General features: G+C 40.1%; 4 protein-coding genes across 6 annotated transcripts; 2 read left to right on the top strand and 2 right to left on the bottom strand.

Moving 5' to 3' along the window:
- The first annotated feature begins 5,342 nt into the window (after positions 1-5,342).
- On the top strand, positions 5,343-5,758 carry LOC110859482 (glycine-rich protein 5-like). The gene is made up of 2 exons (XM_022108439.1): positions 5,343-5,531; positions 5,630-5,758. Exons 1-2 carry the CDS (start codon positions 5,343-5,345, stop codon positions 5,756-5,758), a joined length of 318 nt encoding a protein of 105 aa, XP_021964131.1.
- A 9,510-nt stretch (positions 5,759-15,268) lies between these two features.
- Positions 15,269-19,411, top strand: LOC110859530 (probable endochitinase). Of its 3 annotated transcripts, none has more exons than XM_022108494.2 (3): positions 15,269-15,651; positions 16,799-17,582; positions 18,877-19,411. In XM_022108494.2, exons 1-3 carry the CDS (start codon positions 15,328-15,330, stop codon positions 19,182-19,184), a joined length of 1,416 nt encoding a protein of 471 aa, XP_021964186.1. In that variant the 5' UTR covers positions 15,269-15,327; the 3' UTR covers positions 19,185-19,411. The 3 variants fall into 3 exon arrangements, with proteins under 3 accessions (XP_021964186.1, XP_021964185.1, XP_035715469.1); XM_022108493.2 differs by having other exon boundaries at positions 15,269-15,669; XM_035859576.1 differs by having other exon boundaries at positions 15,463-15,651; positions 16,813-17,582.
- A 7,014-nt stretch (positions 19,412-26,425) lies between these two features.
- Positions 26,426-27,085, bottom strand: LOC110859481. Its single transcript, XM_022108438.1, has one exon. The coding sequence runs from the start codon at positions 27,083-27,085 to the stop codon at positions 26,426-26,428; it is 660 nt and encodes a 219-aa protein (XP_021964130.1).
- Positions 27,086-27,426: 341 nt separating this feature from the next.
- LOC110859480 (oxygen-dependent choline dehydrogenase) lies at positions 27,427-28,658 on the bottom strand. Its single transcript, XM_022108437.1, has 6 exons — positions 28,596-28,658; positions 28,281-28,482; positions 28,094-28,219; positions 27,923-28,041; positions 27,524-27,694; positions 27,427-27,459 (listed from the first exon to the last, which is right to left on the bottom strand). Exons 1-6 carry the CDS (start codon positions 28,656-28,658, stop codon positions 27,427-27,429), a joined length of 714 nt encoding a protein of 237 aa, XP_021964129.1.
- Between the last annotated feature and the right edge of the window lie 32,117 nt (positions 28,659-60,775).

Here is a 60,775-nt window from a genome sequence, read left to right as displayed (position 1 = left end):
TACATATCTGCCACATCAAAAATTATGTCAGGAAGCGGATTCACAGCAAAGGTAAGTACTAAATACATATATATTTTTTTGGAATATTTTTTTTGGAAATTTTGGGAATTATGTACAAATAAATTGTGAAAATCATGAAATTGGTTAAAAATAAATGTATATCTAGTATCGACAAGGAGTAAAATGACTATAAAACTAATTGTTGTGTTGATAAATTGCAGATTCCGGGTTTGATAACATCTAAGGGTACCCCTTGGGGGGAGGACCCTTAAGGGTGGGGGGAAGGGGGGATTTAAGGCCCTCCTCAGAGGTCAAAGGTCACCGGGGGTGTGGCTGTGGGTGGGGTGGGTGGTCTCGGGAACTTGGAAAAATTACTGGAAAACTGGAAATTGCTGGATGACGTCATCCACCGACTGTCTCACTCCCGGTAAGCGGAACTACAAAGGAAATAACAGGAGGATCGAAACGTGGGAGCAAGCAGAGAGCATTTGTTGTCGGGTCACAGTTGAGTGATATGGTCGGCGTGATGGGGATAATACGATGTTTGGGCAGGGCAACGTAATTCACATCGATTTTCACTTGACAGACGTCATCGTTGAATAAAAAGGGCAGGGGTTGGATTCGTTTCATTTCGTACGTCGTATTCAGGCTCACTAGGGGGATGCGAACAGTCGCAACCACTTTGTTCGGACTAAACAAACAAGTCGCTAAGGGATAGCGAAAAACGTCCTCCAAGTCGCTGGAGGGGATGCTGAGCTCTCTGTTATGTTAAAGTATCTTCCGTTGCAGGACTCGTAGGTCGCGTCGCAGCATCTTCGGGCTAACAATAAAGCGTGGGAGTAGTGACTGCCTGCGGTCGCTAAGGGTCTGGATCCAGTTTTGGTTCAGTACTGTCTGAAATTGGGCGACGGCCAGGGCAAAAAGGGAATGGTGGTCATCCTGGGCTTTGGATTCTAGTGTCTCTTCTTCATTGGCGATATCGCGTAACTCGTTGTGAACTACTCGGTCGGTTTCGCTAAGGGCTTTCTCGAGGGCCTGAAAATCTTTGTTAAAAATTTTAGTGGACTCAACTGTGAAGGAATGCTCTGCTGTAAGGGCCGATTGAAGTTGTAGGGTGAAATTATCAAGGTGGTGCTCGTTAAGCTGCATGCGGTCGACAGTTTTTTGTTGGGCCACGCCACAGCACCAATTATAAAAGTCGCCAATGATTTCTATGGAACGGCGGTGACGCGTTGAACTGGGGGACGGGAAAATTGGGAGGAGTCGAAGTGCAAGAGAGTGGGTGGCTTCAGTTTCGAGCCATTTGGTCAGGTAACATGATGCGGTAATGATGTATTTTTTGTTGGATTTACTGGCAGGAAATGGGCCAGCCACGTCTATTTGAACACGTTGAAAAGCATTTTTTGGCACTTTTATGCATTGGAAAAGTCCATTGGGTTTAGATCTGGGTGATTTCCGAAACTGGCATTTGGAACAGGTGGCTACATATCGCATTATTTGACGACGCATACCAGGAAACCAATATCGCTGCTTGATTCTGTCGTACGTTTTTGTAAACCCCATGTGTCCGGAAAATGGGCTGTCGTGACACTCATCTAGGACGGAAGGAATGAGTTTTGACGGAATAACCAGGGTTAGACGGTTATATTGGTTATCACGTTTAAATAGTACGTCATCTTTTAGTGTGAAATGCTCATTGATTTTTGTATCTTGTCCTAATTTCAGTTTGTTGATAATTATGGCTAGTTCAGGGTCGTCACCTTGACTGGACATCAAATTAAGAGAGCCAATTGTCAGAATAGGGAGGTCATCAAGCTCATCACGATTTGGTTGAAAATCTTCAGTCGGATAGCGACTGAGGAAATCGGCACATTCATGTTTCTTGCCACTCACATGGCGAATTTCAACTATTGTATAATCCATTAGACAAACAACCATACTTGACAGTCGAGAGTTGAGCTCTTGTTTTGACCCTTGGAGAAGCCAGCAAATCCCGTGGCAGTCTGTGGCGATGGAAAGGGGGACACCATAAATGAGGGGTCGCAGGCGTTTCAGGGCCCAACAGATGGCTGTGAGTTCCAACATGACTGAGGGATAGCGTTTCTCAGCTACGGAAAGAGTTCGTGAGATAAATGCTACCGGATGTTTCTCGCCCTCATAGAATTGGAAGAGTCCGGCTTCTAGTCCATAAGAAGAGGCGTCGGTTTCTAACAGGGTAGGAAGGGCAGGGTCAAATAATCTCAGCACTGGTCGTGACAACAGTCGTGCAATGACCGTGTCGAAGGCAGCTTGATGTTCTTTAGTCCAGGTAATTTTCCCTCGGATGGTTGATAAACATTGTAACGGGTGGACAATGCGGGAAAAACTTGGTATATATTTGCGAAAATAACTGAAGAATGCCACTAGTTTCTTCACTTTGTGTCCGGTGGTGGGGGGTTTGAGCTGGGACACACCACGTAATTTCTTCTCATCGGGTTTTGTCCCCATTGCGGAAAGAGAAAAACCGAGTAAATTTATTTCGTCTTGGAGAAAGTCGCATTTATATGGCTTAAGAGTGAGCCCTTCGGCGGCAATTCGTTCAAAAATTAATCGTAATTTTTCCAATGCTTCTTCCTCGGTTGCTCCAGCGGAAACTATGTCGTCAAAAAAATTCTGGCAGACTTCACCCTTAAGGCCGTAAAGTACTTCATCGAGGAGCTCGGCGAATCGGGCGGGGCCATTTGAGACCCCAAATGGAAGAACGGTGGGGGCAAAGGTACCCTCACGGGTCACGAAAGTTGCTTTCTCCTGGGCTTCAGTCATAGGTACCTGGTAGTAGCCTGAGGTAAAGTCGAGACTGGTGAAATATTTCTTGCCACGCAGGGACTGAAAAATATCATCAATGCGAGTTTGTGGCCACTGGATCTTTTTGGTAATACGGCTAAGGGACCTGTAATCTACCGTAAATCTTTGAGAGGTCAGGTTGCCGTCGTCATCCTTTTTCGGGACGAAAAAGCAAGGAGAGGACCATGACCCACGGATGGGACGTACAATTCCTTGGGCTAAAAGTTTGTCGACGTGACTTTTGATGTCTCTGTGAATCTTTTCTGGGTGACTAAATTGTTGCATTCTAATGGGAGGATGATCTCCGGTGTCAATATCGAATTCTACACGGTCGGTTCGCCCTAATTTGGTTGGGTCCCATGAAAAAATATGCTTAAATTCCGTGATCAGAGAAAGCAACTTGGCTCTCGTAGAAGGCGAAATGTTGGGATTGATTTTGAGGTTGGTCAGATCCATAAGAAAAGGTGGCGGTGAAAGTTCAGCTGCAGCTACCGGTGGTGGAGAAAGTGCGGCTGGTGGTGCTGAAAGTAGGGCTGATGGTAATGGCGGTGGTGGTGGCGGTGAGGGCCCCGAGGCTGCTGGTGAACTTGAACCGCTGAGACGCATCAAGTAATTTCATGTCCATATTTCTGTTTAGTGATTGCATAATTTCTTTGTTATCGCAGGAATGGAATAATCGTTGCGGGGCGCTTGTATACGGGACGGAACCAAGGATAGGAGACATTAAACAGCGAAAGGATTCGTTGCTGGACAGGAGGAAATGTTCATGAAAATCATGCCCAAGGAGAAGAGGACATGGTGATGAGGGAACAACGAAAAGCGGGTATGTCACTTGTTGGGTACCAATTTTGAGAGGTAGAATGACCAGGCCGCAATCTCTAATTGTATGATTGCCAAAATCCGACAGTCGGTAAGGTAAATTTGGGTTAATCCGGGGTAAACCAACAGCAAGGGCTTCTGTGATGATTGAGGCTTTAGCACCATTATCGACTGTTGCAGTGATTCGTTGATTATTGATAAAAGTGTCGATTGTTACTGGTCCATGATTAGCAGAGAAATCTTGCAGGTTGATGCGTAAGTCAATCGTATTTTGGTTAAAGGTAACATGTCGCGGTCCAGCAGGGTCAAGGGAGGGGGACGATGGACGTAGAATAGATTTTAAAGGCTTCAGGGATGGTGGGCAGATCAATCTGCCCAAAGCCGGGCGTTTCCCGACGGGGGCGGTGAACCGGGAGGGGTACGCGTTGAACGCTCATCCCACTGATGGTTTTCGCGTCGCGTGTCGTCACGATCCGTAGTATTATGATGGAAGTTGTCACGGCGACGGGGAGATTCATCACGGCGGCGTGGCTGAAAGTCTGAATTGCGACGCTGATCGTGGGGGGAGTCATCTCGGCGAGGGTAGGCACGGTTGTCATTGCGACGGCGGTGGTCACGAGGAGAGTCGTCACGGCGGCGGTTATCGCGGCGGTAGCCAGCACCGGAGGTATCGCTATTACGATTCCCACCATTGCGACCACGCCCTTGGCCATTAAGTTGAAGGCCATCATCACCACGCATTTTCTTGCGACACTCTATAATTCTATGTCCGCGGATGCCGCAGTAGTAACATTCAAATGAGGGGCGTTGTCCGTTAGGACGAGGCGCACGATTATCCTGGGACTGATCTGGGCGAGATCATGAGCCGTGATTTTGACACATTAAGTCGCATGATAGCAGCTTGTAGATCGCTAAGGTGATTAAGCAGACCTTGCATATTCTTAACATTGGTCAAATTCACTCCGAGTGACAGTCCTCCGTCAGTTGCATTATTCACGGGCTTAGGCTGAGCCGTGGGCGGAGCTAGTGGGGTTACGGGGGCCTGGTGGAGGCCAGCGAATGCGTTGAGTCCAACAGATTAAGGGGGAGCGGTTGGGGAGATAATCGTTACGGGCGGTTGGAGTTGAGGGGTCAGTGTTTTCTGCAGGCCACGGTCTTCATAATGCTTCACAAGTGACACTAAGTCACCATAGGTCAAAGGAGGTCCTCTGCACTCGAGGAATTGACGTAGGGAAGGGTCCAAATTGTCCATAAGGAGTCGAATGATATCTGGTTCTGCATGGCGTGTGTATTCCTCAGACATTGCAGCGCGAAGTCGTTGCAAGTAGACCGATGCTTTATCGAGCTCTGGTTTTGGGGATTTTAAGAGGTCCAGGACGGACGTATGATCATCAGCCTCCATTGGGCATTTGGTCAGAAAATTGTTAATAAAGGTAGCCCAGTCAATGGCTGGATTGTCTTGTTCCGCGAAATTGATCATGAAATAATGTTGGGCAGTGGCATTGGAGAAAGCCAAGGGAAGAGTTAATTTGGCTTGAATAACAGTTAAGCGTTTTGCTTCCGCCCAGCGCTGGAAACGCTGAATAAAAAGTCGAACTCCGAGCTTGGATAGTTCATGTCCATATTTTGGCATTTCGAGATTAATATTAACCAGAGGAGCTGGTTGTGGAGGGCTACCGGTAAAGAAATTCCTCGCGGCCATGTTGGCGGTGGCGGCTGCTGGAGTGGGAGGAGGAACTGGAGGTCGGTTTGGCGGGGGCGGACGGATGAAGGGGGATGGAGAGGACGGAAACCGAAAAACTGCGTCTGGGTTTAATGCTCTTGGTCCGAAGAAAAATGTGTTAGCTGGGGGTGGAGGAGGAGGGTTCGGGGGTCGCGAAGGTTCCGGGGTTGGTACGTAGTTCACTGGCTGATTCTCGCGTATAAAAGTAACGGAAGGAGGACGTACTTAGCTGGTTGTTTAACAAATTATCATTTATATTTCCAGGGAGGATGCTCGACGCGGAATGATCTGGGTCGGGGGCTGAGGGGAGGTGCGATAGCGGAAGTGGATCACTATTGGTATCTCCAAAGTCATCAGTCACAACACCGCACTGAGAACTGTCTGTGGGGCTGACGATCTGGTGTTCACGGTCAGAGTCAGGGTCAATAGGGTCACGTAAATGGTCAAAACGTCGGCCAGAAACAAATACACTTTGGGGAGCTTCGAGCAGGTTTGACGGGGGAGGTGAGGGGTCAGTGCGTCGACTGAAAAAGTTCCAAAGGGGCATCGTCGTGGAAAAATTGCATTATGTTCGTCAGGAAAGGATGTGTACTTAATTTTGAATAAATTGTATAATTTGCACTTTAAGAGATTATGTATGTAAAAGTTAATTTCTTGGCAGTCAGAGGAGAAAAAGTACTCTGGAGGTCCCATGTTATGTATATATGATTATACATAAATAAGTGGTACACAGTGAGAGGAGACAGAGGAGAGTACTTATTTATTGGAAGAGAGTTAAAGCTGGAGTGATGTACAGATTCAGAACTAATTACATATACATATCTACGTAGGCATACATATACCTAACAATCTCGATCCGTTCTCCTGCTATCCAGTAGACAGACAGACGGAGTGCGGACAGACAAAGTATTTCCATAAGGTAGCTTAAGCTAATTTATCTCAAAACAACATTGGGATTACATGTTGTCTGCAATCACCACGCAACATTAATCACGGAGGGACATTCTCCCTAAGCTACCACCGTTCCGCGGCATGTGTATTACGTTAAACAAACCAGCATTAGCTCATTAGTATGCATAGATCATCGCACATCTACCGAAACCACTTTTTTTTATCACTCACTCGCTCGCCAACAACTTTGTACATACACATATATATGCACTTAATTTCATGAGAAGCTCCTTTAGCAACGAAATGAATAACAGCGTCAGGTTGGGATCAAAGCTATGAAACGGGATGAGTCATTTAGCAATGAAATAATTGAGTCAGGCTGGAACGAAAGCAATAGAAAGGGACGATGATTATTATCGCATTACTGCATGTCCGCTCGCATTTTAACTCGCATTTAAATCACATTGTCGCACGGCTCGCTTGCTTTTCGCATGACCTTGACCTGTTAGCTCGTTCGGGTCATTGGACTTGGATATCTTTCTCTTTCTTACTCATACTTTAATAAGTACTCAGGCCATTGAATAACTTTTAAACTAACATAGCAAGATTAACTGACATCATTTTTATTGTTAGCCCGTCCCTCTAACGTTTGCGGCAAATGGAATATTGAAAAATAGCCCACATGACGACGAAATCTACGTCGACCCTGGTCCCTTCAAGGCTTGGGAAACCATATTTTATCCCGCTGGGAGCCCTACCCGTGTAGATTATCAACACAAACTGATACACAGATAAAAATGAAATTCCCTGTAAATCTCTAGTTAGTCACGCGACCGTTAATATTGAGAAGGAAATCCAAAACACAGCCAACCCATATTTTCAGCAACTGAGCTACTTCCCGCGGCCATATTTCATTAGACGTCTCGTTTCGATCTGCAGATTTGTTGTCCATACTTGCTTTGCAGGGAAAGGACACCATCCCTCCAGCTGAAATGGCAATTAAAGTTATTCATACTTCTTTTTAATGGAACATGATGTGAAAAGAGATGAATGAATTTACTTGTAGAGTAACCCGAACAATAGCAATTGAAATCCCCGTTGTGAACATCACCGCACTTGCCACCTTTAAAGTTACAGTTGTGATTAATTATTACATGATTTATTAACCATTGTACTATGGGGTGGTCCACAAATTATGTCACGCTGAAGATGGGGGGAGGGGTTCGAAGCATCCGTGGGGTCCTAAAAAACGGCTTTTTGGCGTGACAGAATTTATGGATCACCCCTATTGAAGTACTTAAAAATGTTACCAGTTGACCCGTGATTGTTAATGCAGTCAATCTGTAAGAACAATATTAATTAAGCATGCAAGTTACGTGCTTTGCTCTTATTTGCGCATTGACTCAGGCAATATAAAATTTGGTTGTTAGAGCTAGAATAAGAATATATTAGTTAAAAATTCTTACCGAGCAAGGAAAAGAATCACTGATCTTAAGTAAAAACCTAAATTTTGCTAAAAGGACTTCTGCACTTCTTCTGTTTGGTGGCATCCATTCGCATGGTTTAGGGTGAGCCCCAAACAATTAAAGTGGCCTTGAATATAAATCCGCAGTGCCTCTAGTTAAAGTCGATGTTTAAGAAATTGGCTCGAATTGTTTGACATTTGCGTGTGAAAAATTAATACCGTTTTTTCCTTCGTTTGTCCGGATGTTAATGTAGTATTTTCAATGTTTACATCAATACGGACCACCAGCGAAGCAGACATATTTAAATTTACGTATGCATGTCATTTCCTCTGCCGAGTTTGAAGCACATTATTTAATTAGATGAGGGACTTTTGTGGAGCTTAAAGTAGATTAATATTACTTTGCTGGACAAGCAATTCCCCAGAAAACACAGGTTCGTGTATGTAGTGAATATACTTATGTACGCATATACATTTTGACACGTATGATATCATGCACTAATAATAATGAGGATTTATTTTCCACTCTAAGTCAATCCATTAGATTAAAAAATATGATCAACCCCTAACACGTAGGAAATTATCAATCCTTGCCTACGTGCAGCCAATATTTACATTGATATGAAAACGTCCATACCGTCCATTATGAACAAAAATATTTAGGTAAAATTGTATCCACATTTTTACGTGTTTTGCCTAGGGATTCACCACTTTGTAAATTTGTCATAAGTTGTAGCTCAAAACTGGAAAGTAGCTTAAGTAGTACACACGTTCGACTCAAATTGGGAGCGTTGCCTGTGAAGTGTTAAACTGTTTAGCATATGTTGCAAATATGTCGTGACATTTAAGTAACTCTTAGTACATAGTTGAGTCATAAGTTCTCGTGAATGCATTTCCGGTAATAAATCCCAAAGTATTAGAGCTATCTGTTCGAAATTTTTATGGATTAACAAGGTATTAATATTGTTTAGAAATCATAACTTCTTTGTCAAGATTTCGTCCACGGGCAATTAGACAAGACATAACTCGTGACGGCCACAGGTTGATCGTGGTACGCGCCAATTTTCGTGCCAAAAGTATTTCAGACTTTTCAGCGTTGGCGAAAAATTTAATAGAAGAAATGGCCAGATATTTGTTCTACGGAAGTCTGACATCCGTTTAAGTATGCGGAAGTCAATACGAAGTCATCACCGTGGTGTGCATGGGAGCAAGTTGGCTGGAGAAATGAAATCTCTGTTTTTTACCGCAAAGGGTACAAGTTGAAGCCAAGAATTATTTTCAGAGTGTCCTAGAGACAAACGTTAATAACCTGAACCCTGGACCCTCCGAAAATCGCCATTGGATCTTTCAACAAGACTCTGCTCATGCGCAAGGTGCAAAATTGTCCAAAACTGGCTTCAGACGAATTTTCATGACTTTTTTTGCTCAGTATCTGCAGACCTTAATCCCCTAAATTATGACTGGTGGTCAAAATTATAGGTACAAGTATGCTCTAAATTTCACCCAAGTGTGGAAGGGCTGAGGTCGCACTTACTGAAGATCTGGCGCTTTTCCCTGGAAATCCGTGCGTGCCGCGATCGAGCAGTTTTCGCCACGACTTATGTTTTGTGTACAAGCCCATGGAGGAAATTGTGAAAACGAAGTTATGATTTCTAAACAAGATTAATACCTTGTTCATCCACAAAAATTTCTATCAGATAGCTCTAATACTTTGGGCTTTATCACCGGAAATGCATTCACGGGAACTTATGGTCGGACTATGTAAAATATCCAGTAGTACATGGTCGACATTTCTATTTTTCTTGATGCCATTCAAATTAGTACTTTGCTGAATATCCTCATTGCATTACATGTCTCTCAACCTAGAACGAGTCAGCATAATGACAATGCACATACAAACGTTTACATTAATTACATATGTATTCAATTGTTCTGACTTTTACAAATAAATTGAACCACCTACATATATAATCGTTAACATAATCTGACTGGCAAAGTTGATACCTGGTTTGGATATAAGTTTGATGGGCTAAAGCTCTAAAAATGATCGTATCAAATAGGGCAATAATTTTAAACTATGTAATTAGCTTATTGCTGACGGACGCCTAAACAGGTCGGGTTAGTTTAGTTTAATAATCTAATAAAATAACTTATAAAAACAAATATGATTAGACGTATCAATAAGAACCAGCCATTGTAAAAATTTTTGACAAGACATGCATACATATGAATGCATTTTTAATTACACTTATGTAAAGTGAAAAGAATTGTGGATATCATATATACGTTATACATTCATAGTTAATCAGAGACATTCATTGTTTAAAAATGCATCTCAACAGTTTTTTTTCTTCTTTTATGCTTAACCTTTGCTTTTATGAAACCTGGCCATGCCATGCGCGCAATATCAAGCTTTCGTGATTTGCTTAGTAATTTAAATGAATGTGATTTGCAAATAATACATTCTAGAGATTATCAGAACCAATTGTCTCTCAGTGATTTAGGCTTCATTTCTACTACCATCTTTATGCCGAAGTATGAATCTGCAAGCGTATTCCACTTGTTGACAACCCCTATCTTGTTGAAACCTAATGACCTCCCTGCCCTGGACACGCTTAAAGTTCGCGTTTCTCGGTGTAGATTAAGTTTTATCTTTCTGGAATTAGGAACTAAGAATTCAAACAGTTTACCCTTCCAACATCTTGTCGACAGATGGATCCTAGTTGCATCAAAGTATCATCTCTTCTACGTCGAATTTGTTTCGCCATTCTATCCAAATTACTTTATTGAAAACACAAACGCCGTAATTACTTTGGTCATAAATAAACAAGAGTTGCCAGAGTTGGCAAAGAGTGATTTTTTTCAACCTGTGTTTCACCATATGTCAATTATCGTCGTCTCGCCAAATCAAAATTTTGAGTTGTGTTTTCCTCAACCAAGAAAAATGCTCAAAATCAAGTTTCCTGGCTACCTATTATTATTGCATGCACGTCCGAAATACTTTGGAGTGAGGGGAACTATATTTCGGTTGTTGAAAAACAGACAATGCCCTGGGAGGAATGGTGCATCCATGGAGTAAAATGGAGTGAAATAGAGGATCCCCAGAATGGATCACCCATAGACAACACTTCCTCGCTCGGTACAACTTCTTTCACGCAGTTAGCCTTGAAAATGTTTTCAAATGCTAACATAGGCTTCATCAGAGGTTACCAATGCCCATTTCGAAGTGTACGACGTATCCAACTGAAATTCAGCAGTGCAAGTCATAGTAAAGCAGATTATCAAATGAACCTGGACCTTACATTAATCCAAACAAATTTTGAGGGCTACAAGTTTTTGACATGTTACGCTGAACCCTACATTACTTTAGATTTCTACATTACCCCCTTCCAACTGGATCTTTGGTTAGTTTTGGGCACAACAATCGGTATCATCATCGCGTTAACGACTTTGTGTCAACGTTTCTTCAGTCTACTGGAGCAGAAGCGTTTCTCTGCATGGATGTATATTTTGGCGTCGCTTTTCGATGAGTCAGGTTTTATACCTACTCGGATTGAGAGGCACACGTTTTTCAGAATATCACTAGGAATATGGAGCATAATGTCAGTGATATTGACAAACGGTTACAACGGAATTATGATCTCTGGATTAAACGCGCCAAGGAGACTATTTCATCCAGTTTCTTTTAATGAGCTGACTTGCAAACATATGTTCAAAATGGTACTAAAATACTGGAATGCAGACGATAGGAATCTGTCAGGGTCAAACAGAAAAGAGCGTCATAATGTTTTGAAAATTTGGACTTTTGAGTTTATGGCGTTCCATATTGAATTGTGGCGTCTTACTTCTCTGTTACCGGTGAGCCCAGTTTTTGCTGAACAAATTTACGTTAATCTGACCCAGGAAAATAACGCTTGTTACCGACTTCTCTCAGGATTCGAACCAGCTAGCCAAGAACGGGTTCTGCCAGAATTTTTGGCTGTTTTGCAAAACCTGGTAGACACGTACCTGCAGACCCCAAACAATCTAGCAGTCCTTAAATATTTAAGTCTCTTCTCTTCAAAGCATTCCTTCTATCCAAAGGGATTCAGTTATTTGAGCAAAAACTTAACCTTCTCATCGCTTCAGCGAAATACCGAAAGCGAAGTTGTACAATGCGGGAAGACAGTATTCATAGGGAAATCTTCCGAAATTAAACTTGAATATGAATTTTTAACCAAACAATATCCCGACATAAAATTTTCCGTCAGCACCCAAAAAATTCTAAGTTATCCGACAGGTATGTTATTTCAGCACGTGTGGAGATCGCCGGTTGCTACAAGTTTTAAACGCTTAAATGAAGCAGGGATCTAGACTCTAACAGAAAAATATGAATTAAGTAATAAAAATATTAATCGGACCCCTGCTATGATACTGGAGAAAAGCCAGGATTTGAAACCGACTAATATTGCCACACTCAGGGGAACATTACCTACTGTGTTTATTCTAATGGGTGGCTTGATCAGTTTAACAGTTCCAGTGTTTCTCACAGAATACAGGAGGCGAATTTGCCCTCTAGTTCTAAATGTATGTGGGGTACTTGTATTTAGACATTATCATAAGTCTAAGCGAATTGCTGCCAAGAATATTATTGGTATAGCCGTCGCTGTGTGTGATACAGGAAGCAAATAAACCGTAGTTACGTTAGAAGTAGCTCACCCTGTAATAATGACTTGATATAACTTTGCACCAAAGATGATGAATAAGCCAACAAAATCAGTATACAATTATTAAAAAATTTTGCACCGGTCGTGCAGAACACTCCAAAAGAATTGATCTTTAATAATCACATAGTTTTACACCAATGGTCTAACACCAAAGAAAATAAATATCTAATTTTGACATAAATTCGATTTTTGTAACGGCATGAAATCCTGGTGACAAATTATTTTTAAATTATTTCTTCCCGTTATTATGCACTTTTAGTGAACCATGCATCGATTCTCCCAATTGTTCCGCATCATTTTGGATATCCGATTGTTCGAGACTAACATTGCTACTTATTATAATAATATAATAATTTATTCAATGAATAATTCTTTAAAGGCTCATGGCCCATAGAATTACAGGCTAATTCTCAGCATGATTTAACAATATAACAGGTTACATTGTACCCATTACAATTTTCCAAACAATCACGTAGAGGTCGAAACATTACAGAAATTTGACTTGTGACAATGTGACAATATAACATAACATAGCATGTGACAATATAACATTATTCGCAGTAACGTATAACAAAGTTCTATGACATATTCTGATTTCAAAAATGACAAAAGTTCTACGTAACAATTTACGATATAACATCATAACAGCAGAATAATAAGTTGCATTTTTATCAATTGCAAATTTCCAACTACTCATGCAACAGTCGAAGCGTCGTAACAGAAATTTGATTCATCATGTAGCTTCAAACTGGGTACTGGTAAAGAGCTGTACTTTAGCAACATAAAACACAAACCTCCTCATAGCAAATAACTTTTTCGAGCCGCCGTACCAGTTGTAAGTTAACATGCTAAACAGTACGAAATTCTGTGTGACAAGGTGTTACAATTTGCTTCAAAAATGTCCAAAATTCAGTATAACAATGTGACAAAATAACATCATAAAAGTACAATAACAGCGTACAGTTCCAAGATCTTAATTGTTATAATATTACAACGTAATATATAACACCGTAACCGGAGACGTGTGCATTAATAATAACAGATGCAAAATTCCTCAGCGAAGAGTCGTGGTGGTGCGAGGTTGCTCATAATGTCAGTGTAATCACACTTTGCAAAAATACATATTCAAATAAGATGTATGCACTCGAGGGCGTACAAAGTCCAGATAGTGTCAGCACATTCCAGGCATGGTAAGAGCAGAATCCCAATATGTGACGGGCGAGAATGTTCCACCCCCAGGTTCCTACAGCAATTATGAATGCCGGGTTCCATGGGTACGACCAGGCGTCCAAAGAGCCCAATAGTTCCCAGCGGATGACCCTTTGGACGTCCCCTCAAGGTCGACGAGATGTGCCAGGCAGGGCGTCCCCATCCCCACCACACCCAAAAAATGCTCAGCAGTTATGTAGGACGGCAGCCAGGGAAGAGTAGAATGACTCGACGTAGTTGTATTACACGATTTTCACATTACAACAAGTTGATAATAAATTTCCATTACAATTACAAAATACGTACACACTCAACTTGAGCTGGGATAAATTTCTCACCAGCTTAAAATGAAAGTTTCAAGTCCAAATTTTTTAAACAAAATGTGTAAAACAAACAGCTTAAAAACAGCTTAACTGTCGCAAACAATAATTTCTCAATGTGTAATTGATAAGACACATTTACAGAGTTTCATGACAGTAATTTCTTCGTAATTAACTAAATACGCCCACTTATATGTAAAGTCTAAGAGAGTCTCGGAGAGAGCAACCTCACACCACCACGTCTCGCACACGTCTCACAGTGCTACTTATTCCAATATTGTAGTCATTTCTCGATCGATTTTCTCAATTGGTTCGCACCATTTGTGTCATGGATTGATCGACACCAATGGTGGGACTAGACAATTCGATAATGGACAAGGGGATTTTTAATTAGCGTCAATTGATGCAAAAAAACTCGTTAACAGACGGACAGACAGACGGACAAGAGGAATTCAATAGCTCTCATGCTACGCAGGGTGAGCTAATAATTAATTCTAGTATTTTGTTCACAAGAATACAAATTTATGTACATTTAGGATAACAAGTGATGTACGAATGAATGAAGTTATTATTACGATAGTTTTCAGGCCGCTCATGGGGAAAACATAACATGTAATCCATTGTGATCAAATAATATTACGTATACAATTATATATTTCCACGTAACAATTAATATATGTATCTAACCGGAAACAGCAGTTTAGAAAGCAAACAAAAATGTTTTATCGAATCACGCATGAATGAAATATATATACGCAGACTTCACTATAATTCTGTTGTTTTTCGTCCTCTAGACCTATCAGTAATTTAGACTCGAGAGTGGTTTATATTCGTTGGCGGAAAATTTACCCCATAATTATAATCCCACTTGATTTAGATGCTTCATATTTTTTCCATAAAATTATAGGTCACATATTAAATTCACCTAAGACCATAGCATATCAGTAATGGAAATTTCCAATTACCAATATGTGTTTTCCAGATTGGTGACTCTCTAACCTACAAAGTAAATATGTACCACAGCAGAGTATGCATGTATGATCCGAATGTCATTCCTTGTCTTATCGCTTCGACGTTTGAGTGAAGTTTGAGTAAATTGCTTCAGCCATAAAAATATGATTTAAGTGCGGAGACACCAGCATATCTCACTCGTACATTATAAATCAGGTTCATTTATAATGTACCCAATATTCCAGAACGATTTGCCTGACAATGTATCCCACCTCCTTATCGATGAAAATTAATGGATTTGATAAGCACCTCGCAGTCGTTATGAATAAGGCTACTGAATACCTTGATAACCATTCACTTTTAAACCTAAGCTTGAGCTGTACAATCATTTCCAATATTCAAATCTGCATAACCTAAAAAATGGGACTAATTAAAATCGTAATACTGATTCTAAGTTTTACCTTCCTCTGTCAAGGACAGCGTTTAACGGCAACGTACAGCGCAGCCCGTCTCCCTTACGCTATGGATCGAACCGCAGCCTACTACGATGGGGTTGATTCCATTTACCTATTCGGCGGCCGTGCAAATAGCTACGAAGTCAGAAGCATATCTGTCTATTCTATTTCCCAGGATACCATAAAAATGGTCGGGTCAATCTCAAGCACATATTTATTCGAAAGCTGCGTGGAATCTGCTACAAATGGAAACTTATACTATTTTGGGAACGTTGCCTCTTCGTACAGCGTAACTAACAATGCGATGGTGTGAAGTGTAACCCTCCGATTTGGCTGAAATTTTAAAATTAGGTGGTCCAAGCCAATACAACTAACGTTTCTTCAGGCAATTTGTGCGATGGTGAGAGTTACACAAAATATTTGAGGTCAAAGTTCAAAAAACGGCCAATTTTTTTCAGGCGGAATGAGAAAACTCCACTTCCATTCTCTTCCCCTCGCTTTGATTTGCACTCCGAAAAGTAATTAATTTCAACAATTTTAAATTTAATTTTTTATAGAAAAGTATTAATTATTCATTGCACATGTGACAATCTGATTATTTTCATAAAAGTCCACAGAACAATACGATAAATTGCACCAGCTGAATTTGATGAATATGGGATTGCCACAATTCAGGTCGCAACTAATATTTTTTTGAGGATTTTGATTTCGAAAATTGTCCCTGCAGATGATACAAGTGTGTATTGAAAGCTAGGAATAAATATATCTGCATTTTTAAAACAACCATGTCGTCCGAGAAATCCAATACAAATATTTTTTTCTCCAAAACAAACTTCGCTTACATTTTTAAACTCCACCCCATAATCCGCTCGAGTACCAACAATATCGAATCATTGGAACAAACACAGGAGCACTTAAAATATTAGTATATAATTGGATATTAGAATAACCAACGCTTTCGAAATGGAAAGCAAGGTCGTTTTTCCATGTTTATTTGCCGTTGGCGAATTTATAATATAAATTAACTTTTATGTAAAATAAGAAGAGATATCTAGAAATAAGTAAAAATCTCACTTATTTAGCTATGAATTAAATTAAGTATGTATGCATAATGCGTATTAATTGCTTTTTAAGCTATAATTAATAATGTTTATTTTTTATTATTTTGAATCAAAGCTTGTGCTTGTGCATGAAGGCGTATGCGTGAGCGAGACACCTGAATAAAATCAAAGCGGGGGGAAGAGAATGGAAGTGGGGTTTTCTCATTCCGCCTGAAAAAAAATCGGCCGTTTTTGAACTTTGACCTCAAATATTTTGAGTAACTCTCACCATCGCACAAACTGCCTGAAGAAACGTTAGTTGTATTGGCTTGGACCACCTAATTTTAAAATTTCAGCCAAATCGGAGGGTTACACTTCACACCATCGCATTGTAAGTTTGACATTTCAAGAAACACAACCGAAGCAATTGCAGCGCTACCATTTTACCCAGCAGATTGTGGAGCACTTAAGCTCAACCACACTTCCAATATTGTCTACATCTTCAAAGATTCCCCCCTACGTACATTTGACCTCGAAACTATGGTCCTTACTGAGGTTGCCACACTTACGCATTATCCCACAATCTCGACAAAAATTGGAAACTCTGCGATATTTTTTTCCGGCGTATCTGGGCCTGCTCTGGCACGAGTGACCAAATTAAACTTGGACACAATGGAAATGGAGACCCGAAATACTGGACTGCATACTCTAAGTTATGCACGAGTGGCCTCTGACCTTGTTAGATACGTTTATATAATTGGTGGCTACGTTCCAGCTGCTGATCGACCGACGCAAACTATTATTCAATGGGACACACAACTTCACCAGCACGTATACATTCCCGTGGATAATTATCCATTCAGCTATTCGGAAGAATCATGGCAATATTCACCAGCTTCGGTTTACGTGGAAAAATTGAACAGGATTTATTATTTCGGGGGACGATATCGACAAAGGGTGGGTGGTGGAACGATGCCCCTTAGTGCAATATGGCACGTTAATCTGAGCGATATTGATCCCCCAGCCTCGACAACAATACCCACTGAATATCCCAGCACGACGGAGGAAGAACCGGAAACTGAAATTACAACGGAGTCTGCAATTACAACATCCACGACAGTTATTACCACCACAACTACGCCAAATCCAGAAATAATTACTTGTCAAAATAAGACTGATGGTATGTTCTTCAAACAAAATTAAATAAGCTAGGGTAACAAATATAATGTGCTTACGGGAACGAGATGCATATTTAACCTGCATCATTGCTAGGAAGGTTTTTGACTCCAGATTTTCTAACTCATTCATACCTGTGCAAGTGAATTTGCCTTCACTCAACTTCACTCATTTTCACCTCGAGCCAAGTTGCCCTTCACTCCCCTCACTCGCGTGAAGGAAGGCTAAGTGAAGCTTCACTCACTGACAAATCCCCATTCTCACTCCTTCATTCCCTTCACTCCCTTCACTCCCTTCACTCCCTCATTCCCCTCACTCATCTATTTTCCTCACTCTTTCATTCAATTAAGTGCCTCGTGTCGTCATGATTTAAATATTTTGGCGCCATTTAGTGGGGCAATGTGAGACTAGGCTGGGGCAATGTGAGACTGGGCTGGGGCAATGTGAGACTGGGCTGGGGCAATGTGAGACTAGGCTGGGGCAATGTGAGACTAGGCTAGGGAAATGTTAGGCTGGGCTGGGGTAATGTGAGACTGGGCTGGGGCAATGTGAGACTAGGCTGGGGCAATATGAGAATGAGCTGTGGTAATGTGAGAATGAGCTGTGGTAATGTGAGACTTGGCTTGGGTAATGTAACACGAGGCTGGGGCAACGCGAGAATTTGCTAGGGTGAAATGAGACTCACTATTTTCATATGGCCGCGGTGATTTCAGTATGTAACCTAATTATCTACCCTATATTCCTTCACCTTTCTTCCCCCGAGACGAAGGAGTGAAAGAGATGAAGCCTTCATCTCCTTCACCCTTCATCCCACTCACCTTTCGTCTCAGCCTCCCTCACTCACCTTCACTCACTCGATCAAATTTTTCAACTCCCTCACTCAGCTTCACTCTCCTTCACTCCCTCATCGTGAATGAAGCCTTAATTTACCTAAATTGAGTGAAGCTGCACAGGTATGGACTCATTTTACTATATAGAAATTGTATTTCCCGGCCCAAAACCTCGATCAAAATTAAAACATCAGTATTTTCGAGGATTAACCTTTCTCACCGAAAATGGCAATTTGTGTTCAAATTCGAAGCGTGGGTCTCATTTTTAAACGTTACATCTTCAGCACCGTGACCGTGGCAATACCTTTTCAGCTACATATAATAAATTTTAAATTGTAAACTCAAATGTCGATAACAGAAACAGGAACTAAAAATTGATTGGTTTTCACCTAATAAACAAATGGATCGCTGTAGCTACAAATTGGCGTTACTCCATTCAGGTTATTGATTAATTTATCTTTTTTATAGGAATGTATCCACATCCCTACGACTGTGCCATGTTTATTGGATGTCATAATGGTGAACTGGAAATCTTTACGTGTCCCGTCCCACTACTCTTTGACCCGGTTGCGTCAACATGCATGCCACCTCATTTGGTAGATTGCAATATCTCCTGTGTTGGGAAACCAGACGGCGTATATCCACATGGACAGGATTGTTCTCTCTTTATCACCTGCGTCAGCGAGATATTGGAAGTTTACAGGTGTCCACCACCACTTCTTTTTGATCCAATCCTGTTGGTTTGTAATTACCCGGAGTTCGTGGATTGTGTGTAATCAATCTATTGTTATATAATAATTGATAATGGCTTGTTGTAACGTTCTATTATTGTAATTTACTGCTGACTGCAGTGTGCACAATGGTTTCCAAAAATATACTTACCTTAAATACATACAATTGTATTCTTCTTTATGATATCGATGTAATAAATCCGCATCAATCTGTCTTATTACAAGCGATCCATTTGAAAATAAATTTAAAACTTAATTTAAAGTTTTGCGCCTAAACAGGAGAAATTCAGTGGTTGTGTTTCAGTGAAATATATTTATTTAAGCAACAGAGTCAGCCGATTTTGTGCGCACTATGATGAAGAATCAATTAGGATTTAAAAGTATAACGTGTTTGTAAAGTTATCCTGAAGTTGACATACATAAAGTTTTATTTTTAACATCCAATCTGATGGATTGCTTAAGTGACATGTAAGCCAGGTGCATGTAATGAAATGTAAATAAATTTTTAAGCATAAATAACAATTATTCTATCTATTTGAGTTTTTGACTTAAATATTTGACACCTGCTTCGCCATAAATTTTCGGACATTTAAATTATTTAACATTTAATTCCTCATAAATTAAATAAGTCACTCCAGATTTAAGTAACGTACACTTATTTCTAGATGGTGGGCTAAAACATTTACGCTAATTACAAAAACTACATCCTTGAAAATTTGATGAATTTTTGACCTACTTCGATCAAAAAAACGAAACTTGATGTAAGCAGTATACCGCCACAAAGAATAAATAATGTTAAAATTGCTCCATCCAATCCAAATCTTTTGAAAAGTTGTTCCGACAGATTCTTAATTGGTTGACGAGATAAATATTTCTGGTGATTTTCCTCTTCTCGTAACCTCGTAAATATTCCGGTCTCAACTAGATTTTTGAAACAATTTGGTACTTTTGAAAACCCAGCCTGGTAAAAGTACCAGCTTATACGAACCATACCCAGGACTTCTTTGCCCTTGTAAAATTTTTTAGTCGGATAGTGTTTAACCAAGAAATTGAACTCTATTTCTAGGGCGTCAGATTTTAAAATGAGAGCAGAGTTCTTGCATTCAATCAATTCATGTTCCACACTATTTCTCAGTTGGAGAAACGTCTGGTTTGGGTTCGAATATTGGAAACCTCTAGGATGGTGGGTGTGTCGTGGATCCAATAAGCTTAATAACTGAAGCAAATCTTTGCCGAAAGGTGCCGACTGATCATTACCTGGTAATTTATCTAATATTTCGACGACTAAATAGTTTAAAAATTCAGGGAGGGTGGGATACCCGGTTAGATAGTCATGTGGAAAAGACAGCATATGGAAACATTGGTTTGAGGCATATAGGTTTTCGAGATCACCAATTGGTAAATATTCCTTTGTAGACGTTCTCATATTTATTCTCTGGTAAACCAATACTGCAAAGTACCAGGCAATCCGATCGTAACAATTGTTTGAGTCTAGTTCACCTATATCGATTGCTTCGTTAAGATTTTTAAATTTGCTTATATAGAAACTACCCCTTGTTATCAATTTAGTTGTGTGGAGCTCCTCCATTCTGTCCCAGAGAAGATGGTCGAAGACGGAAGGTCGTGATGACTCAAGGGGGGAATTAAGTTCTGAAATCATAACCCCGTTGTAGCAATTTGTTATAATGACAGACATGAGACACCAGGAGCCCATAATCAGGCGAAAAAACCAGTTTCCTTCAATTTTCCTGGGAACATGACCGCATTCTTCAAGAAGGGTAGCAAGGACGAAAATCCATGGAGCGAATGAAATAATTCTGAAGTTCGAAAAGTATTTATGGACACTCATAATTACTATAATCAACGCCAATAAGACTATCAAAGTCAGCCAAAGCCCTGTCTTAAACGGGGTAATGTACAACTTGAAAGTGATGAAAGTATTCCGATAGCAGGTTAAATACTGATACCCCAAATTTTCCGTTGTTGTGAACGTCATCCTGTCAATGAGTCCTATCTCTTTTGTTGAAACTAGCAGAGTTGGAAGCTGAGGGAAGTATTTGCTTTCCAACTCTATTGTTTCGTTTACTGCGTAAAATACAATGTTTAGAATATGTTCAACATGTGAAATTCTGGGGTCAGTGATAAACGGATTGACTAATTTTTCTCCAATGACACCCATCTTAAAATGAGCTGCATATGTACCAAAGGTGTCTGAAAAACACCAACCTGGCCATGTGATACGCATATTTTGGGAATGCAGTGGCACATATATAACAATGTCAAACACGTTGTTAGACAGATAACCCAATTTTTCTGCCCGACAATACAAACTATGGTTCAGGTCAGCATAGTTGGTTAGATCAGTACTCCAATTTTTGGCGCACCAGGCGCATGGTTCAATTCTTTCATTGTAGAAGATTAAGACGGAAATTTTGAAATAATTATCCATTTGGAAAAAAACCTGGGAAAGTCTATGTCTATTTGGATATGTTGTGACAAATGTTACAATCAGATTTTTACCTCGTAGGTAAAATTGCGAGTAATTTTCGTGATAAAACAAGTGCCCCTCACTTGCAACTAGAAGCCATTTGTCTAAATTCAAATTTGATGAAATTGGTGATTCGCCAATTCCCAAATTAGAAAGGAAAATTGCAAGTTTGCAGTTTGTCAGTACTCGCGATTTGGATGTGTCTATTTGCCGAGATTTCCGCTCATCGGCCGTCATTGGCGATTGGGATATGTGTGCCAATTTGGTAGGTAAATTAAGATTGAACCAATCGATATTATTCATCTGCCCATCGTTGAGTACTTGAAGATCGCATGTGTTTAGTTTGTGGAGCAGGATCTCGAACACGGGAAGAAGCTTTTGCACGGAGGAATTAATTTGTTCAAATTGTGCAACACAAAGCAGAATCGGAATCAGATATTGAATTCTTGCCATTTCATTTATTGGTGTAATCGTAAAATTTGTTCAGAACTTAGCTTAGTGTTCAAAGCTTAGTTATAATAAACTAGCCTATAAGCCCGTCTTAACGACGGGCCACATTTCAAATTATACCCGAACATATAAAAACGACTTAGAAAATTAATTTTCTTTATGTTGCCAACGAATTGTTTTATGTTGCTAAGGAACTTTTTTATGTTGCTCAGGAAAGTTTTTTATGTTGCTGAGGAATTTTGTGACAATCATATTCATAAGATGATGAAGATGATCTAATCATATTCATATTCATAACCATATTGGAACATTGGATCTATTCCCTGATTGGTGGAGCAGGAAAACCAACAGCCAATCAGAATGCAGGAATGTCACGGAAAATTTCACGGGACGGACTTTTCGAAACTATAATATAGATAGGTGGCTATACGGCTTCCATTTGCTACATTTGGAGATGAAACCTTATGAGTTGTACACTCATAAAGATTTTGCTAGAGGATTATCACAAACCAGCGGCCAGATGGACAAAGTTCCACCCGATGGTCACCATACGCCACCGATCGCTCACACCTTGATCACCGTCGGTGCTATTTAATCAGCACGCGAAAGCATACCACCATTAGCACGACAGAAACAACAAGCACCACACCCGGTTTAGTGTCGTTTATTCACAGCAATCCCTAAGAAGTCTTTTTACACGACTTCTTCACACTTTCCGTCGCCTTTCAAAACTAAATAAACCAAAGGTTTTAAGGATAGATGCAGAAGAACAAATCGCACTTGGATAGCTTGGTAACGAGGCCACCTAATTTCTGATTGGCTTACATGTTTCGTATTAAGAGACACGTATGCATTTACGAGGGGATTCTGCAACAACTATGTAAAGCGAAGGATTATTTCCGTACGAGTGGGTTTGAAGGATAAGTTTGAGCAATTCGTTTCGTCAAGAATATAACTAGTGGATGACCCGAAAGGGGGAAAATTACGTATAAATTATGCAGAATAATGTTATTCTTCGTTTTCCAGGAAATTAGCTTATAAATATTTTCCATCTAATCGGACGCATCGTAATGGTGCATGAATAAAATGTGATTACGTGGATAAGCTCTTAATATTTATGCAAAATAAGTATACTTTCCTCGTGTTTGTTTTGACAACATTTGAGTACTGCGTAGTTACCAATGTACAAATGTAAATTGTATGCATATATAAATTTATGTAGCTTAGGTAAGTAACTAACTCATTAAGAGATAAGCCGATTGATAGACTGAATAAATGAGCGATTAATATTTTCCTTTAATTTAACTAAATCATATGTATGTATTTAGATATTTTTACATACATATGTACATACATAAATACATTTTAAACTCGTAGACCAGCAAGCCAGTTTGGAATTAAGCTTTACTTTTTACGTCCTATCCACATTAGCAACCTTCTTATGCAACACATTGAGTAAAGCATCTCATCAGAACGGAGTTGAAACTGGTAGATAAGATTGATCCATCGTTCGCCCGACGGGATTTTATGTATAGTAAAGGATTTGTTCCCAATCGATCTCTGTGACAAATCGTCACCAGTAATCATTCCGCTTTGAACTAACAAGGGAAGGTCCCCGACTGCTTATCGTGTCCAGAGTACCCACCATGTTTTTTAGAATCTACTAGGACCCCAAATGAAGGATTCATTCATATTTCCATGTAAAACTCATATTTGGCGCCATGGCGTGGCGCCAAACTTAAAAATTTGCATTTTCGACCAATTTCAAGCCCTCATAACTTTTACACTTTATGTCGGATTTTCAAATTTTTATGCTTAAAATGATCACAAAAGTCGAAATTTTTGAGAAAAAAATAAAAATAAAAAATTTCTAATTTTTGAGATATTTTTCGCATTTTTTTGACGAACCCCCATTTCTAAGAAAATTTCGAAATTTTGCGAAAAGTTAAAATCGATAATTTTGGAAAAAATTTCAGGGAATACGAAAGTTGAACTCCTTGTCATGATTTTTGCCAAAAATTTTGAGAATCCGTCCAGGATTTCAAAAGTTATGGCGGTTTCAAAAATAAAAACATTCAAATTTGGCGAATTTGGCGCCACGCCATTGGGCCAAATATGAGTTTTACACGGAAATATGAATGAATCCTTCATCTTGGGTCCTAGTAGATTCTAAAAAACATAGTGGGTACCCTGGACACGATAAGCAATCGGGGACCTTCCCTTGTAAGTAGAACACATTTCCAAACAATATCTGATTAAAGAAATATGCATCTGTGGAAAATAAAGAAACAAAATTTATTGGCAATTTTGCTCATAGGTTATGTTATCCTTCCAGTAAAGGTAAATACGTTGGTATAAATCCAGTATTAAATTAATACCAAGCAGTATTCATTCATATGTATATGACACTGCCAAAGTGCTCGTGATAAATAAAACCGTGTAGTAATAAATATCTTCTCGTAATAAAATTGCATTACATATGTATGTTGATCGGTAGTCAATTTTTACGGGCCGCTATAATTTCCTATGTTTACCACACTTTAGTTTGGGAAATCGAACCGAACCAGCAATTTTAACCCAAAATTCCTGAACATGATCAGCAATTTTAAATAAATTTCCGACCCGAACCAGCAGTTTTTTAAAAAATTCCCGAGCAGAACTGAACCAGGTTCGGTTTGGGGTTCCGTTCGTTTCGGTACCACAAAATAGCAAGTGTGATATGTACCATGTGGTAGCAAGTTTAATGCGAATAAATGCGTGACTAAGCTAACTTTCTAGTCGTGTACTACCAATGAAATTAATTGGTTATACACGCATTAATGCATCTAATTAACGCTTTGTTGAACTTAATTTAATTGATTTTAATTTATAATATTCCAGACCGCCAAAACTAGAGTAAAGCGATACGAAGATCTGACCGATCGCATGGAACCGATTGACCTCAGGGTTGCAATAACCGAAACGCGAAAAGTTAAGAGAGATGTGGCCGCCCTGGATAGAAAAGTTGATCTCTTACGATCAGAAATAGGGGAAATAAAAGATTTAATTGTATCACAACAGAATCAGCTAAGCTTAAAGGTGGACAACTTGCAAAATTCTTTTACCGAGGTGTCCGCTAGACATGAAAATTGGACAAACGCAATTGTTGACTTGGTAATGAAGAAACCTTACCAGCTTGAAAAGAGCATGGTGTTTAATATCCATTGACGTATAAAATTAGTCTAAATAAAAATGAGTAAAACTTACTCATGGTTGAGTAAAGACGAGGATGACACAACCTCAGAGTTTTACATTTAGGTAGAGGGATTCACTTGCACAGATTGGGCTAACCTAAATTGGGGTACATTAAGACACAATTTGGCTTTACCAATCTCACTTTTAAATCCAAAAAATTGGAAAGTCGAAAGGGTTCAAATACCGTTGTGATTTGTTTTGCTGTTTGGAAAGTTTTGCTTTTTAAAGAAAATCAGGAACATTTTAAATTTCAAGCCTGGAAATTTTAACTTGAATTTTTATTAAATTTTCCGCCTTGGAAAAGTGTTAAGGTCTTATTAATTACTCATTTTTAGAAATATGCTGATTTGGCCATGTTTTCCTGAGTAAATCCCTCTACCTTATCCATATCGAGCTCTGTGGATGCAACCGAAAGTTAATCTTTTTTAACCGTTGGTTAAAATTTGTCAAATGGGTGGATAAATTTTGTCTTTTAGTTCAGTCATCCTCTTTTTCAAACAAATTACTATCATTACTAAATTTTATTGAGAGTACACATTGGTACTGCTTCGTGTAATTTCAGGTAGAATTAGCTCTGGAAAAGAAGGGGGATGAAACGAATTGTACACCACATCCGTCAGATTTATGTCAGGACAATTTGACACTAGAAAGGGACCAAGAATCGGGTAGAGTTCTGGATAAAGACGAATCTTTAATTGATTTGGGAAGTAACTTGGTGGATTTATTATTTCGTTAAAGGAATATTGTAAAATATTGATTGTCAATTGACTTAAAATTTTATTAATCAAATGTTACAATTTATTTCAGTTAATAAATCTGCGAAAAATAACTTGATTTTGACGATGGACGTGTGTGTATATGCATATGTAAATATGTAATAAATTTCAGAAACTATGTATTCCTCCTCACCCGTTTCTTTCTTCTGGAATATTTCCGTCACGCCTTTTTGCGCGACCGCCATCGTGGGCGAGTTCAAATTGAAGTTTGTCACCTTTGGCATCACACTCGCATCCACGACTCGCAAGTTTTGTATACCAAACACTCTGAAAGTAATATAATTTCCTTGAAATTTGAAATCTTAGAAAAATTGGTAAAACTTAATTTTAAAAATGAATTACTCCATTTTCGAGTTAACCACGGCCATGGGGTCATTCTCCTTGCCCATCTTGCAAGTTCTCGACCAGTGCCACTGCGTTGTCCCCAACCTTTTTAGGACACACTTCCACAGATCTGGAGATCTACGCGGGAATTCCAGACAAGCCGGGGGAATGAAAGACTCGTCCAACGTGTAATTATTCCCTTTGAAGGCTTCTGTCCCCTCCATAATTTTGATGGCGAGATTAATCCCCTCGATAAGTGCGTCCATGTCGGTGGGATCGCTAAAATATTTGAAATTGCTGTTACCCAACTGCCCATTCGCAGTTTGCCCTGCAAGATAAGCGGTCGTATTGAAGACGAATTGCCCCACGCTTTTTGGGCGGGATAAACTGCATTCCCAAACTGCCCCGCCCGGGTTTTCGGCGATAAAGGGTTGGTCTATCATTTGGACTTGGAGGTCGCCCCAGTCGCCTTCGTTGTCGGTTTTGGCGCGCGAGGAAACCGCGAAGGCTTGTGTGCGACGTTGGTGGGTGAGGTAGCCGTCGTGTTTGCGCGGGTTATCTTGAAATTTGTGGAGTTCTTGTTCGAAATCTGGGTCGCGATAGGAACCGTCGTTTCGGCGGAAGGTGAGGACAAGCATGACGTGATCCCATAAGTTGAAACCGAGGCCGGGCATGGCTTTTTTGACGGGAATCCGGAAATTGGGAGGGGAAGGTTGAAAGGTTTAGGCAAACGAGTCAAATTTTTAGAAATGTTAAGAAAATTCTTAACATTCCTGTTTCTTTTTAAAAATTCTGTCGTGTAAACACAAAAAGGATTGAAACAAAGGCGACATTTTAATTCAAGGCGGGTATAACCTTGAGCCCATTTTGGATTTGGCCACCAATTTGTCCAGTTTTCTGCAGAAGGTTCTACAGAATGATAACCATACAGAGTTTCTGAAGTGTTACGTAGGAAATATTCAGAATATACTATCCACCGAGATTTTATCGATTGGTGCAATTTTAGAGGAGTTTGCTAGTCGTGAAGGGTCAAACAAGTTTTGTCGCGCTATTTCCAAATAATGGTTGTTACGGTTTTAAGTTTTTCTAAACAAGTACATATTAATTTTTACTTTGGTCAGCCTGAAGAACCTCCTGTGGCCCGATCCCAGATTTGGTGAGCAGGATGGAGACCCGAACGCCCCCGCGGAGACGATGACTTCCCTCTTGGCGTGAGCTATATGTGGGATTCCGTGACGACTGTAAGCAACCCCGTAAGCGGTGTTGTTGCCGCCAATCAAAATCTGTGGAGTTCAAAGTTTGCAGTTGGTATCCTTAAAATTTGAAAAAGGTGTGTTTATAGTTCACGTTATCGTCACTTCAGTCGGCCGATTCGAGTTATTGATTGGGAAAAATTTTTGGTTTTATGATCCTTAGTGTTTTCCACGCAATTAAATTTTCGAATTCTCAAAGTGAAGTGAATCACTTCAAGTGATGATGATGTGAACTATAAATGCACCTTTAAGGGTTACCCTGTCTGCTTGCGAATATCTGTGAATTGTGGGGTGCCACATGGTCTTCTTTTTGACGAAGGCATCGTACGTGCTTTCTCGGATCCCGTTCCGAATGGAAATGGATTGAGCCGTAAATGCTAAAAAAGTTCAGAATTTTTAAAAGGTTTTCAATTTATTTGAGTCACTTACAAGGTGTTTGATGTGCATTTGGATCGCTGAAGTTGTATCCTAGTTCACTTGCAGCCATGGTCCACTTGTGCAAAAAGTCGGGAATGTCCACGTCCACGCGTAAGGGGCCAAATTTTCCGTAGTATTCTGAAAAAGGAAACTTAATTGTAAATTTCGTGGATTTGAAGCTTATAATTTTTCTGTTTACGATAACGCTGATTCTCATTGACCAGCCGCCCCACAAAATTCTCGGAATCTTTGAAATGTTTCAGCATGTGTTTATAATCCCAGGTCTCGTCATCGAGGAGTTTTGCCCAATAATCGAAATCCAGAGGGGATCCTCGGTTGTAAACGTTCGAATTGTGGGATCCCGAACCCCCCAACATTCGACCGGCGTGAACAGTTGCAATCTGTGTAAAATAGAGTAATAAAATATGATAGTTTCCCAATTTTTCTTAAATTTTTGTTTAAAAAACTTCGAAATGGAGAAACTAATGTGTCATAAAACTAATGGAAAAATTACATCCACCGGAATTAGAAAATGAACATCATTTAAAAAAGTCTTTAGGTGGAATAGCTCTGTCATAGATTTTCCGTTCGTCACTTTACCCGTATTATATGCCTTTAAATGTAAATTTCTAAAATAGACTCAATTTCCCAATGTCCTAGATAAAAAGTGATTTTTTCTAACACGAAACCATAGGCTTGAATAAAAAATTAGTCCCATAAGTCTCCCATGGAGAGGGCGCTCGAGGAGAGAACACGTCATTTGGCTCTCCTCCATTTCTAATATTTTTTAAGTTTTAAAAATTTGACGAATAGGGTCACCCCCATTTTAAAATTTCTTCCCATCCAGTTCCTTTAGACCCCTAGTGGGTAGTGAAAGTGTTTTTCGTTGGGGGGAACGTGTTTTGGGAACTTTCTGTAGTTTTAGTGGGGCCACGTTCTTCCCAACACGTAGCAGTTCGCCCCGCCTGCCCATAGCAACCGTTGTCAAGGGCCAGTTTTCTCCCGTTTTTCACCTGTGGCCGGATCAGGAAGGATTTCCCACGACTCAGTTCGTGTAGGGGGGAGGTCCCTGCGCCCCCAGAAGCGGCACGGAGTTTGAGTGTTCCGTTTTCTGATGGGGCTGGCCTCTCTCACGCATTTTAAATGCCTTGTTCAGGCGAGATTTTTTTTTTAATCTTATTTTATAGTGGCAGGAAACCACTAATTCTTTTTGTTTCCTTGGGTGGGACTAATTGGTCTCTCTGCGCGCTCAAGGCCCCACACAGACAATGTCCACACCGCAAGGAAACGCCGATCCCCCCCTCGTCGCAACCCCCGCGGGACGTCTCCACACTGCACCTCGCCCCCGCGGCCGACCCCGCAAATCCATCATCGAAACCCCCCTCTCTGCCATCGGATCAGGCGGAGATGAGCCTTCCTCGAGTGTCGGGGCGACGTCAGCCACGATTTGTGGCGCTGATCCCCCTTCTCTTTCCGACACGTCACTCATTGTCCCCCGACCTTGCCGGTCATCCGTTTCCCCCACGTCCCCTGGTGTTACCAAAAAAGACACCATTTCTTCCGCCCAGGACTGGGTTCGTAATTCTTTTGTTGTTGTCGACCCCAACAATCACCCTCCAATCCGTCTGAAGAAAGCGGACGTCTTCGCCCGCTACGCTGTTTACGTCGCCCAGAGCGGGGAGGGCGGAGTCTCGGAGTCCACCATTGGGAAATACATAAAACAGTTTTTCCCTGACACCATCACCCGTCGCGTTGGAGCCAGGGGTGGCCTCCACAACTGTTTTGAGGGTATCCAGTGGGTGGATGCACCTCCACCTTCACCTCAACAACAACAACAACGCGACGATTGGGGAGAAATTCTCGCCCGCCTCAAGACCACCACGCCCACTTTGCGAAGAGTCCCCCGCGGCGCAAGAAGGTCTGTGGCGCAGTGCCTCGCCACAATTCTGCAGCAAGTGACGGAATCGGACGACGAAGAAAGCTGGGGAAAGTTGCTCCTCTTTCCCTATGCAACACTCCCAGTCCCACACAAGTCAGATCGCATCAAGAACTTGACAACCTGGGTCAAGGATCATACTGCGGGGTGGGTGGGTGGCTTCTCAATCCCTCGGCCCCTCCCACCACGCCCACCCTCTAAAAAACCCCCACTCGACATGACGGCGAAAAAGGTGGAGGCCAAGCTGGCAGATGGTGACATTCGGGGAGCAATCCGCCTCGCATGCTCCGACGACACCATTGCTCCGTCCGACGACCACACCCTTTCTGCCCTTCTCACAAAACCCCCAGCCCACCCACAACCAGTCAACTTTCCTCCACCACTTGAGGATCCTGCCATTGCCCCGGTTTTGGATGAAGAGCTGCTCCGGGCCATTTCCTCTTTTCCGCCAGGGTCCGCGGGGGGACTGGACGGGATGAGACCCCAGATCTTGAAGGATCTCCTGGGGTGCAGTCAAGGAGAGGGGGGCGACCAACTCGCCGAAGCAATGCGGACCTTCCTCTACAAGGTCCTTTCCGGGGGAGTCCCGCCAACTTTTTGCCCCCTTTTTTACGGACCCTCCCTCACGGCGTTAAAGAAGAAGTCGGGCGGGATCCGTCCCATCGCCGTGGGGAATGCGTGGCGGCGCTTGGCCACGAAGATCGTCGTGGGGAGAATTACTCCCCAATTAATCAAACATTTTTCCCCCCACCAATTGGGGGTGGGGATCAAGGGAGGAGCGGAAATCAGCGCCCACGCCGCCCGAAGCTACTACGGCCACACCCACACTTCCCCCAAAGCGTTCCTGAAAATTGACTTCAGGAACGCCTTCAACGAAATAATACGGCGGGACACGCTACTCCACGCCGTCCGCGACCTCTTCCCCTCAATCTTTCCATTTGTAGCGCAATGCTACGAAAACCCATCGTCGCTTTTTTATGGGACAATTCCCATCCCCTCCCTCCTTGGGTGCCATCAGGGCGACCCCTTAGGCCCCGCCCTCTTCTCCCTCGTAATCCACCCCATCGTCGAAGCAATGGAAACGGAGTTAAACTTATGGTACCTCGACGATGGGGCCATCGGGGACACACCGGAGAAGGTCCTGACGGCCCTGGCAACCATTGCTAGGATGAGTGGTGAGGTGGGCCTGCATCTCAACCACGACAAGTGTGAAGTGGGGATCCTGGGGGCGGAGCGGGACACCGCCATCGACATTCTCCTCCAATTCCAACAAGTTGCCCCCGGAATCCAGCTGATGTCCCCTGAATCCGCGATGCTGCTGGGCGCCCCCCTAACCAACGAAGCTTGCGAGTGGTCTTGGCCACGAAGACGCAGCAATTGACCACCTTCTCCCATCGACTCCTCAACCTTTCGGCTCATTCGGCCTTCTTTCTCCTGCGGGCGTGGATTTCCATCCCTCGTCTGATTTACTTTCCCCGCTGCGCCCCATCTTGGAGAAAGCTGGACGCCTCGTCCACTACGACGCCACGCTAAAGGACGCCCTGGAAGGGATCCTCAACTGTACCCACTTGGAGGCTGCATGGATGCAGTCCTCCCTCCCCGTGAAGGAAGGCGGCCTGGGGGTCAGGCACGCTGTGGATGTGGCGATACCGTGCTTTTTAGCGTCGGTCCACAGCGTCCTGCCCCACGTAGAACGTCTCCTTCCGGACCACCTCCATGGCACCGACATCGCCATGGCAGAGGGGGTGCAGCGGTGGACCGACCTGGGCCTCACCGACCTCCCACCTGAGACCGTGAGGGGGATCCAGGCAGCTTGGGAACGCCCCATATTGGACAACACTTTGTCCAAACTCGCCGATTTGGCAGTTATCCCGGAGGATACTGCCCGCCTACGCTCCCTCCGTGACAAATTTGCGGGGGTGTGGCTCAACGCCCTCCCCTCTCCACAACTGGGCACTCTTCTCCCAAATGAGACCTTTCGTGTCGCCATCGCACTCCGCCTCGGCTGCGATATCTGCGAGCCCCACAAGTGCCCGTGCGGGGCGCAGGTTACCTCCCGAGGCTACCACGGCCTCTCCTGCCGCCGAAGTAAGGGTCGTTGGTCCCGCCATGAGGCCGCCAACGACGTCATCGCCAGAGCCCTCCGGTCTGCCGAAGTACCCTGCATCAGGGATCCCGCGGGGTGCTCCACTACGGACGGCAAGCGTCCCGACGGGATGACACTTGTCCCTTGGTCGCGGGGGAGGTCCCTTGTCTGGGACTTCACCTGCGCGGACACATTCGCCCCCAGCTACCTCCCCGACACCGTGCGCCATCAGGGCGCTTCCGCCAGCAAGGCAGAGGACCGGAAGAGGAAGAGGTACGCTTTCCTCATGGACCGATACATCTTTGTCCCCGTTGCCATGGAGACCAAAGGAGTATGGGGGCAGGAAGAACTTGCCTTCATCCTCCAAGTTGGTCAGCGGATCGCCGCCACAACTGGGCAGGCCAACGCCGTGAACTTTTTGCGCCAGCGGGTTTCCCTCGCCGCGCAACGTGGGAACGTTGCTTCGATTCTGGGTACTCTTCCTCCAGGAAAGGAACTGGAGGAAGTGTACTATTTGTAGTCCGCTCTCTCTCTCCCATTCTTACGGACTTTTTCTGCGATTTTCTGCGTTTTTTTAAGTTTAGGGACTTATTTGTGCGACTGCTGAGTAGTCAGATTTTTCGATACTTTTTGTGATACATATTTTTTTTACACATACTCTGCGATACACCTTATACTAAGCTTTAATAAAGAAAACTATATCGTGCAAAAAAAAAAAAAAAAAAAAAAAATTAGTCAACTTTTTTTCAGGATAGTTTATCTTAACAAACTGGATTTTTTTTCTAACTCATATTTTAGCAGTATGAAAAATAAAATGTGTATTTAAATATGAACAGTTGAGGCTGATCTGAAAACCAGTCATAAAATTGATGAGAGTATATAAATTTACATTGAATGGGGGTAGGATGACATTAGAAATCTATGCCAAATCAGGGCTTCATGCTATAGAACGTTAACTTACCCCATTATCATCCAACGCGGAAGTCGATTGAGGTATGGACGTGTAAATTTCACTGATTGCAGGATGCGTCCTTATATCGTAAGATTTGATGGAACCAATATACGCGGGATAAACGGGTGGAGGCGGGTCCGAGTTCAAGTAGGAGAACGCTGAACCTATTCGATAATCTGCCCGCCACTAAACTTCCCGCCGTCCCGGCGCCAACTGAGGAATTACATAAATTTGTTTACAAATATATTTTTGTCTAACTGTAAGGTCCTCTTGTACCACGTGTTGGGAAGAAGTCTGAAAATGCCCAAACTCCTTAAGCAAAAATGTTAAACTTTAAACCCCAGAGTTTAATTTAGTTTCGGATAAAATAAGACGTAATTCGTTTGCACTGATGAAGATCTAAATTACAAATTTACAAAGTTCAGAGATCAGAATTTTTATATTTTTTTTTCTTGACTAAAATTAATCGATCGAAAAAATAAAAGGAAACCTGCTTGTCTGTAAACGTTGCAAATTTAAAAATTTGAATTTTATTAAGGGACAGGATGTATTTACATAATATTTACTCCGGAATCGACCCAGTTGATTATCTCTAAAGTTTGACATTACAGTTTATGGATGTGGTGGACCCTGAGATAGGCCCACTGCACGCGATCCAGTAGAACCTTAAGGTGAAAATTATTTGACTCACCCACAATAAAATCATACTCCTTAATCCGAGGAAGACCTTGATCCGATTCAAGTTCTTTAAGCGTTGCTTCCAAATCACGTTTCTTGTAGAAATCCGCGTATTGTTGAATTATTACGGGTAGCCCGGCAAACACAAAGGTGGTTAAATCCATTAATTCTGTATTTTGTGGTAATTAACTAATTGGAGCAGGCAAACTTGGGATGCTCGGTGCAAATTAAGGACGGCAGATAACTGGGCCACTGGAGGAATTAACGGCTATTTTTATTGCCTTTCTTCGGATTGTCCTCGTGTTTGGTTACATTTGCATAAATGATTCGTTACTTAGGCAGATGCTGTCTGGCTGGGGATTATAATAGCCCATAGAACAATTATAATGACACTAAACTGAATCCGGAATCACATTATTACTGTTTGGATTTTAATAACTCGTACATATAAATAATGGCAAGTCACGTGCGGATGCCATGGTGGTGGAAAAGCAAGTTGGTCTTTAGTGGTTTTCAATGTGGTTTGGTGCACAATTTTTAATATTCAAAGGCCTCCTTTGAAGTTTTCCTAGTTATAGAGATTATGCGAATATGTATAGACTTGCATCCCTTGTAACTAATGACATTGATGGTAACCCTAAAAATATTTTGACATTAAGTACAGATAAAAATAAGTCGCTGTCTAATTTAAGTTGTGGATAAGATGTATATGCACGCACTTTAAATTAGTTGGAGCGTGTTGGACAAAATCATTTAAGTTCATCACGTCAACCTGGCTGATAATTTTGTGAAGAAATGACCAAATTCGAACACAAAAGCCAAAGTAGACAACAGCAGAGCAGCGCCGCAAAGAATGAATAATGTTAAAATTGCTCCATCCAATCCAAATTGTTTGAAAAGCTTTGCCAGCGGTTTTAATAATTGGTTGACGAGGTAAATATTTTTGATAATTTTCATCGTAGTCTTGTAAATATTACGGTCTCAACAAGATCTTGGAAATACTTTGCTACCTTTGAGAAAAAGCTTGTTAAAAATACCAGAGTTTTGGATACATACTCTTTAAAATCTCTCCTGCACTTCTACACTGGTCACGACTGGGTTTAAACCTGTGGAATAAAATTGTATAGGGAACTTGTCCAGAAACAAAAATGTATCTAGTTATGTAAGTAGTCGGCATTTAATTTTTATACGATTGTCTTGCCAAATCTAAAACGAACTGTTAATCTCGTTCATCCAATTTCGTTTTTTTTGTACAACGAATGTACATTTTCAATTTGTGGTTTTCGTTCTTTGCATTTTTTCTATGAAGCCTGGCTCAAACCTAATTTAATAATACTTTCCTGTATGCTGATGTCACTATTTTTCCTTGGCTTGATACGGAAAACAATGTGAGTTCCATCTTACACGTCATATGTTAGAACTTGAATAATACAGAATACTTGAGAATACCTATTTAAAATTACTCTTGTCCTTTGCTCCAGTTACACTTGTGGGCCTCCTGTAATCCGTTTTATTGATGTATTGCTTGATCAATTAATAGAATTACATGGTGGTCTCTTGAAAAATAGATTAATTATTCAAAAGTGGACGCTTTTGTAAACTAAATACTTCGCTATTTTTTACCTTCGACTAGCAAAAGTAAGGATAAGCTTTACTGAGCAATTTGTATAATGCGGCCATCGCGGATCCAAACGAGAAAAGTCGATTTGCTTAAAAGGTTTAAAAGTGAAGAAAGCCAAATTCCCTTGTCCAAGGAGACGAGAGGTATGACGAATAAGTAGTTAAGTAAGAGCTTTAGATATATTTAATCGTGTGTGTACTTACGTAGTAGAAACTTCGTCTTATATTTCTTACCTCAAGTCCTCCATACCTTATTTTATTTAACTATCAAATTTACATAGTAACAGCTCAACTGGAGTCGAATGTGCATTACGGACAGCAACGTTTCCCAAAGTTGGTTCGGTTATGGATAAGTTTCTGCCAGGCTACATATCGTCATAATAATTCAGAAAAGACCTAGGTGCAGTTAATGTTTAATTCAGAAAAAACCTAAATGCAGTTGATCTTTAATTCAGAAAAGACCTAAATGCAGTTGATGTTTAATTCAGAAAAGACCTAAATGCAGTTGATGTTTAATTCAGAAAAGACCTAAATGCAGTTGATGTTTAATTCAGAAAAGACCTAAGTGTAGTTGATGTCTTTACAGAAAAAAGTAAAAAAAAAGTCCTATGAGCAAATGTGTATTTACTTACGCTATATCTTGCTAGATCTATTCTACACATATCGCGTGATTTAGCCAAAATTTAACTCGGTGTTGGTTGATACATAGAGCAAATAATTTGAAGTGTTAGTTTCTGAACGTACATACATGGAAAAGCAAATATGTGTGGACTGCTGTTATCTCATGACATATTATTCTTTGAAATAACGGACAGACGGCCTAACGCTGACCAGTCTGGAGTACTAAAGTTTACGATCAACCTTATTTTCCACGAAGTGTTTACATCAGTGTGTACATCAGTTGTTAATTTACAAAGGACGGGAAACATATCTTGAAAAATTTCTGGTTCACCACATTCTAGTTACGATTCAATTCAGTACGTCCACAATTGCGGAGTGCGAGCATAGTAATTCTTGTGTTTTGGTCTTTGCGAAATAATTTTCACATTTTAACTTAACGCACGAGGGAAAATGCACTCTTAAAAATCAGGTAATAATATGCTATCTAATATCGTGTATTGCCGCGTGTGTGGAAGCATTAGATGTCACTAGTAGCGGTAGCAAATTTAGCTCTACTACCAATTGGTGGCAAAAGCTACCAGCCGATTCCTCCAGCACCGAGACAAGGCAGAATTTAGTCTCATACCAGCGTCCAGTTTTTTTAGGAGATCACATTACCTCGTGTGCGTGCATTTTTTACCGACGTTGTAAAGATTGGGTTGCCGTCATGCGGTAATAGTGCGACTACCGGCACCGAGTCATACATGTGTACCGCGTGGTAATATAATTTCTCAAAGTGTACAATACATTTTACAGACTTATTCGGCACGTATAATTTAATTACGTAAAAGCGAGCATAATTTTGTCCATTTGTTTTTATCAAGGATATTCACATATTCGCGATATAACTTCAAGCATAAAATGTTTTCCTTCAGTTCACTCTTTCAGAATTTGTGTATAATAATTATTTCCAACGAATTTAGCTATGCGGCGGACTCGAGTGGAATGACAAGCTTTCGTGATTTGCTTGGAAATTTAAGTTATTGTGATCTACAAATAATACATTCCCGGGATTACCAGAACCAATTGTCTTTGAGTGATTTAAACATGATATCTACTTCAATATTTATGCCATTTAAGTACAGGGTGGTTAAAATGTCACGCCACAATGGAAAATTTTTCAATGGGAAAAGTCCCTAAATCTCCATTAGTTACAAGATTTTGGATTGAGATTTTTATAAATTATTATCAAAACTGATGACAAAATTCTTAAAATGTTGCATTTTAGAGACAAAATTTCGGTAACTAATGGAAATTTATGGATTTTTCCCATCGAAAAATTTTCCATTGTAGCGTGACATTTTAACCACCCTGTATAAAGCTAAAACTTTCTTCTGACCAAATCAATCATACATACGTGCTTCCTATGACATCCACAATTCTCGTGTTTCTCCATGTCGCTTAAGTTTTATCTTTTTGGTTTCACGAGCTAAACAAGCTAGGAAATCATTCGGAGATAATGCATTGCGATGGACCGGCCGTTGCATCAAAAATGTGCCTTTACTTTAACCATAACCTATGGTTGTTGGGCAATGAGCGTTACTTCGTACAGAATACTAACGTAGTCATTACTTTAGTTATAACAAAATCACAGTTGCCACATTTGACACAGTCTCCTTTTCTACATCCCTTGTTTCACTTTATATCTGTAGTTGTTTCTTCGCACGGTCAAATATCTAAAATATTCTTTCCTCATTTCACCGCAAGTAGCAGATTCATCCTTCACCTAAGTATAGCTCACATGTCCGAAGTATATACAAATGAAGCGACATACGCTGCAACAATTGAAAAACAGACACCTCAGTGGGTGGACTGGTGCATCTTAGAATTAGGGAAGGATTGGGATAGACGTGGCGCAGTTGACACTGTCCTAATTAACTCCACCATGGCTCAATTAGCTTTGAAAATTTTCGCAAAGGCAAACGTTACAAAATCAGCTGGAAGAAGCTGCTATAATAGTCGAATTGTACAACTGAAATTCGACGCTGCAAGTCCACACGATGCTGCGGATGTTACATTAATTCACACTAATATTGAGGGATACCAGTTTATTACATGTTACACCGAGCCCTATGTTACATTATGGTTCTACCTAACTCCGTTCCAACCAGAGCTTTGGGTTCTTTTACTTACAACAATCGGTATAATTATTTCCTTAACGACTGTGTGTCAACATTTCTGTAGTCTATTGGAGCACCAGCCTTTCTCCGCATGGATGTACGTTTTAGCTTCGCTATTCGAGGAGACAGGCTTTGTGCCTACTCGGATAGAGAAGCAATCCTTCTTCAGAATATCGCTAGGAGTATGGAGCATCATGTCGGTAGTTCTAACCAACGGCTATAATGGAATTATGATCTCGGAACTAAACTCACCACGACGACAATCTCACGCAGAAACTTTTGGCCAGTTGGTCTGCACCAACGAATTTGAAACTCAACTGAAAGTCGCGATCATGCATGAAGGAAATCCATCCGAGTTAGAAACTGCACCTAATTTTCCGATCTGGTATGATGAGTTTATTTTGTATTTTGTAAACGTGAGTGGGTTTTCTAAAATAGAGTCGTTTAACTCTATCAACCTTCATCAGATTAACGATGTCAATGACACCGTTGGGGATAGCGAGTGTTACAGTCTTCTATCCCCACTTGAACCAAATAACGAACGGCAGCCTCTGCCAGAGTTTTTATCCGTTCTACGAATTTTGGCTGAGAATTTCAACACTTTCGTATTCAACAAGCCTAGTATTCATCAGAAAGTATTTATTGATTTGAACCTGTTTTCTCCAAGACATGCTTTCTTTCCAAAGGGATTCAGCTATTTGAGCAGAAATTTAACGTATTTATCTATACAGAGGATGATTGAACGCGGGGTCGTGAAATGCGGGAAAACAGCATACGTAGCAAAATCGTCAAAAATTATAGCAGAATATGAATTCTTGTCCAAGAAATATCCCGATATAAAATTTTTCGTTAGCACCGAAACTGTGCAAAGTTATCCAACTGGAATATCATTGAATAAGGCGTGGAGATCGTCAATTGTTAATGGCTTCAAAAGTCTGGGATCTGGAGCTACCTGGAGAAACAGGAATTAAGTAAGAAAAATACCGTTCGTACTCCTGCTCTTAAAATTGAGAAGCGCAAGGATTTCACCATGACAAATATTGCCACGCTGGGGGGAACATTGCCCACGATGTTTATTTTGGTGGGTGGCTTGATCAGTGTAACAATTCCAGTGTTTATCTTAGAATGCTGCCTAATTCGAAAAATGTGTCGAGTACCATCATTTAAAAATTATCGGTCAAAGAGAACTCCAGTGAGGACGGGTATAACTATCGTCGTCAGTAGTTGCGACATTAGAGAAAACAATTGATTAGGAGAAAGCTATTGTTTTGCTTTTTCTACGGGCTTTTTGAATCTATCGTGTTCTGGCGGCTCTTCAGCTCTTATCAAAGGACTATGTAAATACATGTATGTATATGGATGAGTTTGGTGTTATATGTTACCACGAATACGAGGATACCTCTATACATGGATTTTAGACTAATTAGGAACGACCCGAGATTTGTGTAATTTGATCATTAATCTTTCTGTATAGTCAGGTAGTACAGCTGATTAAAGGGTCTTGATCCCGTTGATGTTTTTCTTTGAAATTTTTACCATCAGTAGAGTGCTAATTATGAACATGATAGCATTGACACGCAGGTCATATAAATCGGGAATTTCAAGGGAGAATAAAAATCCACCAAAAATTGGATGTCCAGAGAAAAGGTCGTGACAATGCATGAATACAAAGTTTGTCATGGATGAAAAATGACACAAACAACCCGAAAGGGCCCCATTTAATAGGAAAACAAAAACGTTGCAGAAATTTGCACGAAAACCAAAACTTTGTACAAATGGTTGACGAAAGTGAAATAATGTGAACCGAATTAAACAAAAATCAAGGACAAATAGTTCATTTTGGTGGAAACAATCGTCCCAACTGAATAATGTCGTCACAGTACTTACAATCTCGGAACTATAAAAAAATCATTTTCGCAAAAGAAACATTGGCCACCTTGTCCAATTTACGTCAAAAGTGGGTATTTAGCAGCATAAAAAATTGGGTTACCACATCCTCGGCATCAGCGGACGTCAAACTGGGTTATATTCAAAATTACACTGACAAAAGTTAACTAGTTAACTTTGCGCTAAGCAGATGAAACCTGTTTCACATTTTCACCATCTTTCCGGCATGGCCATGAGGTCAAATCTCTCTTTGCCCGGGTACAGTTTTTGATGACATTAGATCTGAGAGTGTCGGATATATACTTTTTTTCAAATCTCACTTGCAGTTCTACACCGATCAGGTTTGAACTTATGCAAAACAAATTGTGTAAGGAACTCGTCCACAAAAACGTGTTTAGTAAAGTCGCCGGTACTGCCCGCTACTTATTTAATTTTGGTATGATAAACCTAAAACTAACTCTTAATTTCGTAGCAATATAGTTCTTTTTTGTCCCATGTCTATTCCCAATTTATGATTCTCGGCCGCTATCTCTGAAGCCCGAATATCTGCTCAAACCTGATTTAATGATACCCAGGGTTCGAAAAAATCCGGTGCTTTATCTTGAGCACAACGTCCCCGAGGTGTTGCTGGGTTTTATTTGGTTTCACGTAATGTTTGGGGTGAACCAAGAGAACTGACGAAGAGAACAAATAACAGATTACACTAATTTGTTAACTCAATGTAGTTTATCAAGACTTACCATAAAACTTAAACGCAAAATGCCAGGAACACCCCGAAAAACACTTGTATGATCAAACTCCTAGGTTAACTGTAATCATAAATACAAATTAGAAATAAATATAGAAATTTTCGGAATATTGATTCGAGTTGGATACTTGAAAACTGATTCCATTGATTTATCCATTTAAATTTTAGATAAAACCTAATAAAATCGCAAAACCCTAACCACAAAGCCTAGGGTCAAAATTCCCTGATGACATTTTTTATTAATATTTACGGTAGTTGTGGTTGGCACAATTTTCCATTTACCTGATATGGAAACAAATATCGAAGATTGAACAACATGGGCAAAGGTGTAGAAAATATTAACCAAACTTTTGCCTCCAGATTAAGTATTTATCGTAAACGAGTTTTCAAAACTGATGAAATTAAATTGAATTGATTTTGCATATAAAATGAAATTAGTACACAATCTAAATTTCCTTACGTATTTTACGTAGTCAATTACAAACTCTGCAATGTTGTGAACACTAAATATTTTTTTTCAAAACTTTACAAAAATTTTTGTAAAATCTGTATAATACATAATTTTTCTTAAAATATACCCTAGTTAACTATGCCATTGAAGTTTATATCTCTATTAATGGGAGCAAAAATGCTTTCTAGTGCTCGCGCGTTTACCGCTCAACTAGACAAAATTTACACGGCTACTTCATACACATCAGTTTCCCATGTACTTTCAAAAATCTGTTTCCCCGTTCACGCCTTCCACTTTCGATAAAAAATATGAGCTTCGTAGAAGCGGAAAGTGTCATACGTTCCCAGGTGTATTTGCCCTTGGAACGATCGTGCTACAAACGATTATGTGTTTTGAATCCTTAAGAAATCATTTGTCAATTTCGAGTGGCGCATCGAAAGGTGAAAGTTGGAAATCTATTCTTCTAACTTTTTTCCTGTCTATATTTGTAGCAGTGGTTTTTACATTGCTCCATTTATTCCGTGTTCGTGACGAGGCCGTTTGCCTTTTGAATTCTGCTGAGGATGTGGAAAGAAAATATCGAGAGAAAGGTTAGAATTTAATTTTTCTAGGCAAACTTCGGTTCTGCCCAATGGATTTAGGGTCGCCAGAAATACATAACAATAAATAAAAACTGCGTATAACAATAGAGATCATTACGTTAAAATTTTATTTGCATGGAAATTTGTAGGCCATAGTTTTCAGAAACAAAATGTGTAGTTAATGTGATATCATTAATTATAAATCACCAGGTTTCCGTGGTTATGTTCCTGGCTACTTTCTTGGAATTGCACTCCTTGCCATTCAAACTATCGTGGCAGAACCAGCCGGTGTTTTCTTCGCTTATCTATTAAAACCTTGTATGCCACCTGCATTTGTGACGATGGAATTGTTTCCGTGCTCTAATTGGGATGATGTTCCAAATTATTACTTCGTGAACGTTATTCTAGCCCTGTTTGGAGCATATACGGCTACAGTGGTCTCAAGTACATCAGTATTTGCAATGATCGTTCTCCTCGTGTACCCAGTTGAAGTGCAGCTACTTCTCTTAAAGGAGTTTAAAAGGTATTTAACAACTAAGATGCCATATTACATGTTTAGGGTGGAAAGGTGTAACTCGCTTATCCATTGATCTGTGTGAGACGGGATAGAGGTTAGACTACTAATCGAAGCGACATCTTACCTTGTTTTGCGAAGGATTTACCTTATATAATGCGATATTCCATCCAGGTCGTTTATTTAAAACATTTTAGACATACGTAGTTAGTCCTAACATTTTCAAACCCGAGTGAAGCTCCGCATGTTATCTCTATTTATTTAAATTGAGAAACCAAAGATGAAGTACAATGACTCTGGATACAAATATTAAATGGTCGTGTGTCATTGTAATAATGCCATTGACAAGTAACAATCAGTTATAGGGAAAAAAGACCCATTGGAAAAATTCTTTACCAAATATGATACTAATGATGGAATTGGAAAACAAATCTGCAATTTTAGTTTATTAAGCAGCTTCAGCTACTTTATGCGAAGACTTTGTCTGTCTGTCCGTCCGTTTGTCCGTCCGTCCGTCAGCAGGATAACGGGAGAACGAATCGAGATAATCGAAATCGGTTTTCGCCATCATACATAGGACCCCAGGGGGAGGATCCTATCAACTTTTGGGGTCAATCGAACCACCCCCCTGGAGTCAGGGGGTGTGGTCGGGGTAAAATGAGATTTTTAGTGCAAAATGATCTATAGATGAAATAGAGTGAAATTAACTGGTCCCGAGTTGTTCCACACCCCCTCGTCTGCAGGGGGTGTGGTCGGGGCAAAATGAGATTTTTACAAAAATTGAATCTATAGATGAAATACAGCGAAATCGAGCGTTCCCGAGATGTCGTGGGAGTGGTTGGGGTGAAGTACTCTGAAGCTACTTCCTTACTTGCGTTTACGACGGTTTATTTGTTACTACCAAGAGTATCTATTTTACGCTTGATATCGATAAACAGAACGGGATCATCGTGCTTTTATTGTTGTCTTGCAGGGGATTGGAATCAGGACGTGGCAGTCGCACAATCTTGCTTCGCCACTACAGAAGATTTCAATTGTTTTGTCGTCTTCATAGAAATGCTTTTAAGGATCCGATTATGCCAGCTGTTATTGGCGTTATCATATTGATACAAAGTACATCCCTCTACGTGCTTGTTACGTCTAACCATGAAATCACCTTTGCTGTTTTGGGAGTCTTTTCTATTGTGGCGATCGACTGTTTAATCGTGATTCATTGTTTTTTCAAGATTATGTCGTATCCATACACCCGATCGATGGAGTCGATCATACTAGCACGTAGAAAAATAAGAAATTTCTCCAGGTGGGAAGTAAAATTTATTAAGTCGTTCTATCCTTTGAAAGTAGAAATGGGAAATGCCACGTTTTTTGATAGAATGACGTCGCTTGTGATTTGGAAAGTTAGTACGGATATACTAATAACATTACTGTTAATGTAGAATTAACTCGATATAAGGAAAGCTAGGCATGGCTCCAAGCACGCCAAAACAGAGAAGAAAGTTATGGAAAACCTTAGTGCATAAGGAATTATCATCCCATCATGAAACAGTGTCAATTTTTTGGTTCAATTTTTGTATCTCATATTTTCTATATTTTGTATCATTCAATTAACTGGTTACAGACTCTTACCTAAGAAATTTACCTAGAATAAGATTACATTGTGGACAATATTTTCATTCATCTAGTATCAGCACAGAACAAATCACTAAAGCATCCAGATCTTACCGGGCCACGTGTGCCAACTTAATTAAAGTCAGAGAGACAGTCTGATTGATGCAGAAATTCTGAATCACCAATGGAGTTCCTCGATCAATAAAGTTCGACCCGAACTTTACTTTCAGCATGGAACAACCTTTTACCTGCCTCCTTATTAACTTCTTCCCTTCCAACCCCGGGACCTTCTTCATCATTGCTTGACGTGCCCTATCCGAGCGAGCGTGAATACGAATACATTATTTATCACAGGATCCCCACCAATTAGAGGGAATACCAAAAATCCTGGCATTGGTATATCCTTGTGATGATTGATGCACATGTCCTGCACGAGTAGTTGGCGTCCTGGCGTACAAATCACCATTGCTGGAACTATCCCGCCCATGAGGAAGTCATTGAATGATTTCTCTAAAATTTGAATGCATTTATAGAGGCGTATGCAAGCCACCATATCTTGATTTCGTTCGATCCTTGAAATTTGACTGCAACAAAAAGCATATGATTATTTAGAATGAAACACGTTCAAAGGCATAAAAATCTGACCTATGTAGAACGCGAAAGTACGTCACTAGGCAGATGACCTCGACAAATAGGAGGTAAACGACCCAGGTTCCAGGCAGTTAGGAGCATATGCCACTGCATCCACGACTCAAATAGCCGTATCCCGAATTGTATAAGGTTACCGCTGGTGTAGCATTCCTTACAGTTGGGCAACATTGAGAGCAGGAAGGGTGGTGTGCAAGGGGCAAATAGCAAGAGAAGGATTTCAAGTAGTGGGGCCATCGTTAGTGAAATTGTAAATACAGGAATGAATACCCGCATCAGCTTCGTCCCCAACGAAGTGGGTGCTTTCGGAAGATCTAAAAAGGTAATGGAGAAGTAGGCCAAGCACTTAGGATGACATACTAGAATACATATATAATAAATGTAACATGATAAGGTATATTTGGAACCTTTCATAATTTCTGTTTCAAAATTTATAAATGCGTTGACAATTTGTCCAGGAGATTTGTCCAGAGAATGGTTCCATCGCTTAGCTGTTATTAGTAAGTCCATGGGTAGAACCAGCGATCCCTGAAATTTTTCTACTAAACTTAACCGACCAAAACAGACGTGAAGAAATGTTGCTAAAGTGTATATCAGGGAAAGAATGCTTTGCCATTTGAACATGCGAATCAGTTTTGCATTTCGAGTTGTAACAATGAGACCTAATTTTTGGTCATATTCGAACATTTCGAACATATTCGAACAAGACATTTTAGGAACTTGCATAGTTGCAAATGTACTTTGGGAAGAGGGAGGTAGTCTGAGTGGTACATTGCTACCAGCGATACTGAATGCAAATAGAATATCATAGCACTACTGAAAGTATAAGAAGCTAGGCACGTGAATAAGACAAGCACTTCGAATTGTCCACGTCAGGTTAAGGTATCTTGTAAGTGGATCTGCATATCTAAAGTTGTGCGCAACTCGTTGATTGTGGGAAGCGTTAGATTTAATTAGTTAATTAAAGAAATCACAATGAGTTGGGTGGAAGTAATTTCTCTATATTTAAATCAAGGCTATGTGGTAACCAAGATAGTTCAACAGCACATTCCATCAAATAGAATTCATCAATCTTAACGAAAATTCATTAACTCGATGCCAATCGATGCTATTAGATGCCAAAGTAATAAATATATAATAATCCTAATCAAAGTCTCAAAATTAAATGAAGTTTTGCCAAATTAATACGCCCAGTTCCAATTAAGATTTTATTCACACAATGTATCAGTTTCTCATAGGAACTTGGCTTCTTCATGTATGTTAAGTGTAGTTATAGACGGGCATATTTACATATATTTATATTAATTGTGGAAAATGATGTTTATCCATTACTTTAAACCAACGGATTACTGTTTCGTATTAAAATTCAAACTAGACAATATTATTTGGATAATAAATACCAAATTCCACGTCAATACGACATCGGCGCAGAATTGAGCGATATTTACAACAGGTGTACTGGGTCCCTCAGAGGTACTAATGGCATGTATAATATTTTGGAAAGCATTTTTGAATTATTTACATGGACCTAATTAATAATTATCAAATTTAAAATACAAATGATTAAGGTTGCAGGAAAATCCTCATTACCTACAATTTATCTTTGAATTAGATATCTAAGACACCTTAGACCCATTAATGCTTTAAAGTACTGCAAACCCACAAATGTCAAAATAACCCTGTACAAATCTTTGCTCCTCTGCCGGATTTCAATTAAAAATACCACGACACAAATCCCCCCTAGACTTGCGCAAAGAATCAAAAAACGTACGAGATGCGAAAGCGTTACAAATTTCCAGCGCGACTCGCCCCTACTCGTTGCGCGAGTCTCCGTATGCAATTTATTCCTCAGATGGTACACTTTGCTTATCCGGTGTTGAAGTCCTGCCATCCAATTTGCTTCCCAGAAATGAAGAAAACCAAATTCTTTCGTAAAAGTCTCCGTAGGACGTGAGGAAAAAATTGTAAAGTAATAATTCCGCATTTTGTTTGACGTTATTAAAGTCGCTTAAAATTCCGACCAGTGTATCATTCATGCTCTGGCTGGCCATGTGTCCAGCCAATTCGTGGATACGTGCCATCCACACATTTCTATGGGGTAAGACAATCAGAAAGTTTTGCAAGTTTCTCAGAACCCCGTGCTTCGCAAAATTTGACGTAATATCATAACTGACATTGAATAAATAGTAGCATCTGACCGCCTCCATGCAGATTACCCTGTTATTATCAGAATTATTCACAAATTGCCCCACGTTCTCAAATCCAGGCAGACTGGCGGGAACGATGATCTTGCTAGTGAATAAGGTTTCGTACGAGGTGGTCAAAATTATGCAGGTGAACACTTACGTTAAATGTCGGGAGGCCTGCTTGGTTTCAAAACCTTGACGGAACAAAGCTGCCGTAAGGTGTGAGATTTCCCCACAAATTTGGCGGTCTTTTTGAAAAATTTGGAAACCAAGGGTTACGACAGCGGTGAGACAAATCATTACCCAGACTTCAAGCTTGAACGGGGAAAGCCATGGAGGCCAACCGCGGGCAAGACGGGGCCCCGTTTTACAATACAGTAGTGAAGGGTTCCAGTCCGCATGTCGAAGTAGGAAGGGGCTGTACCATTCGGTGCGATATTCAAACTGTATCCGGGCAGATGTATAACCGGTGCCTAGAAATACGGTGAAATTGAGCTCATTTTGAAGAAATATGATTCTCTCGGCGTTTACGGGGCATAATCGGGGCCAGGATGTCCAGGTCCAGATATTTTTGGAAATAGAGACGTCAAAACAATTGATGTTGTTATAGTCTGGAATAGTTGGTAAATAGTAAATGGTTAACTATTAATTACTTGATATATAGATACTGTGCCTTATTTAGTAATTTCGAAAGTTGGTGCTATACAGAGGCGATCCACGAAAGGTTTGGTAGAGATGGAAACGATGTGAAAAAGATTACAAAGTGTGTCAGAGTTTAGAAAGATTGATAGAAAATCGTTTTTCGATAAAATGTGTCGATGTCTCACGTGGTACCTACCGGGCCCTTTCGTGGGTCGCACCACTAAAACCTGTTAAGGCATTGTACACTTATCATTGTTCAATGCATTCTCAACAACTTTGTTTACATATGTAGGATAGTGCTCAATTTTTGAGACCTAAATAAGGACAGCTTTTGTCGCCAACATAAAATTAGTTAAAAACTCCTAAGTCCCGTCTGTTTCGAGCGTATCTAACTTGGTGACACATCGCCTCCTCAATAATTTCTCACAAACAAAGCACCTCCGTTCTTTATACACTCTTACGCAACTGGTATTGAATCATTTCGAATCATTACCGGACGGAGTACATATGTGACTCTACCGGCATCGGTAATATTGATCGTTACGGCGTAGTAATGAGGTGGTAATGAAATCTATACCACTCAGAATCAAACTATAACCAATCTAGTAAGGAATTATTACCAAATCAATACCAACACGGAGTACATATGTGACTCTACCGGATGCTTTACAGTGTAGTTTTGACAAGGGTGATTTAAAGTGGACATACCTAAATCGGGATCAGTAAATTCAGTTGGAACAATCCCCGGTACGAATTTGGCCTCAATGCTAGGAAATTTTCGAAGAATTGCAACGACAGAAAGGCTGTGTTGCATAGAACGAAAAACTACGCCAGCGTTGCCTCTTTCTAAGTAATAGGACCGCTCCGTTTTGTAGAATCCGAGAAACACCAGACACTTTGCATTATAAAGCGCTCCGTGTAACAAGTCGTCATCAATTGTGTCCCGAATTAAGATAAAAATTGTCTCGATTCGAAAAATATGATAGTAAAAAGTCACGTAAAACTGGTCACTTAACGTGGCTCTGGCGAAATCGAAATAAAAAACGATACTGCAACAGGATTGGTGTCGTTTCGTCATCAGCGTAGCAGCGTCCCAAATTATATCGGAAGTTTGCCTTTCCAAAAGAGGCCATCTTGTATAGATAAGGCAGGAAATCCGGGAAGATTCAAGGCGACCATAAATATCGGCGAGGAGGGACAAACCACCCTCAAAATTAGTTTAGTTAGTAGTGAGTTAGGGCCAACTCTCCAGCGAATTTCGCCAACAAGGCGTTACTAGGTTTGGTTACGAGCAAGAAGATGGAAAAGGTTAATATTTTATCATGCATTTTGAAATTTTCTTGGGTGGTATCCCATCACAATGAAAGAGAGTGAGGAGAGAAGAAAAGTTACATACATGTATGTGCATGAATGAATGCCGAGTGTTATATGCATCTTTCATTCGGCCGATCGATTATTTCGGGACACACTCTAAGAAATTTTAGAACAGAATTATGACCTACTAAGGGGTGTTGATTTAATTCGTCCCGATTTCTCCGGTAAATTTGAGTCGTGTTGCTAAAACCCATCAAGTCAGGACCTATTAAATCAACACCCTTTACATACTAAATACGTACTTTGGTCATAATCCGAAGATATAGTTTGTGAGACTGAACTTTTTAACGGGTTGGTGATTATACACCACCGCTAGGTGATAGCTTTGTCACCGTTAGAAACACACCACCACCAACTCGGCAAAATGGGATCACCAGTGAGAAATGAACGTTTATCATCATAATTCTTAGGGTGAGAATTTTACATATTTACTTATTGACTTCCAAGTCTTAGATCGATAGTTGCTGAATTATGCAGGGGATAGTCACGGATAGCTTGGGTTTTTGATTAACAAAAAGCTATTTTATCAATATGAGAATAAAATTCGCCTTTGAGCTTTGGAAATAGATAAATTTGAATTAATTCAAAATTGTAGATGTATGTATAGTTATATGAATCTAGTTTATAGATTCTTCAAAATTGTATGAACTGTTGCTCGTTTTTTTTTTAAAAAAAATTGACCTTCAGCTTAACCTTAAGTATGTTGTATTTTGTCATACGATGTTTAGAATAATTTATGTAATTTTTTCCAATAATTTAGAAGTATATGAGGCTTCAAATTATAAGTACCATGCATGGCAACTTGACCATGATTAAAAATTTTTGCTCCTTGTTGCCAATAACTAGAGTAAAAATCAGGGATTCTCCTCCTCGGAGCAGAATTCGGTTTCAAATTCTTGAACAGTGAAGTAAACTCTATGCAAGATTTTATCAAAATCAGGTGAGAAATTACCAATATTTCGAATTTTTACCTTTTCGGGTGGGGCAAAGTCATGCTTAGTAATTTTGTTTGTTGTTAGAAATTTTTCTTCATTTACATAAAGTGCTAGAAAAAATCTTTATCATTTGAAAAATTTGCAATAATATCTAGTGTAGAGGGGCACAAAATTACACGTGGGCACGGGCCTACTTGTGCCCACTGCTAGCCCCGCCACTGCTTAATCTATGTGACGAAGTAAGAAATGAGGCCGGATAACGTGAAATGAAATGCATTTTAGCGAAAATGACTGAACGTGAATGAAAATCTTCATTCAGAAATTGGGATAACAGAACGTTGAATCAAAAAGCTTTTTTGAACAGGTACGAGTACGAGAAGAACTCATGCGGAAACTAGAATGACTGAGTTTTAAAAAGCATGTTTTTAACGGGTTTGTATGTATGCTGTTATGTAGTACTTAAAATTCATCATTTCCTTAAAAGTGATTAGGTGGATAGAAGAAATATAGGTACATAAATTTGGACATATTTAGGTTCCCACTTGGAGATAAATTTTCAAGATTTATGTATCTAACTTTGAAAATAAAGCATCCTGAATAATTTATACATTTTATTTGTACTTTTAGAATACTTTGAAATTTGTCAATTAATTAGAGTTAGTATTATTCTTGTTTTGTGTACAATAATTGCAACTACTTGCCTAGGTATTTACATACCTACCTACATATGTACGTGTATATATTTAAATATATGAGTTTAAAAATTATACTCTAATATTAACGCATTCTATCCTTCGAAGAAGGGGGATTTTACGACGAAAACAGGAAAATAAAACTGTTTGTTTCAACCTTACATAATTTAAGGAAAGCAAATCCTGCCGACCAGTACAAACTCTTGATTCGAACTTTATTTCTTAATACAACTTCATTACTAAATAAATAGTTTAATGTTTAGGCCATCCATACACGTCTTACGTGATCAAAAATATTTTATTTTATGTATGTAGAACCCACCCACCCAAAGAATACATTAAGGTACAGGACGTTTCAAGATAGAAAAGACCTAAGCCACCCTCCTATTAAAATGATGACGTAATATATGGACGCCCCCATTCAAAAGACAAAATTTCAACATTCTAAAGTAGCGTAAAAGCTCTTCTCCCGCCGGGCGAGAGTGGATTTGATTTTCCAAATTCCACCAATTAAATATGTTAAAAGTATTTATTTACATAAGTTATGTCAGGTCGGACTTTTGAGCTGTGCGTACATCTGGGTGGTTATTTGGGGGTGGTCGTCTGACGGTACTTATGGTGGAAAGTTATCTAGGGATGGTTCTAACAATGGAGGCGCAAACCATGTTCAACCCAGATAATTTTTTGACCTTATTAGTTTGAAAGAGGAAGTCGTTACAAACAACATTTGGTTCAGCACTTGGGCAGATGCGCAAATTTCAGCACGTTATGGGCGCCGCAAGTTCGCAAAAACGCACGATTTTTCGGGCAATGCCCAGCGTGAGCTCAACTTGGTGCGTTTTTGCGAACTTGTGGCGCCCATAATGTGCTAAAATTTGCGCATCTGCCCAAGTGCTGAACCAAATGTTGTTTGTAACGACTTCCTCTTTCAAACTAATAAGGTCAAAAAATTATCTGGGTTGAACATGATTTGCGCCTCCATTGTAAGTACTCTAGCCACTGTCATTTCGGTCACGGAAAATTAGCTTTATTCCGTTGCAGACAAACATTTCAGGCTTATAAGATAGATAATTAGGACGGACATATGTAAACATACATAAATACATTGTAAAGGAGTGGTCATTAAGGTAAAATCCAAATCTAGGCCGAAATAATGCAATTATCTAAGTAATCCAATTAAGCCTCAACTCTTACGGTTCTACGCGTCCAGTTTGTCATATGGCACAAATCCGACCTCCGCTTCACCTTGGGAGGACTACATATTAAAGATATCCATGTATCCTTAATCTACTCAAGAAATCCAGTATTAAAACAATACCAAGCGAAAAGACTGTACCCGATTGGCAGTAATTACTAACCCTGCGTAGTGCGTAGTAAGTGCTCGGTATTATTTAGTTTTTCGGTACCATTAGCAAATTTTAAGGGACCTGGATAAGTTCAATGTGAAGCGGGAGCAACTTTACTGCTGCAAAAATAACGAGTAACTGTCTCACGATAATTACTTTGTGGTATGTAGTGGTAATTTAGATTGTAGTTACATATACTGTAGTACAGTCACAAATACGGTAGGCCAGTTATAAGGTAATAAATTAATACAGTAATATATACATACATACAGTAGTACAGGAATAAAGTTGTAGTACTGTACAACTGTATTACTGTGCTCTGTATTACTCTATTGTTGCAGAATTTACTGTAGTTGTACAGTAGCATTGTAGTACAGTACGGTTTTACAGAAGTGAATTAAGATTTAACGCATTTTCTCTCCAGAAAAAAATGCCAACACCTCTAATTTTCTACGGGATCGACTACAGTTTCCGGCTTAACAGCTACCTTTGGAAAACTCCGATCGGTTGGGATAGGAAACGAGATCGGATGACGTACGACAATTCCCCGCCCGTGAAGTATTTCTGGTGGTACTTCTTAGTATACGTTGTTTTCAACGGGGTCGGGGGGGCATCATGCGTCTACACCATTTATTGGCAATACTACTCTCCCAGAAAAGAGCTAAATATTTCGCACAGCATTCAGTACGCCTTGCAAATTTCGGCGGGCGGGTTGGCCGCAGGGATTACACTGGTCGTGATGATATTTGGGCAACACGCCGTCCAAGTGGTTAATGGAGTATTGGATTTTCATGATCTTATGAAAATCTATGAAATCACTGGTACACACAAAATGGGGGAATTGTTGGAAATCTTGTGGCGTTGGAAATTTTACTGTTTTTTTACTGAAATTTTACTGTTTTTTTTTGTAGAGGAAAAAATCCAAGTTGTTAATGAGAAACTGAACAAGCGGCTGGCTGTTGTGGACCGGCTATTTCGAAGGGCACGAATTCCAAGTATCTTCTTGCCAGATGGTGGTCTGGATTGGGCAGGTAGAGTGGTGCTCTTAATTACTTGGACGCGCTCTAGATATTTTGGCGTAATGATTAAGGAGACGTTTCGTCACTATTTTAGAAAATAAGCCAAACCTTTAATATTAATGCGACGTCGGTGAAAATTGTGCACACATGTTTTTTTCGGCTTATTTTGATTTGGTTAGAAAATGTGGCCTTTGTAATTATCCAGAAATAGAGCGAGACTTATAGACGGTATCTGTCCAAGTTATTTAGAGTGAGGCAGGTAGATATGTATACTGGGCAAAAGGGCAGTGGTCAGAGTTGGGAATTTTTATGCTCCCCTCCCCCATCAAATTTTTACCCCTCCCTTCCCACCAACCCCACAAATTTTGACTCCCCTCCCACCTCTCCCCTTATTTTGGGGCGAAAGCACTAACTACCCTCCTCCCTCTTTACCCCTTCCCCACACTCAAAAATTAGGACGAGGAGCAAAAATCCCATCTCTACCACTGGTTATACCACTGGTCGTGAAGTTTAAACGATATTATGATGGAAAATAGAATGAATTTCTCCCTCGCGAGAAAAATTTCACGGTAAAAATACATATTCACGCGTACCGATTCCATCATAATTCCGTTTAAACTGAGCATTATGAAAAATCCTGAAACACGTGATTAATTACTTATTTAAGACTGCATAATTATCGTGGTTTCGGCAAAATCGAAGCGAGACCGCTGGCGTCTTCGCATCGTAAGTATGTATTTCTTTAATCTTGACTTTTACCTTGAAAGGGATGATCCTACTCGCTGGGTTGACCGTGTTACACGTGGTGGTGCTGGTTATCGTACCAACTACCGTTCTCATCCTCAGGATTGATGTGTACCGATGGCCGCTGGAAGACATGTGGTCATACTTGAACGTGGACTACGAAACGAACCCCGTCGTCTTCTTGGTGCACTAATTTGTCAGACTTTTCATAACGTTCGTGGGGTTTATGGAGGGTTAACGTATATTTCCGTTTCTTTTGTATTTCTATGCAATGACTGGCCACCTCGTGATCACCGGTATTGGCACGTTTGCAGCCTATGCGGAGCAAATTAGGTTCGAAATTGAAACAAAAATTGCTAAGATTGCGTAATTATAATATTACGAAAGTTAAGTTTACGCAGAACTTGTTTGCAAGGTTCGTGTACAAAATGGAGTGAAGTTACATAAATTTTTTTAATGGCGTTTCTGAACGACTGTAGGGACTCCTTGTTCACTAATTTTCCTACACTCTGAGAAACTCGGTAACAAAGTTATTACCAGGCGGAGTATCTATGTGACTCTACCGCATTGTAATTTATTTATTATTGAGTGGTAGACATTTGGAAAATATTACCAGTTGGTAACTAATTTTCTATAACTCAATAATAAATTAATTACAATGCGGCAGAGTCATATAGATACTCCGCCTGGTATTAACTTTGTTACCGGGTTTCTTATAGTGTATCAGGATTATTATCCGTCCATCATTTTTTGGCAAAATCGTCTTTAGCGAAATGTCAGAGCTTACCGTGTAGATGTCACATTATTGTTTCGTGATTTTAATAATGAACTGATTTTGTCCAGGGAATGTTGAGTCTCATATTCCACATTTTTAAAACTCTTTAAAGCACCACCCAGTCATTGCCTTTTCCTCTTCTAGCTACATAGTTCCGTCACAATTAGAGCTCTCGCAAATTGGTGCTAGTTTCATTTAATTTAAGGCAAATTAAAATTTTGTGATATGCGTATTAAAAATTATACACGTAAATAATTCAAATATTACAATTAACAACCTTTAAATCAATGACGTGGCACATTTCTGGGAAAGGCTAAAGCTTGTAGTTTTTTGCGATCTGGACAGAAGGCTTCCTTAAAAATTATTTTTGGCGTATTAATAAGATAATATGTACATACATAAATAATCTGGTAAAAAACATTTCCGAAAAGCACTAGTACATATATGACTCTACCAAAGTGGTAAGGATAAGTTGTACCGGCTTGGTAATAGGGTTTTATGTATCATCCTGGGAACGAATTTGTACCACCTCGTAAAATATTATTACCAAATTTATTACCGAAAAACCATTTCCTGCGGAATATTAAGAGTGCACTCTTAGAAACCTGGTATTGAAAAAAATGTAACGGTATTGATACGTGACTCTACTGCCTTGGTATTAAACGGTCATACCGTATTGGTATAGAACCGGTATTGAAATTATACCTCATGGTAATAATTTTAATACTAATTGGTATTAATTTTTTACCACGTAGTATTAATTCAATACCGGATCAATACCACGCGGTAGACTCACGTATCAATACCATTTTTTTAAGAGTGTGTACATACTCTAACGTGGATAATCCATTTTAGGAAAGGGGATGTGCATCTGACTCCGAATTGGACCACGTTATACACTCATCTCGCTATTCTCGTGTCACAGCCGGAAAAACAAATGGCCACCCAAACATTCTTCATGATGACGAGCGGGCTCTTTTTCTGCGCCGCGCTTAACTTTGCGACCATCCGATTCCTCGACTTTGGAATGCCTCCGCTCTACTACGCCATCTGGCCCTTCTTCGCAATACTGCTCATCCTGATGATTCTGTCTCTGTTGCCGGTGGCCATTAACGTGTACGAAAATTCCGCGAATATCCTCACCATCTGGGGCCATTCGATACCCGGGGGACGCAAGGAGAATGCCTGGTTGCGAAAGAAACTCAGGTCGATCAGAGCGCCTCGAGTTTATTCGGGTTTTGTGGGATTCTACTTCTACAAACTGGATGCATCCGTTTTGACCACGTATTTTATGTCGATTCAGGACTGGACGATCAACTTCTTGATGACGTTTCACCCGTCGGCGGAAGAAATCAATGCGTTGACGTATGGTTGGCAGTAGAGTTGGATTTTGAGAGTAATTATTAGTTAATTAGTTTAATTACTTACGTAGCATTTCCTGCACACATTTGGTGACACCAGTTTGTCAGAGGGAACAAAGAAATAGGGTGTGGGCAAATAGTCTGTCGTCCATTCTGTTACGAAAAATAGATTGCACTCAAATATTCTCCCCGACATAGGTTGACCATATTTGTCCTGACTAAAACCGGGACATTTTTAGGCAAAAAAATGTTAAAAAACACTTACCTGGCGATAAATTTTGCCATAAGATCTAGTGATTCGCGAAAAACTTTTCTATGATATCTAGTGCTTGGCAGAAAACGTTGCCACAGTTACTAGTGCTTGGCGGTTCAGATATCACCGAACTTTTAGAAAGACCCAAAAGGGCAAGAAAGTAAATATTACATGTACATAGGTTGCTGCTATTTATGTATGTACTAGCTAATAAGCCCGTCTTCGCCGGGCCATGAATTTCACACTTCGAATGCCTGTCAGCAACGGAATAAATTAAATTAGGATAATTTGCGTAATTACCATAGCACATCAAGAAAGAATCATAATGGCGCTTAGTGGTGGTAATCTATGTTAAAATGTACTTTTATACTATCCATTTATTGTATCAGCATATACCTAGTAAACCCATCAGCCCAGTACACACCTCAAGCCAGTAAACACATGTATAAGCCAAGTAAACCCACCAGCCAAGTAAACGCATCAGCCAAGTAAACCCATCAGCTCAGTAAGTTCAGTAGGGTAGTAAACCCAACAGCCCAGCGTTGAATTGCCTGTAGTATTGCAACCTCTCTTGCTATGTATTTCAATACGACTTGCCTTGTATAATACGAATGGTCAGTCGCATCGCAGGACGACATGCAGATCAAGTTGCTCTTGCATTTCAATACGACTTGTCATGTTGGTTTAATTGTCAGTCGTGTTGCAAGACGACTTATAAGTCGTTTTGCTATTGAATTTCAAGTCATCTTGCAAGTCGTTTCTTGCAATACGTCTTATCTAAGTCGTAAGCAAGTAAACCACCATAAAGCACCAGTAAACCCTTTATCCCATAAAACGCTACGGTCCAGTAAACGTAGCATCCCAATAATCCCAGCAAAGCAGTAAGACGTGCCCGCATATTGGAAGTGTCAAGGTTCCCACTACTGGTTCAACCAGTTCACAGTTAATTTTGCATATGTAAAAAGCATGAAAATTGGCAAATTGCATAAGCTTTCTAAATTCGAAAACAGAATTTGATTATCTCTTTTCGTTAGAAAATGACAGCACAAAATGTAGAAGAGGTGGAAAAATTAGTTTGCCACTCGTGCGAAAAACTGTTTTTCTCGAATCGGAAAAGGGCTCATGACCACTTTATCCGTCAAGGGATTCACCGGACAAAATTAGTCATACACTAGACATATTTAAGGATCGTAAAAATTCAAAATCTAAAATTTTCCCGGGTCAACCTGTCCGCATGAAGACCATTATACTGACGAGAAACGTGAAAAAATCTTTTAGAGGCAACCCCAACATACCAGTGACGGCTGGACCCAGACAACTTTAAATTTCAAAAACCTAACTCCGCAAGATCAAAGCCAATATGATGGGCTTCAAACCGTACAACATTAAAACCGCGTCAAAATACAACGAAGGCGAAATAGCTGGAGCTAAAACAAATTTTCCAAATTTTTTTAGAAAATGTTGAAATCGACTCCCAGAATTTTCACGTCGTGGATGATGAAAACTACTGCTCCCTTGACCTCGAAGCATCAATCGTGTAAAGTCCTACTCATGTAGAAGTAAAAATCACGTTCGTTCGAAATATAAATTCAAAGCCAAGCAAAATGTCCATTGAAATAAATAATGTGGCTGGCGATCGACCCAAATGGGAGCGTCTCAAATCAATTCGCTTCCACCAAGAATATCAACTTTGAACTTTAGTTGAAAGGCTGTATCATCAAGAGATTGACCCCCTCTATCATAAACAACCATGTTTTATTTTGGCCGAACATGGCTGCGTGTCACAATAACAAAATAGTGACAGGGTCCTTTCGAGGAAAAAAACTTGATTTTGTCGAGAAAAAAGAAAACGCTCCAGAAGTACTTCAGTGTCGACCTATTGAAAGATTTTGGCGATAAATGAAGAAATATTACTCTTATCGAAAAAGGACACCAAGTTTTTTGAAAGAATTTGGGCGGGTTATGGAGATGACCGTCATAGAATTTGGTAAAATGAGTGGAAAACCGCTTATGAGAGGTGTCCGATTAAGTGTTCTTTCCACCGGCATGGAAGATGTATTTTGACCATTGAATCACTGAACTACTTCGGTATACTCATCATTAGTATAACACAAAAGTTTCATTACATTTGAGTCACCCATTCATTTTTGCTGGTCTAAAACATTCTGACACTTACAATATGCGGGCACGTCTTAAATAGGCTACCAAGCTGTCGTCATGTTGAAATGCCGGTCGTATTCCTAGACGACTTACTATTGCATTTCAAGTCGATTGTTGCAATATGTCTTGTGGTGGCAACTTTAATTCGAAGTGCAAGACGACTTGCTTTTGCATTGCATATGCTTTTGCAATACGTCTAATCTACCCGAATATAGTGTTGCAAGTCATCTTGCACTTCAACTTGAAACTACGAAGTGCAAGAGTCGAGTTGCATGATGAGGTGAAATGCAATTGCACCTCATCTTGCACTTCATCTTGCAACTACTAAGTGCAAAAGTCGAGGTGCATGATGAGGTGAAATGCAATTGCACCTCATCTTGCACTTCATCTTGCAACTACGAAGTGCAAAAGTCGAGTAGCAAGATGAGGTGAAATGCAATTGCACCTCATCTTGCACCTCATCTTGCAACTACGAAGTGCAAAAGTCGAGTTGCAAGATGAGGTGAAATGCAATTGCACCTCATCTTGCACTTCATCTTGCAACTACGAAGTGCAAAAGTCGAGGTGCATGATGAGGTGAAATGCAATTGCACCTCATCTTGCACTTCATCTTGCAACTACGAAGTGCAAAAGTCGAGTTGCAAGATGAGGTGAAATGCAATTGCACCTCATCTTGCACTTCATCTTGCACTTCAACTTGAAAATACGAAGTGCAAAGATCGAGGTGCAAGATGAGGTGAAATTCAATTGCACCTCATCTTAGACTACATCTTGCACTTCAACTTGAAATTACGAAGTGCAAGAGTCGAGTTGCAAGATGAGGTGAAATGCAATTGCACTTCATCTTGCAGGTCGTCTCGCACTACCAACTAAGATAACCGTCCATAAAGATATCCACCCACCAAGATAACCATCCACCAAGATAACCATCCATCAAGATAACCACCTTCTGATAACTCCACCCACAGATAACTTCCCCCAAATTAAGATAATCGCACACATCAAAGATAACCCCTCACGTACCCCCACCCTTAGACAATCACACAAAGACGATTACCGTCAGATAACCACCATTAGATAATCACCCTTTTAAAACATATGACACCCCTCCTCGTTTAAATCTTGTTTTGAGTTTAATTCATTTTGAATTTTAGCGCCATTCGAACACTTTCACTTCCTTAACGAACAGAATTTTGGGACGGAAAATTTTACTCTCACTTCCGTTGCCAACAGACATTCCCTCTTATAATATAAATGCTAAAATCTGCTTTTTCATCAATATTTTGGGGTAAAGTGAAATAATTTACCCAATGTGCCTCGGCATTCGATACGAATTCGTTCTAAAGTCGTCGCCCAAATTCGGAACGCACTCCGGATTTGTCGCCCTAGTTGTGCCTGGTACGAATTCGAAATCCGAATTCGAATCGCCTGCGTAGGCTCGAACTCGGAACGAATTCGAAATGCTAATTCTGATCGTCATCGTGGCTTCGAACTCAGTACGAATTCGGGAGCCGACTCCATTCCGATGCTCTTCGGATTAGTGAATTATATATCTTAAAATATGCTTTATGATGATGCTTTTTAATAAAATATAAAGTCAGTGCACACGTTAATGAATATTTATATTTTTATTGAATGTAACAATGGAACTAACAAGAACTCGCTGTTATAAGGTAATCTAATATATTTAAACAAGAAATCTTCTGGTTCAAGTACCATATTAACCGGTTCTGATAAACCGGATGAAAAGTAAATTTTTAAATTAGAACTATCGAAGGGATAATATTGGACAGAGTGTAGATTTAAAATCTGTTGACATGTATATTCGACAGAATCATTCTTTCTATAAGTATAATTTTGTAAAATTACAATTCCACCAGACCTAAGCATGAAGCAGTTATTTCCATTCTTACAGCTAGATTTAGGGGAGAATTTTTTATTCTCAGATATTTTTTGTATCGCATTCATATCTTGTCGTACCAAATCCATTTCTATAATCCGTTTAACTACTTGTTCTAATTGGAAATTATGTGAGCTCAAGAGAATTTTAATTTTCTGCATGTAGTTCTCAAAAGGAAAGCAACTCGCATTGTCTAAACTACCGAACAATAATGCATCATCGTTAATATGCAATAACCCATGCACATTGTAAACCATAAATTCGTTCCCATATAGATTCATGCACCCTTTAACGAACTTCTTTAACAAAGCCGCTGCCTGAAGGTTCCATTCACTATTATCAGCTCTTGGCGACAGAAGAATATAAATTGCTGCATGAAATCTCAAATAATTTCTATACTCTCTTGGCTTAATAATATCTCGAAGGGCAACTATTCCTGTATACAGTAGTAAGGTTCGGAAATCAGTACCCTTAAAATGGTCAATTTGCAATAACGATCGAGGTTTTCTTGGAATATCCGAAGGAAAATGTTCACGAAAATTAGATAGTCGTTCAGAAATTGCTAAGATTTTTCCAGCTGGAAGTTTAAACGGAATACGACCTTTCACCCACATTCGGAAAAGTTTCCTTGTCACACCTAGACATACTAAATGTAAGTAATCCAACGGAACTTGAGAAACGAGACCTATACATAATTTTGTGAGGGGGGAGATTTCCTTATGATGCTGTGTGTCAGTTTGAAGTACAAAATTTTCATTTGTTCGTTTTCTAAACTCTGTATTCAAGAACGTAACTCGCCCATTCCATTCCCCCTCCTC

Source organism: Folsomia candida, unplaced genomic scaffold, assembly GCF_002217175.1.
Source record: "Folsomia candida strain VU population unplaced genomic scaffold, ASM221717v1 Fcan01_Sc026, whole genome shotgun sequence".
Classification (NCBI taxonomy): Eukaryota; Metazoa; Arthropoda; class Collembola; order Entomobryomorpha; family Isotomidae; genus Folsomia; species Folsomia candida.
Note: the sequence above shows the minus strand (reverse complement) of the source record. Positions and strands in the feature narration are given on the sequence as shown.

Coding starts and splice junctions, on each gene's coding strand:
- LOC110859482 (XM_022108439.1), top strand. CDS start 5,343: ATGTTGGCGGTGGCGGCTGCTGGAGTGGGAGGAGGAACTGGAGGTCGG. Junction 5,532..5,629: donor GGGGTCGCGAAGGTTCCGGG/GTTGGTACGTAG, acceptor TTATATTTCCAG/GGAGGATGCTCGACGCGGAA.
- LOC110859530 (XM_022108493.2), top strand. CDS start 15,328: ATGGGACTAATTAAAATCGTAATACTGATTCTAAGTTTTACCTTCCTC. Junction 15,670..16,798: donor GCGTAACTAACAATGCGATG/GTGTGAAGTGTA, acceptor TCGCATTGTAAG/TTTGACATTTCAAGAAACAC. Junction 17,583..18,876: donor TTGTCAAAATAAGACTGATG/GTATGTTCTTCA, acceptor TCTTTTTTATAG/GAATGTATCCACATCCCTAC.
- LOC110859481 (XM_022108438.1), bottom strand. CDS start 27,085: ATGCCCGGCCTCGGTTTCAACTTATGGGATCACGTCATGCTTGTCCTC.
- LOC110859480 (XM_022108437.1), bottom strand. CDS start 28,658: ATGACAGAGCTATTCCACCTAAAGACTTTTTTAAATGATGTTCATTTT. Junction 28,220..28,280: donor CAATGAGAATCAGCGTTATC/GTAAACAGAAAA, acceptor TTCCTTTTTCAG/AATACTACGGAAAATTTGGC. Junction 28,042..28,093: donor AAATGCACATCAAACACCTT/GTAAGTGACTCA, acceptor GAACTTTTTTAG/CATTTACGGCTCAATCCATT.